At 33.0% G+C, this 61,598-nt stretch overlaps 3 protein-coding genes across 3 annotated transcripts; all 3 read right to left on the bottom strand.

Annotated features, from left to right (window-relative positions):
• Positions 1-2,379: 2,379 nt before the first annotated feature.
• LOC132751241 (sodium-dependent phosphate transport protein 2B-like) lies at positions 2,380-14,351 on the bottom strand. The gene is made up of 9 exons (XM_060741401.1): positions 14,239-14,351; positions 9,326-9,370; positions 8,290-8,365; positions 7,479-7,610; positions 7,023-7,169; positions 6,067-6,258; positions 5,612-5,736; positions 4,936-5,056; positions 2,380-4,495 (listed from the first exon to the last, which is right to left on the bottom strand). Exons 1-9 carry the CDS (start codon positions 14,254-14,256, stop codon positions 3,507-3,509), a joined length of 1,845 nt encoding a protein of 614 aa, XP_060597384.1. The 5' UTR covers positions 14,257-14,351; the 3' UTR covers positions 2,380-3,506.
• A 15,044-nt stretch (positions 14,352-29,395) lies between these two features.
• Positions 29,396-49,876, bottom strand: LOC132751240 (sodium-dependent phosphate transport protein 2B-like). The gene is made up of 8 exons (XM_060741400.1): positions 49,655-49,876; positions 41,943-42,072; positions 41,510-41,641; positions 36,647-36,793; positions 35,866-36,057; positions 33,475-33,593; positions 32,855-33,020; positions 29,396-30,754 (listed from the first exon to the last, which is right to left on the bottom strand). Exons 1-8 carry the CDS (start codon positions 49,673-49,675, stop codon positions 29,793-29,795), a joined length of 1,869 nt encoding a protein of 622 aa, XP_060597383.1. The 5' UTR covers positions 49,676-49,876; the 3' UTR covers positions 29,396-29,792.
• Positions 49,877-55,984: 6,108 nt separating this feature from the next.
• LOC132751243 (uncharacterized) lies at positions 55,985-59,128 on the bottom strand. The gene is made up of 3 exons (XM_060741403.1): positions 58,771-59,128; positions 56,376-56,608; positions 55,985-56,011 (listed from the first exon to the last, which is right to left on the bottom strand). Exons 1-3 carry the CDS (start codon positions 58,967-58,969, stop codon positions 55,985-55,987), a joined length of 459 nt encoding a protein of 152 aa, XP_060597386.1. The 5' UTR covers positions 58,970-59,128.
• Between the last annotated feature and the right edge of the window lie 2,470 nt (positions 59,129-61,598).

The following is a 61,598-nucleotide window of genomic DNA, read 5'->3' as shown; positions in this document are numbered from 1 at the left end:
TGGCATGGGCGACATCTCTGCATTTCTGCAAAACATAAAATCCGGCCGAGACAATTTTTTTGCAGATTTATCCCAAGATGTCACCCCAGCCAGTGTTACATCCTAGTAACCAACTAGTTTCATATACATGTACTATAACTATTTAATATACTGAGCGTTATAGCGCAACAGGGTTTGGAATTTCTAAATGTCTTACATGTTGTAAGATCGAGACCACGTAGGCCCATGTTTTTTTTCTTCTTAACATTATTTAAGCTATTGTTTTTATGGTGTTCGTTTTGTTTATGTTTTGCATTTTGGTCAAGTCTATTTTTTTAAGTAACATTGTTTCAGAATCAATATTAAACATTCATTCGGAGTAAAATAAATAAATGTCATTTCAATTCTGTAAAACACAGTACAAAGAGACAAAACAGTGTTTCAAAGTTGCTTTATATCCATGCAGACAATTTTGCATGCACTTGGCCATTTCCATTAAAATATACTGCGGAAATAAAGAGTAGTTCTAAAACAATGAAAACATTAAGGATCGAATCATAGACCTCTCGTGTACAAGGCAATCACTTAATTCATGTTAATTATCGTAAACAGAAACAAAGTAGGATCGAATTTTTAAATGAGTGCTATACTGTATTCAAAATTGAGAGACCAAGAAAACAAGATATGTTTGTAAAACATGTATGCCCCCTGTCGGCAGCCAATTAGTCATGTGATATGCATGACTTCTGACCCAGTGAACAAACAATTAATAAGGGTTATCTAGTATCTACTGGTCATGACTAGTCACAAGGTAATAATTATTGTGACCCTATAGGTTGTGTGCAGCAATTTAAGTTATTACAAATCTTACCAAATAATATATGCATAAATTTTATGAATCATGTAGGCCTCATTAATGACAGCCAAGTTGTTATATTACATAAGACCTTCAAATGTGTATACCAAAAGCATTTTTAGTTTAATATAAAAATATCAACCAAGGCAACTTGAGTAGTTGAGTTATTGGTCAGAAACTGTCATTAAGTACAAGGTCAATATGACATTGACCCCTTGACCCCATAATCAATAGGGGTCATCTACAGGTCATGACCAATCATCCTACAAAGTTTGAAGTTCCTAGGCATAAGCGTTCTTTAGTTATTGATCGGAAACCGTTTTTACCTACAAGGTCAATGTGACCTTTACCTTGGACCCCTTGACCCCAAAATTAATAGGGGTCATCTGCTGGCAATGACCAATCATCATAGCAAGTATGAAGTTCCTAGGCCTAAGCGTTCTTTAGATATTGATTGGAAACTGTTTTTACCAACAAGGTCAATGTGACCTTGACCTTTGACCCCTTGACCCAAAAATCAATGAGTCATTTGCTGGTCATGACCAATCATCATACCAAGTTTTAAGTTTCTAAGCCTAAGCGTTCTCTAGTTATTGATCGGAAACCGTTTTTACCTACTAGGTCAATGTGACCTTGACCTTTGACCCAAAATCAATAGGGGTCATCTGCTGGTCATGACCAACCACCATGACAAGTGGTTTCTAGACCTAAGGGTTCTTTAGCTATTGATCAGAAACCGTTTTTACTTACAAGGTCAATGTGACCTTGACCTTTGACCCCTTGACCCCAAAATCAATAGAAGCCATCTACTGGCCATCTACTGATCATGACCAATCACCATACCAAGTTTGAAGTTCCTAGGCCTAAGGGTTCTTTAGTTATTGATCGGAAACCGTTTTTGCTTACAAAGTAAATGTGACCTTGACCTTTGACCCCTTGACCCCAAAATCAATAGGGGTCATCTACTGATCATGACCAATCACCATACCAAGTTTGAAGTTCCTGGGCCTTAGGGTTCTTTAGTTATTGATCGGAAACCGTTTTTGCTTTCAAGGTCAATGTGACCTTGACCTTTGACCCCTTGACACCAAAATCATTAGGGTCATCTACTGATCATGACCAATCACCATACCAAGTTTGAAGTTCCTAGGCCTAAGGGTTCTTTAGTTATTAATCGGAACCGTTTTTGCTTACAAGGTCAATGTGACCTTGACCTTTGACCCCTTGACCCCAAAATCAAAAGGGGTCATCTACTGATCATGACCAATCACCATACCAAGTTTGAAGTATCTAGACCTAAGGGTTCTTTAGTTATCACTCGGAAACCATTTGGTCTACGGACCGACGGACCGACAAGTGCAAAGCAATATACCCCCTCTTCTTCGAGGTGGGGCATAATCAGACTATAATCTGTCTCATGTTTTTAAATTTTGTTTTGTAAATATGCGAACTGGAATATATATTTTGAATAAACTTGAAACCTAGTAAGTCAAATATTCAAATTTGTGTTTGGGATTAATTCAACAAACCAAAAATAGCAAAAATAAAACAATCAGAATTTATTGCCAGATAAATCTTCATTTCTGTTTAACATATTTAAATACATGTACAAGATAAAACAAAACAAAAGCAAATATTAGGAAACATTATGCTTAAAACACTCTGTATGGGACTTAAAACATCTGAAAACTTCAATCTAGCAACATGCATGTATCAAACATTACAGATACAAATGATTATATACATGAAAATGTAAAATGAGCCGTGTCACGACAAAACCAACATAATGGGTTTGCGACCAGCATGGATCCAGACCAGCCTGCGCATTCGCGCAGTCTGATCAGGATCCATGCTGTTCGCTTACCAAGTCTATATCAAGTACAGAAACTGATAGCGAACAGCATGAACCCTGATCAGACTGCGCGGAGGCTGGTCTGGATCCATGCTGGTCGCAAACTCATTATTTGGTTGTCGTGACACGGCTCAAATATTAAAACAATTTCATATTAAAGACAATAAAACTTTTTTGTAATTTCACTATAGATACAAGTATTTTGTACAGTTTATCACTGGGCATGTATATCCGAAGTTTGGAAGCGTAACTGAGAGGCCATCTGTGTTAGGTGGTCAATGTGTTAAGTGACATTATGCCATTTCAGGTGTAAATGGTCGGGGTAAAAGTCATAGAAATTTGATGTATTGCCATATTTGTGTTCAATTTTTTATTTTACTTTGCCTTAATTATTCAACGTAACACATGGACATTCCTAGAATGTATCGGTAGCATTCGGTTTTTACAAAGATTTGGACAGTCATTTTACAAAAAAGGTAGATTATATTGTCCTAAACATTTTTCAGTACATCATTGACCAGCTAAACTGCACATTAGCTCAACTGCACATCGAAACAATGAGCATAATGTCATTTTAATTTTTTGCAGAAAACAGATGCAGACAATGTTGTCAGAAAGAGATATTTCTCAACAAAATCAGTTACAGTATATCATCAACATCCGGGGAACCAATTAACGTTCCCATTAAAATTGTGTTTGTAAAAATACAGCGTTAAAATCTCAGAATATCACAGTTTTGTCACAACTGCCTTTATGCTTTGTTTCATTTACGAAACAGGATTTTAAACTATCCAGGATTTAATATCACACTTATATGTTCTACATGCGTGTACTGTTTGCAGAATAATTTCCATCTGTTCCAGATGCACCATTGTCATAAGTAACAGTGGTCACTAATTCGTCATTGTTTATGTCATTAAATTCAAGTTTTGATTTCTTCTGGTTTCTATCTTCAGAATCGTCCGTTATAGCTTTCATACAACCAACTTTACGACAACAATAACAGTGTCCGGTAATTATCATCAGAAAACGATCAAAGGGTGCAAGTGACCGCAGTGGTTCCGGAAGCCATTTCCAGTTGCGCATGACAGACGGAAGCCAGAGTGGCCGCTTGTTCTGAATGAGTTTGATGATCAATATTATGATGATAAGAACAGCAATTGGTATAAATACTGCGGCAAGAGCGATCCAGCTGGCCACTGACAGACCAAAGCCGGCTGCGGGAAATAAGAAAAAGGCTACAAACAGGTACATAATTGCAAACCAGCGGTATTTTGCAGTTTGGACCCCGAGAAATTTCGCCATTCTGATTGGTGGTCGGAAGAATGGAAACGGATAGAAGATACATATCCCTGAAATATTGAAGAACAGATGACACAATGCAATTTGGAGCGAATTTGGAATCTTATCTGGGTCTTGCGCGAAAGCGGCAAGAATTCCCGTAGCCGTTGTTCCGATGTTTGAGCCAAGTGTTAGAGGATACATCCTCTCTAGACTAAGTACGCCCATACCAACTAGTGGTGTTATTGAAGAGGTGAAGATTGAACTTGACTGTACAAGAATTGTTAATCCTGCACCGATAAGGATAGCAAGATATCCTGTGAAATAGCTGCATTTTCCCGGAAAGTTCGCGTTGATGAATTTTCGAATAATGTGAGCGATTTGTCCTCTTAGTAATGAATGTAATAGTTTGACAATCAGAACGAGGCAAACGCACAACAGAACAAGGGCGATAACCAGAAGAAGGGCACCAACAGCTGCATCGCTCCATTTTCCTGGCTGCGATATGCTTTCAAACATGAACACACCTGAAAGAACAAAAAACATGTTCAACTCAGGTTAAGTATGCTTAAACGATACAATTATTTACTCAAATATAGAAAGATGATACTTATTATATATATAAAATTAGTCAAGTGTAAATCTCGTAATACAAATTTATTGTTAGAAAAATCAGGCAATTTTAGTAATAAAGGTGTCTTATATGATTCAATATCAACGATTGAAAGGTTATATTACCCAAGCGATGTTGATATAACAAACTACGCTTTAAACAAAACGATATAACATGTCAGATACCTTAATAACGAATTTATAAAACAGCATAATCACTTTTATGAGGAAAAACGAAAGTAATACTCCGTAAATTAACACCAGCAGTGTGCAATATGTTAAAAAAAACCCTTTAGATTATCATTATTCAATAAAAAGAGCCTTACAAACATGCATAATTAAAGTCTATACTTACAAGTTTTACAATTTACGCTGGTACCATTGTCAAGTTTATCACAACATTTGTGCTTTATTATAGATTTATCCAAGTATTCCTCATCCCCATTTGCAATTTTCGTAATCACCTTTTTGTCGATCTGTTTCATAAAACAAAACTTTTAATTAATGTATTTCTTTATTTTTATTGAGATAGCGCCTACTTTACACTCTGTATAGGAGCATGTAACACTGTTGATATTTGTATAGCGCTCTTGAAAATTATCAAAATGTTATTTCTTCTAAGTGGGGCACATGCTTATTCTATCTCATTACCCCTAAGGTCAATTTCCCATAGGCCTCTGTTATTCTTACTGTTAATGCAAGTGTACCACGTGACTTAGAAATTTGTACTGGTACAAGGGCAACAGTACTTTTCAACAGTATGAAATTTGGTCACGTGGTCTATTTTCTGAATATGATAAAATGGCCGCCACTTTTTCTCGATTTATTCTTATTTTCGTTCTCCACGATAGAGCTTCACCAAAGGAACTGTGACACCCATAAAATCTAGTTGTTTATTTGCACCCTGTATACTAACAGATGATTTGAAGACAAAACTACTTCCATACATACAGCAGTTAACTTGTTGCAGCTTTAGTTAACAGTACAACCTTTATCATTGATGAACCAGTAGTACTTTAAAGGTATCTTACCTGAATGACAAGCTTAGTTAAAGGATTTGTGATAACTTTAAGGTAATCTCTATTCAAGTCTTTCATATCCTCGTTAAATTGTGGGATACTGTCAATTATTGCACCACTCAGTGCCTCCAAATAACCTGAAACAATGTCGTACATAATTTATACAAATAATATAGTTTGTACAGTCCTACTTAATTCAAGAAGCAACAATGAACTTGAAATTGAACATTATTTGTCAAAGCTTAACATAACTTGTGCCTTTAAAATGACGTCTTTAATTTTGGCCGTTATAATTGAAGTTTTAAACTCGTGCCTACTATGAGAAAAAAGTGCAAAATGAAACTATTTATTTAAGTTAGTTCATTTTGATAAGTATTATGCAATAATAATAATTAAATATCGGCTATCTTACAGACCTATCTTACAGACGGAAATATATTGTTTCTTAATAATTTAAAAGCACGCACCTGTAATTACTTCTATTGGCAGAAGAACTAGAACCGTCAGCCAGTTGAAAGCATCGTGGACCGTAGCACCGGCAAATGCCCGCCGGAAATCGTCCTTATTGGTGATCTGACCAATGGAGACGATGGTATTGGTTACAGATGTGCCAATATTAGCTCCCATGACGATCGGAATAGCTTGTTTTACCGTCAATACTAAAAACAAATAAAATATAAATATAAAACTAGTATTATATTGGAAAAGCTTGAAATAAATATTGGCATTGAGATTTTTGACATTTTGAATCAATTCTAAATACGTGCATGTTTAAGAAATTCAAACGATCATTACAAGGGTTATAGGGCAACATGTACATTTTGCAAAAAAGTTTCGTTCTGGCTATTTAGAATCCCTCCCATTTTTTCATGTTAATCGTATGGCATAGATATATAAAATAAAATAAGTTAAAGGTAGTGAAATATTTTGCCAACACTTTGTTATTACACTTAAAAAAGTGAAATTTGACAGTCAATTAGAAACACAATTAATAAACATTTTGTGAGTAAAGCTGAAATGAATGGTTTCTTATTAAACGTCAGGTGTGCCCTAAATTTAAACACATGCATCAGAAACGAATAAATCTCTCCTTTTTCAAAAAAGGTCAATATGAGTTTAATAACGTGTAAGTGATGTTTTTAAAGCATTTTAATTGTAAATAATATAATTTGAAGAAAGTAACGTTGAAATGTTGGTAAAATGTTGACAAAGTATTTGACTTCAATAAAATACTAAATATTAATGAGCTCCTTGACAGTAAGTCACAGAGGCAAAAGAATGTAACGATAATTGGCCAATGAGTATTTTTTTTAATAAAAGGACAACAAAAATAAAAACCTTTCCAAAAAATATTTCTTACGCACAATGGGCCTTTAACATTTTGAATGGTTTAGTTCAAAGAGACTTTAAGATCATAACTTACATTCTCCTGACCCAACCATACTGACAACTATAGACGTGGTAGTACTCGAGCTTTGTAACAATACCGTGGCCAGTACACCTATCATCAAACCTGCCACAGGGTTCGACAAGATCTCATTCTCCGAAAAGGCCTTTCCTGCGGCCTTACCTGTTATAATGTAGATCAATATGAATTAGGAATGAACAGGACAAACAAATACATTAATTACTGACAAGTTATCTATTCAACATGTACTTGAAATATGAATGCAAAGAGTAAAAAAGATTTGATTTTGATAAGCCAGCTTTTGCATTTGCTCTGAATTTTCGTGCTGTAACAAACTTTGGATTCATATTTTTGGAAAACAAAACACGCTCAATCGTAAAGAAAAACATTTGTATGTATATTTATAGGTCATTTGTTTTGATGACCCGATTATTTACACTCTAAATAAAACGCTTGGAAAAAACACTTTACCTCCAAGAAGCTTGAAAGCATCACCGAGAAAACTGAGAGAACATATGAAGATGTATAACGCCCCTAGCAGAATGACAATCTTTAGAATGTAGTGTAGAAACAACCTTTGTAACTTCTCGCCGCATGTTAATTCTGAAAATAAAACAACACAATGTTCTAGTGTATATTTTACATTGGTTGAATATTTGTACTGTTTGTTGAAAATTTAAGCCAGTATCATGTTATAGTTCAGCAACGCTGGGTTGAATCAAAGCAAAACGTTTGAAAAATGAACTCTGTAGAGATGAAAGACCAAAACTAGTTGGGGAGCGGTGGCCTAGTGGTTAAGGTGTCTGCCTTTCAACCCAGAGATCATGGGTTCGAGCCCTACTCGGGTCAAGACCATGTTTCTCCATATGACACCAGTACTGGTTGGTTCCAGGAAGAGGACTCGAAAGTGATTAATATAAGTTGCAAGAACTTGTTTCGCAATCGAGCTTAAATAAATATGTTTAAACCAAATCTAATTGCCATGATCGCCGCCCTTAATTAACTTTGCCAAAAACAATAGAAGTCTTGACTATCCGTGCTTTCTTTCATTGCTGTTTGAAAATGTAACCGAAGTTAAATGTTTGAGGGTTCATCGTTTATTCAGCAGTAAATGAATAATTTACGATTTTAAATTCATTATAACTCTTATAACTCTTGAAAACATTTTAGAAACGTAATTTTTATTGACAATAAGACACGCACTATATAATAGAATCTGGCTTTTTTTAGAAACAATATATTGTCTTACATGCCTAACATTTTTAAAATGTTCACTTCTTACCATTCCATGGTTTGTAATCTACACTAAGCTCTGGCAATGCCCATATGTCTTCTTCGACAAGTATCGAAATTCTGTCCTGAAGTTAATTTAAAATAAACATGCATTTATGTAAGCTCCCTTGTATGTCAATTTCTTCTAACCTGTTTATAAATCACTTATAAGAAACTTGTAACACAATGATGGCGGGAAGTACTATATCCTCAGATTTAAAAATTATGATATTGCACAACAAGCTTGAACAATATATTATGCATGTACGTGTTTGTTCATGTGAAATAAAACTCTTAGTTTAGTAGTAAGTAAGTAAATTTAAAGTAAGTAAATAGTTTATTATAGTGACATTGTGCATTTATCATTTCACATACATAATAAGAATACATACAAAAACACCCGGCCCATTGGACCTATAAGTCACTTTACTACTAGTTTAGTAGTAAGCCAGACAGGCAACTACATGTAGTAACTTTTTGGACAAATGTAAGTAATAATGATTTTCATTATGTAAATTTTACATTTTATTCATTTTACTGATAAAAAACCCCCAAAAAAAACCCCACGTACATGTACTTGAAAACTATGTTGTATATATGACAATGTACTAATAAAAGTTCTGTTCAGTGCTCACGCATGCGCGCACATGCACAACTGCACGCACATCCAACATTCAAGGTATCAATGACCAAATGCATTACCATTCCAAAAGGAACTACATTTTTTGTTTGGACTTAATGCATGTATATTACAGAATGTTAATTAATACGAAAAATTTCATGTGCGCTTAATAAGAAAGATTGCAACATACTTTCGATAATGTCAGTCCTCGCACGGTGGGCACGTGGTAAATAAATTTTAGACAATCAAGTTGAGCTATGCAACTTTTCAGATTATCAGACTAATGCAATTTTTGCTATATCTCATCTCAAACTATAATGGCCTTTATTAAACTTTCTGTATCAATCATTTAAATGAATGTACATGTACTTATATTTAAGAAAGGTTATAAACATTTAAACAAAAAACAGGTACATTTACATACCTCAGAATCTTTTTTAAACGCTGGATTATCCAAACCATTAACACCCTGGAATAAAAAGAAATAATAAGAACGTCACTCGTCATTCTTGTACTGATCATATGTTGTTAATATGTAGCACAGAATTTTTGTAGTGTTTAAATCTCTGGGTAGTGAGGGGACACAACAAAATGAGCCATTTGCTAGCAAATGCCTAAGAAACGGGTATACATTTATCACCTACTTTGATGTGAACAATCGTCTGTAAAAAATGTACACATCCTTTAACAGATATAATTAATATAATACTAAATATGTAACATGAACAACCGCCTTTTTCTAATCTCAACAAACGTTAACTATTTTTTCTTTAAGTCTTTCAATGTGTGTATGGTTCTGTTAGATTGGATAATAACTCAATTGTAAATTTAGATCTCAAATAATGCGAATAAAAAACGCGGATGTGACGCCTATGACAAGTTAAACTCAGTCACCTTGAGTCAGACATCACTTGGTTTATTCAATGTTATTCGAGCAACACATAACTTTTGTGAAAGAATCTTATGTCAGCGTAATACGGCGGAAATAATCATGAATAAAGTTAATGCAAATAGAGGTAAGGAAAATTTGAATGTAGAAAATAATAAATATGCACCTTCTCCCATGACCCGCTAGCCTTATTCGCTCGTGTAAAGTATTTTACGTAAAATATTTAGCCTTACAGTATCTGTTTTATGTGGATATCTTTTTCCAGTGAATGAAGCTTTAGAATAAATTAAAATACACACAATAAGATCCACCCTTAAAGATGACACATAGTACAGCTCCTGTACCAACAAAACACATGTTATTCAGTGAAGAACATTTAATTTTTACACATCACTTATATCAATTGTGCCTGTAATTTAGTTAAACATAACCTGTTTATAAATCAATACAGTTTTTGTGCTCATTTTATAGCGAAATAGTCAAACAAAAATCTAATGCAAATTCCAGTTCTAATTGTTTGAACCATTTTGCAGTTAAACAAAATTCAAGCAGAATATTACATCAAGCCGATCTTTCATGCTTAAAAGCCAATTGCTTAATAATAAATGATAAACGCGAAAAACCAATTGCTTAATGATCAATCCAGCTCAAAGAATACACTATAGAAACCGAGTGTTCCAAACGTAAAGCCGGGAACCGTTCTCGTACATTGTATTGGTTGGACAAGAATGTTTGGGAGTCTGCAATCTTTACTTTATTGAGAGTTGATGATAACTAGAATTTCTTTATTCGTCTGGAAATTTTTATTATATTAAAGTATTTTTATAGACAGTTGACATGGACAAAATAACTGTCTGACTTGGTCAGACCTTCAAGTGTCTATGTGATCATCTACATGCCGTAATCAATCATCCCATCCGATGACTGTTTTTTTTCAATGACTTCCCTACTTATTGATAGGAAAATCTTTTTTTTGTTTATCAGATTTAGTTGCTATAGAAATGGTGACATTTGCCTTATAACAACTGCAATTAAAATTTAAAGTTATCATCGTCTACAAGGCATGACTAATAACCCAATAAAACCTTAGGAATAAAGGTGAACGTGTTCTTTGGTTAATGATCAGGGAAAATTATTGTTGACAAGGTGATCTTCAGTTACGACCATGTTTCTCACCGCATCTAAGTATTTGTAGACTAGTGTAACACTTCTAACAACCGGAAACTTATGAAATGCGTCTCGAAATTTCTCCTAATGTTTTCTGCGTAATTCATACCTCTGAATCTCGGAGCTTTTAAAAACTGAATTTAGAACGATTTTCTGGTAAAATTTGGGTTATAAGAATTCAAATTTACTTCCAAAATCCAGAAATTGAAAAGGGTGTGAAGGATTATTATACTGGTAATGGAATATCTATTATCTTCCAATTACCAATGACTATTTATCTTGACACCTATTAGAGTCACAACGTGTCAATCATGTCAAACCATTGAGGTTAGAAACTGAGAAGAATACAGAGTAAACCCTAAAGACCACCCCGCTGTTAAGACCAATTTTTAAGGTTATTGTATAAAATAATTTGAGAAAATAAATTTTAGAGTGGTTAAAAGTTGTTTTCTGCAAATTAATTTTGTAAAGGATTAATTTCTTATTTGACAGATGAATTATAAACATCATATAATACTGGAAGCAGACCAATGAGAATTAATTTCTGCAGAAATATGTTTGCTCATAGATTAAATATTATAAAATAATTTTGTAGCGTATTTGAAGGATAAGATACATTGTTTGTTCATAAAAATGACCAAAGTAGACCATGGTCATGAAATATAAAAGCTGTGATAAAGAATATCCAAAATTGAGACCACCCCGCAATTAAGACCATTTTGTTCCAGTCACGTTGGTAGTTTTAATAGTGTTTTTTTCTGAATTGTGATGAAAAAACATTACAGTCAAATAGCTGGTGCCTTTAACCCTTTTTCTTACAATAATGTTGCTCATGAGAATTATTATCACGCGTACAGACAAACAACAACAATAATAATAACAAAACACCGACTTTACTGTAGACGTTGCATATAGAGTGAAGGGTATACTTTATGCATCAACAAAGCAAGATGATTTTCGTCATTATAATTAATTTTATCTAATATATACGTGTATGAATGTCAGTTAAACAGCGATGCACAGTTTAGATCAAAATGATATATATATATATACTACTCTTAATAACATATTTCATTTTAATATTTAGGATTGTTAAGTAAACCTTAAAATGTCACAATCTTTTAAATCTGAAATTGCGTCAATACACATTTTATTATATCATTAATTGGCGTGATGTTTACGTGCATATTTCAATCAAATACAACGTACCTGCAGATGTGTATGCAAATGTTTGCTGTAGTAATTTACGGATACAAATAAGAAAATTGTTATACATGTACTTGTTTTACGTGCAAATATAATATCTATAAAATATTGAAATAGTTATTTGGTCGAGGTAAACCTGGTTTAACTCGCGTAGGTTATTTCTGAATTGTGTACACATGAAGAAATACTTTCTAAACAATAACAATATATACTTTAACAAATAAATTCTTATTGCAGAACTTCTTCCCTATTTTACAGCCCTTTTGAATCTGTGACACTATTATACTTTTTACACTAAAGCTTACAAAGATTATGTCGGTTTTAAGATATACATAAAGCATATGCTATTCTATTATAATGTCATGTGAATATGTTGGAAGTTATATATCATTTGGATAAGATGATGATAGGTTGCATTTATAGACTACCTATATACGTTTTATATTCAATTTAATGCAGTTATGAAGGGCTCTCGTGCAAAAGGGTCCGAAACTCACCAGCCACATTTTTCTTTAACTAAAATTGTCAGGGTCTTTTTTCTTCAGGAATGCATATATCTCAATGTTGCTCAATTTATGTTTTATGTTATTTAGTTAACGTAATGTTTAAAGAATCAACTCGTACTAACTTAAATATTTTTGAGTCCATTCAATTCTACCATTATGTATATGAATTTAAACAAAGAATTTCATAAGAAGTAATTTAGCAATGATTTACAAATAACGTTTTGTCGATATACAAAAGACACAAACAAAAATACCGAAAGATATCAAACAATCATGATTTTGTTATACAATCAAATCATGAGGCTGTATTACTAGCCTGGGTTCCAGTCTGTCGATTTTTTAAGTGCTTCTGTTCGGCAAATCGACATTGATACGCTGATAATATCAAAAACACGAACTAGTATGAATAAGAAAAATGATCAACGCCTGAATCCCAAGCTATACTGTATAATAACTTTTCACTAAGAAAACTATATTTGCGCGCGAAATATTCTGCTTAAACCTTTTTACTGCAATATCCACAGGACACACCAGAAAGATTTATTGTTGTACATAATACAAGTGACAAGTTGATTTGCTGAGGACGAGTTGACCAAATAGGTGACGAGTTGACCACTTGGCGAGTTGACCTGATCGCATTAAAGTATTTCACAGTGATTACATTTAAAAAGATGCTAGGAATCGCCGCTCAGTCGCGTATTCTTAAGATTTTTTACGTGATAAAGCCTCCTTCCAGAACAAAAGGGCTAATACTTGTTATTTTAAGATAAGATTCCATTTATTGTAGAGCTTGTACATCAAGATATTTTTTATAATAATGTTAGTGACCCGACGGAAACATGGCAGATGCATCCGCATCCGCCATGTCTCGATCTTTTTTTTATTTTTATTTTTTTTATAAGCTTAGGACAGCATGTGTACGGGTATAATTGGTCAAATCTTGTTAATTGTATATGTCGCCCGTCGTCGTCATGATTTTGTTGACAATACTGAATTTGTTCACATGTTATAACATTATACTTGTATATTGTAATCTGTGTCATTCCAAATAAATTAAAGCAAGTGCTCTCTTCTGTTAAAAAAATCTACTACAAAAGTTTTTTTTAACAATATTTCCCTTACCAAAAAAATCTCTTCTTTTCTTTTTTTTATAAATGTTCGGTATTTTCATGCATATGAAGTCCCGGGTCGTGACTGTTATTGGTGGTCTCGTTATTTTTAAGACAAACCTTATAGTATGACATTCAAATTTTGGTAAATGTAGAATAAACTATTCACAAGAGAATATAATAATCGAACGACGCGCTTAAAATTTATAATAAAAATCCCCATCAAGTGATGAAGAGTTGTTTTTTTCTATTACGTTTAAATATACTATATGCGGTAAACATGCATGTTTTATATTACGGATATCACTGGAGAAATCTAAATGTGGCAAAAAAAACAAAAAAAAACAACAACAACAAAAACCCCCAAAGGTATGGCGTACCATTAATCTAAAGGAAATAATGTTAAACGCATTAATTCCGCGTACTGTGCAATTAAAAAGATAATGTCAAATAAACTTACCTCTTTTTTTAATCCCATTTTTCAATTTTTTCTTTATCGAATTGGTTTATCGACAGCATAATGCAGAAAACCGCTAATATCCGAGTATTTAAATACAAGTAACGGTCTAATGGTGATTGTGCGCCTTTGCGATTTTGTCAGGCGTGACGAAGTTGTTTGGGTTTTAATTTATCACAAGTGAACATATACCAACACCATGACTTGAAAGCATGATCACACATAAAAGTTTTTGTGATTAATTCATAAAGAAACCTTGCTACATTTTACCCGATATGACAAAGGGTAATTGTAAAGAAATTTTACAGCTTCAGAAAATAGTAACATTTGTGGACTTTGTTGGGCCATATTTCAGTCAACACACATACTGAAGATAAAATAGTCTGGTCTAACCGTCTCTCATTATTTCTACGGTTTGTCCCACACCAAGTCAGACCAGAAGTTAAACTTTAACAGGACAGTAAAAGGATATGGAAATAGCACAGGACATACAATGCTTTAGATTTCGCTAGTATTGTTTATAGATAGATAGATAGTTTTATTTCAATCATATTAGGCTTAAAAGCCCACGATGACATGATAACAGCATAATACTAGACAAGGAACAGTGTATATACATATGAAATACATAACATAGCATGATGATAATATCGGAGAAGATCATAACGACAAACTCTTCAAGTATAAATACATTAATGTTGTGTTTAACTTACATATATATGTATAGTTATCATTTGATATAAATGTAATCCGAAACATATATATTTGATAATTGTTTAAAGTATTAAACCTATGTGAAATTATATACATTCATCAAATAATAGGTTATATACATACATGTACTGAATATATCCACGACTCTTGCCACATTCTAAGACAAGAAACATAGAAAATAATGGATGCATATTTAATTCGTTTGTACTGGTTATAACATAAATATATCGGCCTTACCGAAAAGAAATTGCAAGACTGATAATATGTTATAAATTAACAATCATGTTCAAAATGACTTATTGCCATTCATATGTTCGTTTTACATATATACGTTTATCTAAGATGCGATATTTCAACAAAATGAGCACATCGCATACAATGAAATAAATATGCATACTACACAATGTATTATTAACATTATTCATGTGTCATAGCTCTTTCGCCATAGAGACAAAAGAAAATTTATAAAGTATCAAAAGTAACCCTAGAATATATTCATCTTTTGAAAGCATATATATCACTTAAATTAATATAGTATGCATAGTTTATAGAAAAAAAGACAATTTACGTAACAGTATACTTAGACACTAACTTATATTAATGACTACATGAGATTGTTTCAACTAACGGTATTAACAAAAAATAATTATAACTCTAACAAATAATTAAATGATAGAATTTCTTAGTTTAAAAGCTTTTTCAACAAATATTCCTAGGTTTCTTATCACTTTTTTATTTTCTGAATTTAATAATTCTATAAATTTATACATATTTGGTCTGTTCCAAAACTTCTTGTGAATGTAAGTGTTTCTTAATTCTGTATATAATGAGCATTCAATAACAAAATGGTATTCGTCTTCAAGAGTATTGCATATTGAACATTTTCTATCGTTTAAAGGTGTTCTGGTTGTTTTTGCCCACTTACCAGCTTCTACTTGTAGTCTCTGAGAGGACACTCTCAGACGTGTTAATGACTGAACAAATTTATTTGCAGTAAAACAATCAAGAATATGGTTGGTACCTAAAGAAAGAAATATTTCTATAAAACAAAGCTCTACTAGAATTTGATAATCATGTTTATATATGAAAATGAGATTAGTCTGATATTAAAAAATGAGATTATTTTGATATAGATTTATTTTATACAATCAATATATGTTCATTCTCCAATATACTGTTAATCTTTGAATTATATCATGTGTTTATCTATTTATGATATTTGATATGTGTAATGTAACAAGATACTGTATTGTATACGTTACGAAATAAAATTTCTGTTCTGTTCTGTTCTTTAAATTAACATCTGTACAATGACAATGTTAAAGCTTTTAGTTGTCAGCAATTTAGAAATCTAATCGTGCGAGCATTTAAGATGACACAGGGCCTATACAGTTCAAAAGTTCAATACATGTAAATGTCATCTCAACGAGCTATAAATACAATTTTTTAGTTGTCTGAGAGATTATACATATATGTATCTGTTCACTTTTTTTGTTAATTTCTATCACGTGTCATGTATAATCACATATCATTTTCAATAAGTTCATTGACTGCGTGATTTTATTGTGTGATTATGATAATAATTTTGTATAAGATATTTATTACATTTTTGCCTGCCAAGTAAATGTGTATAGTAATAAATGCATGGTTTACACACGAAACGTGAATTTCGTGCAGTTAAATCAGCTTTCAAAAAAAAAAATAAGTCAAATTATGATAGAAACGTTTCTATTAGAAAAGCGATCATTGAAACAAACAAACATAAATCTTGTACATAACCTAGCTTTGTCTCAGATATGTGTGTGGAGTTGGCACAGAGATCGACCATTAACATTCGGCTCGACATTCGATTTATTAATGTCGAGATGGGATGTGAAACTGGCTAGACATTCAGCTCGACATTTGTTTATCTATTCTTTTTAATGGTCGAGCTGCAATATACAGCACAAGATTCAGCTCGACATTTGTTTTCTGTCTCTTTTTGAGTATCGAGTCGGAATGTGAAGCTGGCAACTTTCAGCAGCTCGACAGTCGTTTTTGTCCCCTTTTAGAATTTTGAGTTCGAATCAGATGCTGACTCGACATTAAGCACAATATTCAGCAATGTGAAGCTGAATTGTGTGCTAAATGTCGAGCCAGCTTGACATCACAGCTGTACATTTAATAAGGAAAAACAACAACAACAACAACAACAAGAAAAAAACCAACAAAAAATAAAAAAACAACAAAAAAAACAACAACAACAAAAAAAACAAACAAACAAACTAATGTCGGGCTGAATATTGAGCTGAATGTCAAGTCAGCTTCTCATCTAAGTTCGGCAATGCTGAATGTGGTGCTAAGTGTTGAGTATTCTTCTTATCCAAGCTCGACATTCAAAAAGGAGACAAAAACTAATGTCGAGCTGAATGTTGTGCTAAATGTCGTGCAAGATTCATATCTAAGCTCGACATTCAACAAGAGCTGTCACAGGTGACTGCGTAGCTCGACTAATAAAATACTGGACGCAGTAAAGAAGAAAGCACTATGAAAGAAAAATCAATTATGTATAATAATGTATTAAGTTATAGTAAAAAATAGCATTTGTTAACATAAATTCAAAGTTCAAGGGGGATGATTCTGGAAATAGTCATGCTAGAGTTATGAACCTTGTCACAAAACATGTGTGTAATGATAAGAAATATATATTTGAAGTTTGAAGTAGATACCTTAAAAAGTAAAGAAGTTTTAATATTTCTTGAAGAAAATATCTTAGTTCAAAGAAAATATTGCTTCAAGAGTTATGAACCTTATCACATAGATGTAATTGATGATAAGGAATAAGCATTTGAAGTTTGAGGTAGATACCTTTAATATTAAAGAAGTTATACTGTAGTAAAAACTACTATTTTTCAAGAAAAAAAATCTAAGATTATGGGGAGATAATTCTTGCAATGTTGGTGCTAGAGTTATGAACCTTGTCACATAACATGTGGTTAATGATAAGGAATATATATTTGAAGTGTGAAGTTGATCCCTTAAGAAATAAATAAGTAACAATAAAAAATAGTATTTTTAAAGGAAAATTCTAAGTTAAAGGGGAGATAAATCTAAAAATATTGGTGCTAGAGTTATGAACCTTGTCACATATGATGTGGTTGAAGATAAGGAACATAATTTGTTTGAAGTTGATACCTAAAGAAATGAAAAAGTTATAGTGAAAATTATTTTACTGCTCCAAAACTTTAACGCTGACGCCGACGCCCGGGCGAGTAGGACAGCTCTTCATATACATGTACTTCGTATAGTCGAGCTAAAAAGGTGATCAGAAACGAATGTCGAGCCTGAATATCCTTTGCCGACTGCATAAACTTCCAAGATATTTTTTAAGCCTAAGCGACTGCCCAGTAAAGATATTATGTACATCGATAGATTAATACGTATAACGGACCCTGATGTCAATTTGGCGCGAATGGATTATTAGATTAATTATCTTACTTTGCTTGTTTTCATCACGGATTTATATTGTTTTTTCATTGTAATATAAATCCGTGTTTTCATTTAGCATTTCATCAGTGGTTTAAACACGTGTTACATGGCTACGGATTCGAGAAAAAAAATCGCAATAAACATTTATGATTTCAATATTGATAATATCTATCCAGCGTTACGGTTCGGATCGGAATATCCATTAGTGGATCCCGAGGGATGGATATTCCGATCCGAACCGCAAACATATGTCAGATAATTTTTCTTGCATTTTCCATCATATTTTATTTATATCATTTTTGTATGTGGAAAGACGAGGAAACGTGTTTCCGTGGCATGCACGTTAAAGTTTATTACAACGTAAAACTTTAAATTCATTCACGGAACATTTCCGAACATGCTAAAAAGAACATATTACTATGACCAAGGTACTACACGTTTGAAATTGCCACGTAGAAAATCTCGCTAGAACTGGTTTTACAAAAAAAACCAAAAAAACTAGACAAATCGGTTTTGATACGATGCAACGTTGAGTGCCAGTGACCGAGTTTACATTAGCTCTATGTTTAAAAAAGTTATCATAAAGGCTAGCCATTCATTATATTATGTTTCACTACAATACATTTATTTTGTCACAAATTCTTCACTTATGCACCATTTTTGTAGCATTTTATAGGTTTAATCTTCAGGGTATATAAGTCACCGGATAGACTGTTTTATTATACGATTACCTTTTCACAAAATATCATACAACAAAGACATACTTGACATATTTTTATATTTTGCAGTTTAATGCAAAAATAAGCTTATTGTATGGCAATCATTGTGTTAACACCTCTGTTTATTTAAATGAATCAATTTTGTATGAAAAATGTAACACTGACCTGATTGTCAGGATGTGATAATACGAAAAATAAGTAGTCGTTATAAAACTATACCATATTATGAAATCGGCGCATTGCATTTTTAATCCAATAGGTTTTCGTTTATTTTTGTTTTTGTATTGTACAGTATAAAAACAAATTAAATGTCAATTTATTTACTTATAATGGGGAATGATAAGATCATTTTAAAACGACAAATCTGATTAAAAAAACTAAATAAAGAATAAAAAAGAAAAATCCCTTGTCGTAAGTGAAGTAAAGTTAAGTAAAAAAATTAAACTTAAGTAAAGTAAAAGTCAAGAAATGTGAATTCTTTATTTGACATGTGGTATGCATGTATATACATACACATACATATACATGATATCTTGATATTTTAATGTCAGTTACCGACAGAAATTTCAACGCGTGGCAGAGATGCGCACATTTACTTACAAAATCATATGCACATTATAATAGTGATATGCTGACAGTAATGCAAGAATAAGTCCCCTATCTGATTTACTCCAGTAATACGATTCCATACCACGAAGTAACGTGATGCATGTTTACGAATTCATGAGTTTTAATTGAATTTACGTGTTCTGTTCACAGACATAACACAGAGCAAGACAATTTTACGCCTGTTTTAAGAAAGGGAAAACCGGTTGTGGATTTTATATGCGTGCCCAAGACGTATTATTACAAAGTTTTACCTACGCAGTCGATAATTGAAATGGATTACTTGCAGGTATATCCGTATACCAGATCCACAATGCTCTAGTTTTGAACTAAAAACGGACAATATTTACAGTAACGATCAAAGAAGTAGATCAGTCGAGACCCCCAGCGAGACAAGGTTTAACCGATATATTTTATGAATAGTGACACAAGCAGACTGGTAATAATAAACGATTTATGACCAGTTATGTGGAGCAAAAATAGGCATGAAATGATTCAACAAATCCCAAATGTGGATCGTCTCGGGGTTCATCGCGGTGTCACAAGGTACGGAAAACCGCGCTGTGTAAGTGTAGATAGATAAATTTATATTGGTAGTCGGAATGATCTATATCGGCGCACTCGCTGGTTCGGTCATAAAGCCCACATCTGCGGCGTCGTTAATGCAGAATTTTCCTGTTTACCTGTTCTTCGTTCGTTGTATGGCGTGGAGAAGACAATATTTCCCAAGCATCACATTTCATACGGCATCATCTAACAAAAACGGCACTTGCTAGCGCCACCCTCTCGAGTTAGTCACGACAGGTCAACCAATCACCTCTGGTACTTTAGATGATTCGATTTTGACCTACCTTGTGCCTTCTCCGCGACGTTCACGCTTCGGAAGGGATTTGGAGAAGGTGGGATGATAATCTAAATACTCATTGGAATACAATGCGAGAGAAAGAGCATATATATTTAAACCGTCGTGATAATAGGCAACTTAGATCACGTTTGAGAATTGAATCCGGTAATTATCTCAGTTCTACAACATTTATTTCAAATGATATTCGACATCAGCATTATACCATCAATTTGGAAAAAAAACTGTTATTTGTCCAATCATCAACCACTCAAAGTCAGACGCATGAGTACAAATGCAGTACCGTGGAATAAGGCTCAATTTGACCCATTTTTAAATAAGCAGATTATATTAAATTTACATTAGATATTTAAAGACTACCCACTCGGATAATGAAAGGTTATTCAAAGGTCGGTCAAAAGTTTCGGATGAAAGCACCGTAATACCTGTTACCGAGTTCCTTTGAGATAAGTAGTAAAAGAATTCACTGCTCCAATTACATATGAGCACTGTCTATACTCTGTTTCAAACAATTTGAAGGTCAGTCTGTTAGTATTGTTGAGCTGTAATTTTTAGCAGTATACTTTTTACAAAACAATATATATAAGGTGACTTTTTCTATTTTTGATTATTATAATGTTGTATTCTGTAGTATCTAAAGATTAACTTTTTTTTAAGTAAAGAAACTTTTGTTAAAGTACTGAAATGCAGAAATATGTAAATAATCAATTAGCCAGGCCGCTGACAGATTTATTGCAATTTACGCGTCTGACATATTTATGTTAATTCACGTCACATATATGACAACATAGTGGTTATCATCAATTTTATCTAAGATATTTATTTGAAGTTTTCTTATCTGATTATCTGTTTGACTTAAAGTAAGGAATTAACAGGCCGCAGACTTTTGACATCTAGCGTTATCATTAGTCTTGATCGAATCATTTTGATTGGTCAAATCAATAATTTCATAATTCATAGAAAGTATTTTCATTGGTTAATTGTTCGATTGTACAGTAATTTCGGTTGTCGTTAAAATACTCGGAGAGTCAGATGTGTTAAGACTCTGAAGCGTAAACTTGTACTTTAATTAAAATAAACGAGGATTGAAAAGGACACCTTCTTATTTCTGTTTTTAGGAAGAAAATATTCCCCATTAAGGTTCGGCGTAACACGATCCATACACACTAATCGATTACAGATGCATAATGTAGAGGACCATCTTCGGCAACAGCTTGGTAACTAACCATGTGTCGCTAAGCATGGCAAGTTAGATAGATAGAATTTGGATATTATCTTTCTGTTAGAAATGTTTATTCTCCGAAACGGACGCACAGTAGTCAAGTTTTGGTAAAACACATGGCTCGTAAAGTTAGTCGAAATATTTAAATTCGAACTCTTTGTAGTTTTGTATTTTGTTTACAATGTTTTGGTAAAGCATCACGCACATTACAGTAACTGTCGGTAGAAAATCTTTTTTCTTCTCTTGAAAAATTACGCTTTAATAAGTGTATGTCTCAATGACTTCTAGCTTGTCATCACCGATTCTAAACGTCCCTCCCTTTCCTTTTCTGAACTGCATACACTTTGATTTACTAGTATTTATTAGAAAGCGCAATTTCTTACACAGCCATGAATAGTGTTTTACATTGTCTGTAATTTTCTTCTGTATCTGATATCAGAACTGTGTCGCCTGCGTATATAAATAGAGAAACGTTTATATCATCCATTGGCACGCCAAGGTCAATGTCATTAAGTTATTCTGCAAGATCATTATGGCGAAGATGGAAAATAGGGTCAGTGATAATATACAGTCCAGCTTGACTCTTGTGACACAGTCAAACTAGTTAGTGATTTTCTCATTTAACTGATGCTCGCCTATATGCTTTTTATAGAAGTCTATGTTGATGATAAGTAGCTTCCGTGACTATGTAATTGAAACGGTTTTCAGTCAATAAATGCTATATGCACCACCTACAATACTGTTAAGAGAAAGCACGTGTTCCTCACAAAACCTTTAAGAGCGTAATCCATGTTGTTCATCTTCTATTATATTGTTGCGTTGTACGAATACGCGATCTGATTGGACGAGCCAAATTGGACGTCCAATCCGATCGCGTGTATCACACAGTAATCAGAATATAAAATGGCTGCGACATGAAAAAAATACAGTAGAATAGAAAAAAAAATCGATAGAATATTGATATTCGTTGAACTTGAATTAGGTGAGCTTTGGAATTCTAGTTCTTTTTATTGATGTTACTGAATGATGTAGCGATATTCCGCCGGAATGCACCTGAGTCGCCCAAACGACGATTTTCCGTGTTCCACATTGTTTGGCAAATGAACATATAATAGACTTTTCACCTTTCTATGACTATAATATTGATAGTGTAATTTTTATTTAATTTCATCGGTGGTTTTGTATTTGGTATCTTATAGTAAGCCTTAGTGTTGATTTATGTTTGTTTTCAGGGGTTGTAGCAGGGGTCCAGGGGCAGATAGGGGTGGGTGTCAAAACACTGATACTGCCACACTAACTTTGTTTTCATGGTGCAAACTTTTCCCAGGAATATTGCATGATTATTATTTTAGCGCCTTGTTTTTGGTTAATTTCAGAAAAAATGTCATACTTTCTGGCCATAATATTGACCTGATCCCTGACCATCATGAAAAAAGTTAATAATCTTTTAATAAGGGGTAATTTGTGAGTGAGCGGCGTGGTGTTGGACTAGTTATCTAAAGATTGCTGACCGCGTGGGTTAAAACCCTGACAGGGGCAAGCCGTTGTTTCCTTGAACAAGAAACTTTACATTCATTGCTCAGTACTGGTTGGTTCCAGGAACGGATTCAAGAGTGTTTAGAAAAGCTTATAGCTTCCAACACAATCGAACTAAAATAAATTTGTATAAACTAAACAAATCTGTGAGCGTGTTCTCACACCAATAATGCATGTTTGCAATTAAGCCATGGTTCTGCATTTCTTTGCCGGGTTAAAGCATGGACATTATGGCAGTGAAAAACGAGTGAAATCCCTTAACACAGAGTCTCAGAGTCAAATTTGTTACATTCAACTTTAATTGGAAGGTTACATTGATTTTTTCTAATGCTTTCTATGAAAATAAACCAAAAGCTTTTGAGATTAATGAAAATAAAAGATTAAAGGGTGTATTTGTTGTATAAAAATGCTTTGATACTATATATCAAATGCATTGTGGATGAAATTGTATAAAGGAATAAAAGCTAATAACTATTTTGTAAATCCACGTATGTGTAAATTGATAGCGCTGTTGTTGTTGCTGCTGCTACATGCAAAACAATCATAGGAATGAGCGATGTAAATTAGCAGTTTATCATAAAAAAGCTATGGGTTATAGAAGTTAATATAAAAAATGCTCAATAATAATAAAAAAAATTTGTATGATAGTTTTTGACCAACTTGTTTGAATACCAGCATTAATGTTTTTTTCTATTATTGCTTTTATTGATTGCACTGAAATGCACTTTAATTGTTACTTAGGAATAATGCTGTACTACATGATGATGTTGTTTAAGCTTGTCAATGAAAATTTTGAATTTATCAAGTCTGGCAAAGTCTTGTCTAGAACAACAAAATCCGACAAGATAACTATGATTCCCACCAAACAGTATATCCATCACACATTGATCAGGATGAGGTGTTGTGCCCATTAGCATGATCATAAGTTGGCAAGAGAAATACCCGAGGTACCTCATGTTTTATAGACAGTAAGGCTTACTTTTACTATTTGTGATATCCCATCTTTCTTTGGAATTGATGACATATTATAACTGTTGCAAAGATACGAGGCCCTCAGAAGAAAAACAGTGCCTAGGTTCAGCTCTCTTTTTTTGACTTTGTTTGAAAATAAATAATATTCGAAAAAATGATATCCAGCGGATGCCAAAGGTTATACAAACAACCACCATGTATAATATTTGTCACAAAAGGCACCCTTAGAGGCATCAAATGTGAATTGGTCATATATTTAAGGGTGACAGTGGGGTATTTTATCAAATATTGACACTTTCAGAAGGAAAAAAAAAGCTTGATATTATTTTTAAGCTGTAATGAGTCGGTGTAAATCAGGATATAAAATGAACAGACGAGGAATTGCCAACAAGATTAGTCTTGAATGGCATTATATCAATCGAAAACCAAGGTGTAGTGTTAAAAAGCAGTTATTTCGTCAAAAGTTTGTCAATTGATGACATATCATAACTGTTGCAAAGATACGAGACCCTCAAAAGAAAAACAGTGCCTAGGTTCAGCTCTCTTTTTTGACATTGTTTGAAAATAATTAATATTAGAAAATATGATATCCAGCTATGTATAACATTATCAAGTCAGCCCCTTTTATGCTAATACAGTAATTACATATGTGTTTTCATGAAGAAAAAGTAATAATTTGAAATGCACACACATCTTCACTGCAGCTCCTGTAATGAAAAGTGCATTGTACCTCAAGTTTTAAAAGGTTTACATATCAAATTGCTAAAATTAGTTTCACGAAAATGATTAGTTTTGTATTGAAATAGTTTTAATAATTAAACAATATCTAACTCTAAAATTAGCTTTGCAAAATATTGTATCTTTAAAGGTACATTATTTATGTTTGAATAATGTATTTAGGACATATAAAATGATTAACATGTGAAAAAAGCAGTATTGAATGTAAAAATAATTTCCCATAAACGCAGCAAAAGGTAAACAAAGTGGTATCTTGTCTCTCATAACAAGATGCTTAATCACTAAAATATTTTACTATTTGCCTAATTTATAAAAATCAAAGATGATTTAGCAAAATGGTCAGTGTGTAACGTTTGGGAAATTGCAAAAGTTTGAAATAATAAAGAGACAAATATTATAAATTGTTTTTTAAAAACATAAAAATGAAAGCGCTGTTGGTTAAAATATTGTTTTTGAAAGTATGAATGCATCCGTTAATACAAACGCATAAAGGTACAATTTGAACTATCTATATTATTTAGGGTGTTAGGGTTTGGCTTAAGCTAGGGTACGGAATTAGACCCATCACGTTGTAAAATAGTTCTTTAACATTTTGAAATGCTCAAATTCAAGTCATTTCAAGTCTGATTGTAATAGATAGAGTATATGTATTGCATTCGTCCTGTTTTATCTGTTATATGATGGCTTTATACGTTGCTTTATGTGTATTCTCCAGTACTTTATTTCTGGGCGGAAGGATAAATGATAAACTACGCAGATTAAACAGCGTCACGATAAAAAGAAAATTATGAAAAAAGTACATGGCTAACATTTTTATTTTTTGGGCTGCATTTGACTCGCATAGTGTTGATTTTAAAATGTGAAGACAGCATAAAATCAACACGGATTGTGGAAACCAGAATATATCTCAAATGAGACCGATATACTAGATCTATATGGCATAGAGTAAGTAATTTTACTAGACCGAATCCTTTATTGGAATGCAAAGCTATCTTATTTGCTGTCTTAGTGACGATGCCATTGCTCGGCGCCCACAGGCACGGAGCTATTTGTGTTGACTATTTTTTTGTCCATGGACAAAATTTTTATCAATGAATCCCTTCGATTTACAGCAAAAACTTCTTCCGATTTCTATTATGTAAAGTCATATATTGGTTTCCACTTCGATGAGTCGCAGCATGTCATATTAATGATTGAACAAATTTCACGCCAAAGCAGTATCAAAGACAAAACAATGATAAACTTAAACTCGGTGAATTATTTCTTACATGTGTATCTTCCACGGGAAATTGCTTATTGTTATGTAGTGCACATGGAGTTATGTATGCATTTAAACAAACTAGAAAATTTTGCAGGAAATAAATATTTAAATTGACCCTGACTTCTCAAAATTATTGATTATATTCTGTATCGGCAATCGGTTTTAAGGTGGTTTGAGTGGAATGTTGATTTGCCGAATACTGTGACATTTTAACAACAGAAACTTTCGTCTGCAGTTTGAATATGACGTGTTATGTTGTAAGATACAGCATCGACTGCTGCTACCATCTCCTTCCTGAGGTGGGTGCCATATTCACTGGGCGTTTCAGCGCTTCCCACTACGCCCTCCTATGGTGCGCCGTCTAGATGATATCAAGCTCTAGCCAGGAGATGGTAGGCTTCAGATATCCCTGCTTCCTCTGTCTTGAAGCGGGTACTGTCTAACTATTTGTCTTTCGACCCTCCATCCATGGCTCTTCTTTCTTGATCCAGTTCCACAATGAGGCTGACTCTGCTTCATGTGCTATGTTAGATATGGCTTTGTTGCGCGCTTATCCTGTGTGTATGGGTGTATAGGAATGTAAATACAGGGGGTTTTGAAGCAATTAAACAAAATAGTAGATTGATCTCCCAATAAATCAATTAACAATTATAGCTCTTCATTTATCACCAATGTCAAGAGGCTTTTATATCCTTGAGTCCCACGAACAAGATGTTAGTGAATTTCCTCATACATGTCTAAAATTCAGGTAACAGTCTTCCATTTTATTGATAAACAATGTTTCACCATATGACGGGTATAAAGCACAAAAAGTCCTGATTTCTTTTTTAAATTCGTCCCATTTTTTCATTCCAGTGTGTGTCATACTTTCAGTATTTATCTGGGACTTGAAATATATCTACTGTATCTTTAATCTTAGGCATTAATAAAAACCTGATGTGAAAAATGCATGTAATGTTAGTCCGTTTTGTTATACCGTAATTTGTATATTTGTTACAATTATAATTAATGAAAAACAGAATTTATTCATTTTCCCTACTGTTTTGTTTGTTCCAAAGAAAATACATTTAATATTCTCATCTCTAGCAAACCTACCAAAGTTGAACAATGTCTTTTGTTCTCCCATTCATTCAATAATATATGATATACAATTCTGGTAATCTAATCCAATTAACCATTGAAAACTTTTTAAGTACATCTAGTTATCAGATGTCTACTAGTTCATCGTCATTTGCTGCATTTCTTGCTTGGAAGCCCTTTGATGCTTTGCATCAATTTTTTCTTGTAATATCATGATAAACTATTTGCCGCGAAACATGCAAAGGACATTTTGAAAAGTAAAGTCAATGAAAGTTTTTTTTGTTTGCTCATTTACATTTTTATATTTTTAACCATGATTAGTTGTTGATATTTGTAAAAATGAGTCGCGTTATAGGTGAAAAACAAATGTACATGCTTTGATATTTTTTAGCATCTTATATTACTGACTACAGTAGTAACACAAACAGAACAATGTTGCACCATTGTCATGTCACATTAAGGTTTACAAGTCGTGTAAGTCTTTTTGTATTGAAATTACTTTCTTTACCAGGTAGGCATCAGTGAAAGCAATTATTTTTTGAATTTAATATGTGGCCCCTCTCTCATGGATACAAGTAGTGCTAAACATCCGGAATAATGTACAATAATACTTAATCTGGATAAATAATGACCGGTGCGTAGGAATGATTTGGTAAGATATCTGTAATAAGCGCATTTTTATGCGCGGAGCTTCTCAAACATTTGTACTTGTTGATATTTATGTTAAATTGCTTCATTTGTTATATGCTTTAAAACTGATCTACAAAATGCCTTAAATACTATGAGTTATTAGTGTAATATATAAAATCTTGTTGTTAATGAAACTAAGACTAAAATGATGATTTTTAATGGATGATTTTATTTCTACGTATAATAGTAAAAAGCTTGATTCAGTTGATAGATTTACTTACCTTTGGGGAACTTAATACTTAAAACATTAAATGTCTTGTCGAAAATGCTCTTTTATTGTATGGTATATGGTGAATTGGACATATTTCCATAAGTCTTGCAAGTGAAAGCAAGAGTTTTGTGTTACTGGAGTAAAATTATTAATGCTTAGGAAAATAAGATATGTAAACATCTGTATAAAACAATTTGTCTTTGTCCTTCAGGAATATTGTTAAATGAATAACATTTGTGTGTGAAAGAAACGCTTAATAAGCTTGGAATGTCAGAAAATTTTTATCTACAGAAAGTAGATAACACATATCACTTTAAAAGAATTGTGAAGCTTAGACTAAAAATATCTAGATGTACTTCCATTTGACAAATGCAAATATTTATGTAAATTTAGAACAATGAATCACCTATTACCAACATTTGACAAATGATCATAATTATAGGCTAAAGTCCTTATATCTGTATCAAGCTATTGAATGTTCGTACTTTAATGATGTTAGACGTAAATCTCTTCTTCCTCGTTTTTATATTCATCCCAATATCTTTTAACTTGACAGATAAGTGTATAGTTGGGATAAAAACTAAACTATCTTTATTTTGTAAAAATATTATGTTAAAATTTTGATAATGCTTCTCATTCTCTGTATGTTCTCCCATTTGTCACAATGTAAAATAGTATTAAACTCAGTATTTACCAACATTTTTACCTTTACTTTAATTTTATTGAAATTCAGTAGTTGAAATGAACAATAAGATCACCTATTTTTGTTTATTTAGCTAGTCATAATTGTACTCATTAAATGTGATATTAGCTAATTTTTGACCGTTATCTTCTGTTCTGTTCATTTGTTTGTTATAACCAGTTTCATATCACATGCCTTGGTTTAATAAAAACTGAAACTGAAGCTTTTCTCGAAGGCCATAAATCTATATGACTGGGTCCTATGCATTAACATCGGTTCTATTTTCAGTTTGATATAAAAAGGAAAAGAACATTGGTTGTGGTTATCTCCGGTGCATGCTGATCGAAATCTATTATTTGACCTTCTTGCGCTCAGGAAAATATAGGAAAAAATACTAGACAATACTGACTCGTTTAATTGTATTACATGTTTGATTCTTAATTGCATTCGTAATTCTTAATCCATCTTTTTGGATGGATTTTTGAAACAAGCTAACAGTGCGACATGCCTTCGTTGTGCATACATAAAATTGTGTCAAAAGCAATTTAATGAAAAATTAGCACAATCTATTCCGACCTATTCTTTTTGTTCTTTCAAAAATTACATGAGTCATTTGAATACAATTGTATCTAAAAAGTGATATTTTCCAAACATATAATCAATGTAATAAAATACAAAACATATATGCATGATGGCAAAAACAAATAGTGAGTTATGAATATATCAGATGCAATGCGTGTATATAAATTACCATATGCTATCACAAACTGCTCTCACACAGATTATAGGCTGAGTTTTACATTCTTGTGTCTACATTATATGAATTTGAATTATTATGGACGTGAGATACGTTACGAAGATGGACGTCTGACTCAATTCTTTGTGGTGTTTCCTTCTCCTCCCCTTCCTCAATAGCCAAAGCTTTGCAGCAGCCGACTTTTCTGCAGCAGTAGCAATTTCCGGTTATCTTCATAAGAAATCGGTCAAATGGCGCCAATGAGCGCATGCATTCCGGCAACCATTTCCAATTTCGTAATTTCTTCGGTAAACATTTTGGACATTTTTCCTGTATGACCTTTATGATGAATACAATAAAAATCAAGACACCAATCGGAATGAACACAGCTGCAAGTGCTATCCAACTGACAACTGAAAGAGCAAAGCCTGCACCAGGAAGTATGAAGAATGCGAAAATGAGATACAACACAGCAAACCAACGATATTTTGCTGTCTGCGTACCGAGAAACTTTGCTGCTCTAATTGGTGGTCGAAAAAACGGTAGCGGAAAGAATAGTAAAATACCGCTTAAGTTAAAGAACAAATGACATATAGCAATTTGTAAAGAGTTTTTAAGTTTGCTTGGATCCTGTGCAAATGCTGCAAGAACACTTGTCGCAGTTGTTCCAATATTTGCACCTAGGGTCAATGGGTACATTCTCTCCACAGTCAACACGCCGATTCCCACTAATGGTGTAAGCGATGAGGTAAATATTGAACTCGACTGAACCAGAACTGTCATTCCCGCCCCTATCAAAATAGCAAGATAGTCTGTAAAGTAACTACATACTCCTGGAAAATCAGCGTTGATGAACTTTCTGATAACGTGTGCCATCTGACCTCTTAGAAGCGAATGTAAAAGTTTCACTATGGCAACAAGACAGGCACACAACAACACAAGGGCGATTATCAACAAAACAGCTCCGACGGCTGCATCACTCCAGCCACCGTCACGTGATACGCTTTCAAAGAGGAATTTACCTGAAAACAAAACAAAACTGAAAATGAAAACAATGAACTTTCATTTATATAATGCTGACATCCAACAAATCTGAAATTTCAGTAACTATTAAAAATATTGGTTGTCAGGTGAAACATCGTGTCATTTATGGTGTTAAGAGATCATTTAATATGTACCTAGCAAAGCACTTGAGCGACATCATATCACAGATGGAAAGATATGCTACATGGGCTATATCTATTGGTATACAAAGTGCCGTAAATAATATCAATTCTTGCCGTAACAAACATTACTAGTGAAGCATTCAGACCTTAAGATTTCTACCACAAGACCCCGACCCATTTCACTTTCCTGTCCATTTCACCTTCTGGCCCATTTTCAACTCCTTAGGTATATTATCAACCTTATTTCCAGAATATATATTTCACAGCCCATTTTTTGTCCCTGTCTGTTTGACCTGAACTCTTTGCTATTTCATCACCCTGTCCAACCTGATCTCCCGGTCCCATTGGTTCCCAGGTCTATTTATCAATCGACCCCTTAAATTTTCAGGCCCTCTTTGACCTTCTGATCCTTCCTGACAACTTAGCCCCCTATTTGATTTCCAAGCCAGGACCCCCCCCCCCAAAAAAAAAAAAAAAAAAAAAAAATAAAAAAAAAAATAAAATAAATAAATAAACAAAATGAAAAGATCAAGACGAGGTTTGAGATTCACATTTTTCTACTCTCATTTGTTAAGTATTTATAGACAAAGTGTGTTTGTTTTGTTTGTTTTGGGTTTTACATCACATCGACACAGTATAGGTCAAATGATGACGTTCCAGCTTTACTGGTGGAGGAAGACCTCAGGTGCCCTTCCGTCCATTATTTCATGCACGAACGGGCACCTGATATGGACAAAGTAATAAGGGACTCGGTTTATTTTAGATTAATGGCACGAAGCTGCGATTTGTTTTTGATGTTCCTCAACAGTTACACAGCAGTAATAGCCAGTTATATATTTTAAATGAAGTACGTATATTTAAAAAGAACACGTGTCACTATATTTATTCAAGTTCAATTGCCGTATGTATAACGAAGGCAGTAGATAACAAATAAATAATATCACATGAGTGACTTGGTGGTAACACAACGCGGACTAAAATCCTTTTTTCCGGGGTAGAAAAAGATAAATTTCCTTTACTCTAAAAACGGATGGGTGTCACTGCGTATGTAAACATATTGCTGAAAACATGACATGCGTGCAACATCCGAAAGTGTATACATACTCATTTCTGTTTATAACATTTCTGTTTCTACTGAACTAAACAGCCTCTTTACTACACTTTCACTATTACACGATTTCACACCTTCACGACATTTTTTGTTTGTTTAGTTTTGATTTTGAGAATACGTGCATTCAACAAGTAAACCACATATTGATCTTGTCATGATAAAATAATAAGTTGTTTACAAATTGTCATTTTTTATAAATAAAAACCTTTATTTACAAAGTGCATTGTAAATGTTAAATAGATGATTAGAATACTAATTATCACTTTATTTACAGCTTGATTATATTGCAATACCGGAATTTTCTTGATTTTTTAAACATTTAAAAGGATGCCCATAGCGCACAAAGATTTTTAAAAAAAAGTTATTTCTTGTACTTTCCCTATTGTTGGTTATTATGTGGCTGAATAGATAGCAACAATTAAATTGTTCACAACAGAAATCTATATGTCTAACATTGATTAACTTAACATAGAATTAACAAAGGCATAATTGTTATAGTTTTATAGCATATTAGCCAATTTTCGAGTGGTCAACATATTTTTCGGTGTGAGATGAAAAAAGGTTTGCACAAGCTTATTAGGCGAGGTTCTTATCAAATATTACCGTGTGGACGAGTCACTAAATCTACATGCAATTAGTAGAAACTTGTTTTAATAATACCACAGCTTCGATGATTATAATGCATATATGTTAAGGTTTTGATATGATTGAGTATTGCTATTTCTTGTTGTGAAGCAGGAATCCTGGTACCCTTTAAAAAAGACTTGTCACCAGGTCTTCGCCCGTATGACCGAGTTCCTTTAAATTTCAAGTATTTCATTACTAGCTATACTTTAAATACTTACAATTTTTACAGTTGACATTTACAGATTTAACAGTTTCAATTAATGTCCCGTTCACTTCCTCTAACGTTTTGTTTTTAATTTTGTCGCAGCAAATATGTTTTATAATGGATGGACTATCATCTTTTAACTTTCCTGTAGCAATCTTTTCAATCACCTTCTTGTCAATCTATTAATAAACAAATACGTAAGTGTCAATTATAGAATTAATTAAACTGAAATGAATTATGATTAAGAACATTGTATGAAGTAAAAATGGTAGTTAATTCATGTGTCGGTTCAAAATAAACGCTAGGTTAAGATCATTCTACTAGATATTTTGTACTAAAAGATGAATTAATGTTACCAAATAGATTAGACGGGAAGTTGAATAAAGCTATTGAAGTAACTGACGGCTGCTCAATATTACATCGAGGAAAGTAAAATTGAAATAGAATACATGTTAACCCTTACTGCGCATTTAGTTTTGATGAGAAAATAAATATAAACATGAATAAATTTAAAGCGAATAAAATGTTCGTATTTAAATAGCTTTGCTCGATTTTTAATGTTAAAACACACACACAAAAAAATGCACGCTTGTTGAATTTCTAAATACTATTATTTTGAAAATGTTTTCTTACTTGTATTATAAGTTTTGTAAAAGGTTTAGTTATCACTTTCAAGAAGTCCATTTTCCCGCCTTTGGTCGTCTGCAGATCCATCGAGTCAATCATCAAACTGCTTATCTTTTCCAGATAGCCTAAATAACAAAGAAAACAAGAGTTCGTGATAATTGATGTTAGCACTATTAAGTGTTGAGAATTGAGAACCGTTCAAGCCGGTGCTAGGGGGCGTGAGGGATGTTGCACGTATTCATTATCCCTCATGTACAGACTCAATCAAAAGTCCCATGTTACTTCAAATATACAACTAATGTTAGGACACTTTTGAATTATAGTATGTATTTTTATACTTTATGTTTCCCCCCCAAAAAGTACAACTAGTGTTTGAACACTTTAAAATAATATTATATATTTATCATATTTTATGTTTCTTCAAAAGAACAACTAGTGTGTAAACATTTTAAATAATAGTATGTGTTTTAATACTCTAACGTCGTTATTCGTTAAATCCTGTTAAATTACACGGCTATTTTGGTCATGAAGTGATACTAATAACACAAAAATTACATAATTTATGTAGTTTTAAAGACTAACTTTATCGTTTTTAGAAAATATAGCTCATTATTATAGTGGCTGATTTGGTACGCTTTTGTACGTCGCGTTGGTGCGACAACACGACAAAGCGCCAAACGGCGCGTTGTCGCGCTGTCGTCTTTTCGTCCCGTTTCTAGCGCGGCACGCCGAACGGCGCGTATCGTGCGGCGTGTTGTCGCGATGTCACATTGTCACTCGGCTCAAGCGAAAGGGCGGATCGCGACAACCCGTCGCACGACAATGCGTAGCACGACAACGCGCCGTTCGGCGTGCCGCGCAAGAGACAGGACAATCAGACGACAGCGCGACAACGCGCCGTTTAGCGCTTCGTCGTGTTTTCGCCATCGACAGGACGACAAGACGAAAGTCCGACAACGGGCCGTTTGGCGCTTTGTCGTGTTGTCGCTAGCACCAAATAGACGCACAAAACAAAAGTGTACCTAATCAACCACCATACAATGATCTTTGCTTGCTCTTCAGGTATATTAAGATCGTCGTTTGTAATTAAATAAATATGCAACGTCGCATGCTGAAAATAAGCCATATTTTTTCTATTGCCTGTCTCATTAAAAATCAAATAAATGAACTCTTATATGATCTTTGAAATTTTATTTCGTTTTCCGAATACATGTATTACCATACACCGGAAATGACGGTCTCGGGTTATTTTGCACGAGCTTATGAAATGTTTTATGCTGTGATCAAATATCTTTAACATCCATTCATCTTTGATCACATGATCAGTAAAAATCATCATTCATTATTGGGACAGACTGACATTAAGTGTTTTGAATGACATACATTGTACATGTATAATATAAACCAGGAAATTCTATAATGAAGTTCAGAATAATTATGTCCATAAAGATATGCCATCATCATCGCCTTGTCATTAATATATGAATGAGGAAGCCTATATTCGCTGTAAAAAAACTTCTACCATTACCTACGTCAGTTAAATTTACAATGAATATGGAAAAAAGATCATTTACTTTTTGTAATTTTAAGTACTTGTTTTAATGTAACGGAAATGATATGTTACTGTTACTGTATCAATTAAAAATGATCAATCCAATACTAGTGATAGCAACTTAGTTTAAGTTATATACTATTATAATAATGTACAAGTTCAAATGTCCACGATAAAATTTTAAAAATGTTTCTTTTTTAATCACCTTTCTTACTATGATCAAAATAGCTTTGGTATGGTATAGGCAACTTAATTCTTTAATTAAAATATCGCGGTTTAAATATTAAAAACAATAGGAAGTGACGTAGTTTGGCAAATGTTTCAGAGTTTTGATGGAATTTATGCATTATATCATAAAAAAATATAAAAAAATAACGTAACGTCAATGTATATTTCCCGCCATCTTTAACATTGACGTCGTGTGACGTCACTTCCTGTTTATTCACTGACGAAGAACATAATAGTTCGAAATCGATATGAATAATAAAAAAATGAATGTACGCGTGAGGTTGGTCTTATTGGAATCATACATTATATCATATAAGGGATTCAAACGTCTGCATTTTTGTAAGCGGTTTTAAAGTTTTGATCACATGATAAAGTAAAATTCATTACTAATTGATAAGAAAGAAAAAAAACAACATTACTTTTATGTATTTAGCGGCAATGACATAATCATTTCAATAAGGACATTCAAAAATGAAATGAAATTATATAACACATGAAAGAAGGTGTCCTAAAATAAATTACATGAAGAATAGGGTCATTATATGATCGGCAAATCTTTGTTATTTTTATGTTATTAATATTGATATCATTAATATAGAACAATGTCCGATTGTTACCTGTTATTACTTCTAATGGTAAAAGAACAAGTACTGTCAACCAGTTGAACACATCATGTACTGTAGCTCCAGCAAATGCGCGTCTAAAGTCGTTCTTATTGGTGATCTGGCCAATTGAAACAATGGTGTTTGTAACAGAGGTCCCGATGTTTGCACCCATCACAATAGGTATTGCAAGTGATACAGAAAGCACTGTAAGAAAAATAAATGATATAACAAGTCGTTTATTGTTTCAAAATTAAAAAACTTGCGATTATTTTTTGTTTAATCTCTTTATGATCGAACCAGAAATAAATGCTAATTAAACTATAAATTACATAACTTTGACAGATAGACATACTTGTAATTAAATTCATTATTTATTAAAATTAAGCATGATGTTTCAATTTGTTCAGATATAAATGAGCCGCGTCACGACAAAACCAACGTAATGCGTTTGCGACCAGCATGGATCCAGACCAGCCTGCGCATCTGCGATCAGGATCCATACTGTTCGCTATCAGGTTTTCTACTTATAATAGAGTTTGTAAGCGAACAGCATGGATCCTGATCATTTGAGCCGCGTCACGACAAAACCAACATAATGCGTCTGCGATCAGCATGGATCCAGACCGGAATCGCAGGCTGGTCTGGATCCATGCTGATCGCAAACGCATTATGTTGGTTTTGTCGTGACGCGGCTCAAATGATGTTTTAATAGTACGATAAACTTCCGTGATTAATATGATTCTAATCATTAAGGCGGAGAATGGATATTAAAAATTCCGGATTGAATACTCACAATCGCCTCCTCCAACCATTGATACAACAATGGAAGTCGTGGTGCTTGAACTTTGTAACAACACTGTGGCCATGACCCCGATCATTAGACCGGCTACAGGGTTTGACAATATCTGGTTTTCGGCAAATGCTTGACCCGCCGCCTTACCTTTAAAGTTATCAAACATAGTAACAAGTTACAACAAGACATGGATTGTTATAATTATGTTCATATCATTTCTACATCCAGTAATATTAAGAGGATATTTTTTCGTTTGCGTGAAATATGTATTATATATTCTCACGAAACATGATAAAATGCCACATATTTTCACGAGCCGGTACGGCGAGTGAAAATATGTGGCATTTTATCATGTTGAGTGAAAATATATACCATATTTCACAAAAAACGAAAAAATAACCTTTTTATTTAATTTCATTATCAAAGAAAATGGTAACGAATCCCCATGCTTGCTACCAACTGCAGTAATGTACAGCGCGCAGTAATTTATGCGTAAGCACGCGCTGTTTGGCGCTACATTGTGACGTCATGTAAACAACTTTTTAAACGTCTGTACAGCGTTAATTACTGAATTAAAGATATTGGTGTTCGGATTAATTTTCTTAGTTAGACCATTTTCTATCATGCTAGATAGTTTTCAAAACAATATTCAAGAAAAAGTTGTTTTGTATTCATCAGATTTTTCAAACAAAACGGCGAAAGAAGTCCCTTAAAATAAATATGAGTTTTGACTCCGCCCACTTTCATATTTATATTTCATATTTATTTTTAAAAAATATGAAATATATTTGACTGATATAGCACCATATTTCATGGGTAAAATTAAATAATAACAAAGTTTAATGAACTAATTTCAGTAACGGTACAAAGATCATAGTATTAAGACACACCCTGTCATGAATAAGTATATATCAGTATAATTTTATATAATTATGAGTGTACTTATGACTTGGTACATTATCATTACCGGATTATAAATGCACTTAGGACTCGCTAAATTATCATGTCATTATCATGACTGGTTAGGTAATCAATACCGTAATATGCACTAATAATTACATTATCATTATCGAAATATAAGTACATTTGTACAATTATGACTGGTTAGGTAATCATTACCGGAATATGAGTGCAATGATGACTGGTTAGGTAATCATTACCGGAATATGAGTGCACTGATGACTGGTTAGGTAATCATTAACAAAATATAAGTGCACTTATAACTGGTTACATTAACATTACCGAAATATATTAAGTGCACTTATGACTAGTTAGGTAATCATTACCGGAATATAAGTGCATTTATGACTGGTTAAGTAATCATTACCGGAATATAAGTGCACTTATGACTGCTTAGGTAATCATTACCGAAATATAAGTGCACTTATAACTGGTTAGATAATCATAACCGAAATATCAGTGCACTTATAACTTGTTAGGTACTCAATACCGGAATATATGTGCACGTTTGACTGGTTACATTATCATAAGCAAAGTTTTGACTGATATAATTATCATTATTATTAAATAAGCTTATTTATGTATATATTTTGTGATAATGGCATGATAAACTGAGCTACTGACTGCCTTAGAAGAACTTTTAAGCAAGTTATCTTAAACTGTTTTCAACAAATATATGAATAATATTAGCCATTTGTGGTTGAGGGGTTGCCTTTAAGGGCAGGGGCATCAGAATTTCAGCCATCGTTTATCCCTGCGTGAGCATGAGAGGCGACGAAATGGGTTTCCAGCAGAAAAGGTGCTTTTGACACCTTGTGTTGCTTTAAGTTTGTTACACTCGAGGTTAGCCAAAATAATTTTTTTTCTGTTTCGGCATCATGTGATCGTGTTGGTGTGCCGTAAAACCAAACAAAAATATTTAACTGACATAGCCCCATATTTAAATGGTAAAATCCTAGACTATTCACGTTATTTATTGATAAAATCTAACTGTTTAGATGTTACGTATGTGCAAGATTTAATATTAATTTTATTACGCCTTTACATCACGTAACTTAATTTTATCTTACCCTTTATAATGCATTTAGAATATCGTTAAAGTTGACAATAAGGTAAATACATATATATTGAAATATTAGGTATGTTTTTGCTTCAAAGCAAAGAATGACAGTAACACCACATTCGAAACAACGAAGAAACACTTTTGGTATACAATTATAGCTTATGTTATAATATATTTACATAAAAAGCGGCAACTAAACTGCCACCTATTCAATCAATTTTCAAATTTTACAGTAGGTTTGACAAGGAAGTGAGAAATCTATATTGCTTTGAAAAAAAAGAAGATTTTATTGGATATGAATTAAATGCTTGCTTAATGTGTGCACATCAGACGCACTAGGTACGGAAGTGTATTTGGGACAATCTGGGACAATTTATATTGGCTATTTCATAAAATGTATTACGTAAAACGTATCGCGTCTTCTAAGTAATGTATCGTCTAAATTACCACTATGTATAATATATATGATTTGCTAACAAATTTCCTTTCAAAATCTTGTTTTCACTTAAAGAAACGTTTAAGGATGTATATTAAAGAAGTTTAGATGCTCTGAGCCAATGAAAACTTTATTGGACACTATAATGGACGCCTACATTTTCATCTAACGAAAAGTGTTTCTCTATATATTCATAAATAGACTGAAGCACTGTGTAGTAAAACAAATCTAGTTGACTAAGAAAGAAATCTGAACCAGACAAACTGCTCAACGATGTTCGGTTTGTTTTGGTCGGTTCTTACAGAAGTAACTCGGCATTGTTCAGCTATTTTTAAAGAACAGTCACGTGATTTATTTATCCTATCTAATTACTAATAGTTTCAATAACGTGTAATGTAATACCAGATAAAATTCCAGCATATAATTTTGAATGACATTATTTTGCTCAATCATGAAAATTATACATGCATATAAATAATATATATCGCAACCATGTTCTTATTATATGGTAGGTAGATTACAATTAACCACTCCTTGGATTTTATTTGAACTTTTATCAAAACAAAGCTATATATCTATCTGTAAACGAACAACTCTTGTTTACGATTTATAGTACATTTAGTGACAAAAATTATTTTGATGTGAAGTTACATTTATAGAAATATTTGTTTTTTCATTTCTATTTTTTGTTCTCATATGTTAACCAGGATGCAATTAGCTTGTTGAACATTCATCTCATTGGTTTATTTTGTTTACGAACATCACGTACACGTATAAAGATTTATCTATATCATAGAATAACATGCAGTTGTGAAACGCAAAAGTGAATGCATCACTAGGTATTATACTCGCATTTATTTGATCGTTAACATAACTAGCATGAAAAGAATCTAATCTAAATGAGAATCGAGACGAAATTGTATCTTAACCAATTTCTGTAATAACATTCTTTTGAAACATTCAAAACATTTTTTTTTTCAATTTGAACGCAGATATTTTGTACTTTTTTCATTTATGGTTACTTTAAATATAGCTAAGATATTTATTTGTTCTTAACTATCTGAACCAAAGCAAGATCATGAAAAAGATGATGTGTGAAAGCAATTAAAGCAAACATAAAATTTTAAACTGGATGTGCAACATTTCTTACGCTCCAAAAGTCGGGTTTAATAATCAACACTGAAAGTATTGGTATAATTGATCCTAAAGAACCAGAAATTATACCAACATTGAATTCAAACTGAATTTATATCAAAAATAATTATATCTTTCAAGTAGTCCAATTTTAAAAATGATTCATTATTTGAACGTTTTACGTGAACATACTTCATACAAAGGATTAAACAAATTAAAAGAAACAATTTTATTTCACACATTATAAGATATAACTATTTTACTTTCAGCGATTGCATAAAATGATGTTTCGATTCTACTGAACTCGTACACACCTGCAAAACCTATATCTGACTCGACTATCGTCTCGTTCAATATGGTTTTGATAGTCGCGTACTCGTTTAATAAAATTCATTAATAATTTACTTCTCAATATTAGGCACGTTTTCACTTCAAATGTAAGGCTAATATGAAGTTAACCACGACAACAAGACAATTATGTAAAAAGTACGGCCTTAATAAGGAAATTTGGCTGTTATGATATTGGAGAATTTTGATTGGCTTTCCAGCTCGGCCATGATGAATCTAATTGTTTTGTTGTTTTTTCATTGAAAAAAAAATCGCCATTTTGACTTGCTGCGAGACATTTTTAAAACAAGAATCTCATTTATAATACCTAACAATTCCGAAATTTTACATTACTTATATTTTGTTCACTAAGTATTGGGGCTTTAGACTTTCATATTAGCCTTCGGCCTTTGACCTCAGGCTAAAATGACAGTTTTCAGCCAAATAACAAGGTCATTATGAAAACATTTGATTCTTAACATTATAGTATTGTCCTCAACAATATATACTTAATAATTTCATGAAATGTTTTTCTAGAAGTGTTGCTAATAAAGAAATTGTCTATAAATAGGCGAATCATAAAACGTCACATGAACACATTTTTCAGCAGTTTGAGCACCAGAAAAAGTAAGCTTATTCGCATAGTTTCAATATAACCCGGAAAGGACAGTCATTTGATGAACTCTGTCCTAACGGAAAAAAACATTCCGTTGACGCAATGTAGTGGTTTCCTTTTTGTCTGCTATTCAGTTTTTTTATTGTAACTTAACTTGTACAATGGTAAATCAGGAATTATAGCGGCAGTATCTCATACTGCAGAAAAAATTCTGTAGAACAAGTTTGACTGGGTTCTTTACCAACCACAATATAAAGCTAGTATATCCAGTGTAAAGCTTTGTTTAAAATGTAACAAAAAAGAGAGATTCACAAAAGTTTATCTTACCTCCAAGTAGTTTGAATGCGTCACCAAGGAAACTCAATGAACAGATGAAGATGAAAAGGAAACCAAGAAGTAAGATTATCTTGCATATATAATGCCATAGAATCCTTTTGACTTTCCCGCCAGTCGACAATTCTATATCGAAGAATGAGAAATATATATTAACCTTTATTTAAAAAAAGCATTTTCTTATCTTCGAAAGATGCAAGATGTAAGTAATGATAGTTAAAAAACATTAATGAGCAGCATTATTTCAAATATATTCATTTAAGACCGATTGTGAAGCACATTCACGCAACTTACATTCATCATTTTCAAATCTGCTTTCTGAAAGTAACCAGTACTGGTGAAATATGAAAAATTTGATCGTGACTCAAGTATAGTGACTAACATTATTAGTTATAATTAAGAGAAACATAAGCATAATAACCAGTACCTGACCACGGAGTAAAGTCAACCTCTAGTTCCGGTAATGCCCAGACATCGTTTTCAGAACTTCCGGTCTGGTCAGCTACATCAACATAACTATCAGCCGTGTATGCGTCGTTGTCATACCCTTCATTTTTCTGCGGAAAAAAACGAAAACGAACTTAATGTTTGTCTTTTTTTCTTCTAATTTTACTCTAAATAAAGTATCTATTTATCAGTCTATAAATGAAATAATGCATCACATGCGCTGTAAATCTATGGATTATGGGCGCCAGTGGCAGAATGGTTAAGGTAATTGACTTCAAACAACCTACCCCTCACCGATGTGAGTTCAGATCCCAATAGGTACTTTCAATTTTTTCATGTGAGGAAGCTATCCAGCTAGCTTACGGAAAATCGGTGGGCTCTACTCAGGCGCCCGTAAGTACCTGAAATAATTGACGGAGGGGCACCTAAAGTCTTCGAACACCATTTAAGCAGGATAGTCGCCCTATATGATCTATACCATGTTGGTGAGGCCTAAAACCCAACCAAGAAAAAGTGATGAACAGCTTTACAAAACAGAAAAACAAAGCTGAAGTGTATCTATCATCACCTTACAGTGTTAAGAAATTGCTATAAATGGTGATTTATACTGAAGATCATGTCATTGAACATTTATTAACTTTGTATAACACGAATGTTACAAATATCACGACAGTTCATTGATGACTTAGCAATGCACTTGGGAAGGGTCATATCTGGCAAACTTAAATACAGTAATGCTTATATTTGATATTTGTGAAAAAAGGTTTATTTTGTGATATAAAGTGGCCTATTTGTGAACTGAGCGGTGACTTCTAAAGTTTATCATGTGTCTTCTGGCCTATAAGTACTATTCAAATAATACATTCAAGTGCTACTTTATCCAACAGTGGAACTAGACAGTCTCCAAATACAAACGGATGAAAAACTATTTGTCTTTTCCATTTCAGATTTTTCGACTTGTCGAAAATCAATCGCCATAGTTAACCTCTATTAAATAATATGAATAATGTAAAAGTGTAATATCTATACATAACAGAAACAAATATTTAAACAAAATATATTCTATATGAATTCGTTTTAAGCAAATAATTAACCAAATAAAACCAACCCCAATGTTAAATAAAGCTATATTGCATGTTTAATTTTATAATACAGACTATAACATATTTGTAGTTTGAGTTTTACTATGCTTTCCGATTTTATTTCTTTATGGGATGAACATTTAAGATATTACCATTTAATGTAACCACTTACCATACACATTCGTCGTATAATAATATTATTGACAAATAATAAAAGTATTTAATGTGGTTTATATTTACATATATTTTAGTTTTTTTTTGTGGTAGCAATAATTCATTCCCAATTAATATAAATAGATTTGACATAAGTCAAATGTTGTATGTATTTTGTTTTCTAAAGTGAAGTGAACTTAATAATAAGGTCCTCTATGTTATCTATCAATTTTGATCTATGTATTTACATTTGGATACGTTCAGATGTAGTGATATACCTTGTTATTATATGGAAAGTACAGAAATACTAATGATGATTTTGAAGGGCATGTGATAAAAAGTCTAACTTTGATGATCATATGTTTTCTTGTGCATATTACAAATGCATTGTCACCATTTGTTTCTCTCATACCACAATTATGATTGCCATAAATTACATCAATCATTATTGACGTTATAAATTATTTAGTAAGGCAAATATCGAGCATGAAGCGTATGTTTCGATATAGTTTGACGTAAAAAAACACACAAAAAAAAAAAAAACACAAAAAAAAAAAAAAAAAAAAACAACAAACAAAAACAACACACACACACATAAATTAATAAATAAGAAATGAAACAACCTCGAACCATGTATGGAGCCGTACATAGCTACTTTGGTTCCAAAAATTGCTATCTTACAATGCTAAAATCAACAAATTTACTGTTTCTAACTCGGTACCATATTTCATTCATGTCTACTTTGTTACCATTTATTGATGAGCTGGTACCATGCTATGTGATAATCAACTTATATATTACTACTTCCGTTCTATACATTGATAAAATGGTTTCAAATATTATAAAATGAATTAATTTTAATTGATAATTCGGATTCATATAAGGAAATATGGTTCCATATAAGGCTACTTTGTATCATATATTGAAGAATTTGATTTATATATTGAGAAAATTAACTTATGTATTGCTATCTTGGTTTCATACACTGACGGTATGGTTTCATATATTGTAACTGTGGACTAATATGATAGCTTCTGGTTTAATATGAAGGTGTTTTCATTCAAATATTGAAATGTTTTGCTAATTGAAACATGTATTAATATTCTGAGGAATAAAATATGTTTAAACTAAACTTATTAATATATAGTCGAAGTGAACTTGTATATAATCCACATGGTGAAATTAATTGAAAAAGAACAATATAAGACAGCAATGGCTTTCCATAGGAAACATACTTAATGGCCTTTCTTATACAGTGTAACAAATCTTCATCCTGGAGCATTATATGTACCTGCTATTATTAATGTATGTCAAGTGTATGTGATCTTTAACAATTGATTTAGTTCAAACAATAATAAGCGAATCCAATTTTTCTTACAGAACAAAAAAACCCAAGTAAGTAGAAAATAAAACAAACATTTATAAGGAATAGACGAACTAGAAAAAAGCTGTGAAATTTCAATAGATTCGATCTGTACTAACTAAAAGTCAATTCTGACTGAATTTTATAAATGAACAGACGGTATCTAGCAACAGTCAAGCTTCAAATTGTTTAACACGAAATGGAAGGAATTAAGACTGGTGATGAGGCGTTAAATTTCCGTAGAAAATGAAACGTGATTAATGTAGCAAGAAAAATCTGTAACTGGTCAGATAGTCCCTGAAAATTGACAACAGTAACAGAAACAACATATTAGATTTAATCATTCTTTAATTTGACATTCAGTTAAAATGTCCCTGACCCCATCCCACCCCCTGCACAACAAATGTGGAATAAGACTGGTCGTCCGTCCGGCTAGGGATTTGATTGATCGAAAATATTTTGATTGTTCGGAAAATAACTCAAGATGGATAAAGTTAAAGACCAAATATGTTTCCATACCTTTGGAGTTATTTCCCTTTATGATTATATATATTTAATGGTAGTCCGGAGTATTAATGAAAGAAGGAAGTATTGAAAGTATAAGATTGAAACTACATAGCTTGATAGCCCTTATTAAGGAAAAGTGTGCCTTTAAAAGACATGACTCTTTTATGCAAAACTTTTAATTACTGACATGCGTAATTTTAGATACTTAATTTTTTGTCGGAAACTTGGCTTGTCATATCTTTATGTAATATGAACTACATGAACCATAGTTTGAGAGGCTTGCCATATCTCTATGTTATATGAACTACATGAACCATAATTTGAGAGGCTTGCCATACCTTTATGTTATATGAACTAGCTGAACCATCAGTTGAGAGGCTTGTCATACCTTAATGTTATATGAACTAGCTAAACCATCAATTGAAAGGCTTGCTATATCTTTATGTAAAATGAACTACATGAACCATAATTTGAGAGGCTTGCCATATCTTTATTTAATATGAACTACCTGAACCATCAATTGAAAGGCTTGCCATACCTTTATGTAATATGAACTACATGAACCATAATTGGAGAAGCTTGCCATACCTTTATGTTATATGAACTAGCTGAACCATCAATTGAAAGGCTTGCCATATATTTATGTAATATGAACTACATGAACCATAATTTGAGAGGCTTGCCATTACTTTATGTTAAAAAAACCAGGAGAACCATCAATAGAAAGGCTTGCCATATCTTTATGTAATATGAACTACATGAACAATAATTTGAGAGGCTTGCCATACCTTTATGTTACATGAACTAGCTGAACCATCAGTTGAGAGGCTTGTCATACTTTTATGTTATATGAACTAGCTTAACCACCAATTGAAAGGCTTGTCATACCTTTATGTTATATTAACTAGCTGAACCATCAATTGAAAGGCTTGCCATATCTTTATGTTATATGACCTACATGAACCATAATTGGAGAGGCTTACAATACCTTTATGTTATATGAACAAGCCGAACCATCAATTGAAAGACTTGCCATATCTTTATGTAATATGAACTACATGAACCATAATTTGAGAGGCTTGCCATATTTTAATGTTATATGAACTAGCTGAACCATAATATGAGAGGCTTGCCATATCTTTATGTAATATGAACTACATGAACCATAATTTGAGAGACTTGCCATATCTTTATGTTATATGAACTACATGAGCCATAATTTGAGAGGCTTGCCATATTTTTATGTAATATGAACAAGCGGAACCATGATTTGAGAGGTTTGCAATATCTTTATTTAATATGAACTACATGAACCATAATTTGAGAGGCTTGCCATATCTTTATGTTATATGAACTAGCTGAATCATAATTTGAGAGGCAGGCCATATCTTTATGTAATATGAACTATATGAACCATAATTTAAGAGGCTTATCATATTGTTATGTTATATGAACTACATGAACCATAATTTGAGAGGCTTGCAATACCTTTATGTTATATGAACTAAGGGAACCATCAATTGAAAGGCTTGCCATATCTTTATGTAATATGAACTACATGAACCATAATTTGGGAGGCTTGCCAAACCTTTATGTTATATGAACTAGCTGAACCATCAGTTGAGAGGCTTGTCATACCTTTATGTTATGTGAACTAGCTTAACCACCAATTGAAAGGCTTGCTATACCTTTATGTTATATGAAGTAGCTGAACCATCAATTGAAAGGCTTGCCATATCTTTATGTAATATGAACTTCATGAACCATAATTTGAGAGGCTTGCAATATCTTTATTTAATATGAACTAGCTGAACCATCAATTGAAAGGCTTGCCATATCTTTATGTAATATGAACTACATTAACCATAATTTGAGAGGCTTGCCATACCTTTATGTTATATGAACTATCGGAACCATCAATTTAAAAGCTTGCCATATCTTTATGTAATATGAACTACATGAACCATAATTTGAGAGGCTTGCTATACCTTTATGTTACATGAACTAGCTGAACCATCAATTGAAAGGCTTGCCATATCTTTACGTAATATGAACTACATGAACCATAATTTGAGAGGCTTGTGATACCTTTATGTTATATGAACAAGCGGAACCATCAATTGAAAGGCTTACCATATCTTTATGTAATATGAACTACATGAACCATAATTAGAGAGGCTTGCCATACCTTTATGTTATATGAAACAGCGGAACCATCAATTGAAAGGCTTACCATATCTTTATGTAATATGAACTAGCTGAACCATAATTTGAGAGGCTTGCCATACCTTTTAAATAATACGTTAAATGAACTAGATGAACCATCAATTGATAAACTTACAATAAATGTATAAATCTATTGATGTACAAGGTTCATTCTCTTATATAATACAGAATTAATCATATCTTTGACACAGATGTAATTAATAAGCAATAAATTGGGAAAAGTTTTATTCACGAAAGACAGTTAAATTCATATAAAGGCGGATTTGTTATAGCAACAAAACGGTTTATGATCTTTCGGGCGATTTTATTGCCGAAAAATTTGACTTCATCAATGAATGTTCACTTGAATAAGAACATTTTTGTGACACGAGTTTCCTTGATTTTAACCTTAGACAAACAACGTTAAAGTACATTAATTGAAATTTTGATCTGCAGATTTGAGTAAGGACGGACTCCTCTACCTTTGATTCATTGACAAAGGAAAATAAACTAGAAGTCAACAAATCACATTTCTTTGTTGCGTTGATGAGATATGCTTCTGCCTTGTCAATTTTAGAAGCTGCTAATTATCAAACTCCAAAATTGTTTAAAAATATACACACACAAACATGTGTAATTATTGTCATGGTAAAATATATACTTGGTGTAAAACTATCATTATGTTCTTGCATTTGTCTAGAGATACATTCCACTCTTATAAAAATTTAGTGATATTGGCCTTTAATCTTCAAAACGTTAAGACCAGTTGTATCAAGTTTCGAGAAATGTGTCATTTTTATTCATTCTCTTCATATCCTTACCTCGTTCTGCTTTATTTTATCAAATTAACGGGATATACGTGTGATACCCAGAGTTTAGCAGTACTTAGGTACTTTCATCACAAAACAACTTTGAACCACATGCACCCATCCTATCATGTCCGTTTCAAAATCATTTTACGTGGGTAAGCATTCTCTAATTACCAAGTAGGGAGAATTTTAAACCAGTCGTTTGTTTTACAAATTATAAACGTTTGTATGATATATAATAAATATAATAAAAAATAACCTGCGTAAGATATTTTATTACGTCTTAGATGTCATTTTAATAACTAGAAATTGCTTGTTTCGTACAACAATGAATCAAATGTTAACAAGAATGATTTACATGACATGAGCCGCGTCACGACAAAATCAACATAGTGCGTTTGCGACCAGCATGGATCCAGACCAGCCTGCGCATCCGCGCAGTCTGATCAGGATCAATGCTGTTCGCTATCAGTTTCTCTACTTGTAATAGGGTTTGTAAGCGAACAGCATGGATCCTGATCAGACTGCGCGGATGCGCAGGCTGGTCTGGATCCATGCTGGTCGCAAACCCATTATGATGGTTTTGTCGTGACGCGGCTCATATGTATAATGTACTGACACGAGCAAGGACAAGAAGACACTACGTCTACAGACGACATAAAAATGTCGTTCATACATGTACATGGTGTGGCATATGACGAGATATACAAGTTAGGAGATAAATAGGAACACATTTTATAGTTTTGCTGTAAAAGGGTGTAAAAAGATACAATAGTATATACAAATAAAAGATAAAAATAATAATGATAAACCCCGAAATGACTAAATATTTATAGTTATTTTAAAAGCAAAATAAGTAAATAAATAAATAATAATAAATAAATAAAGTATAGATGATAAATATAGTGAATTAATGTCAAGAATAATAAAATAAATAAATGATACAAAAAGAATTATAAAAAGAAAACAACATATGAAAATATATCAATTCCGAACGATTTCTAGTACATACTTTACTTATAACATATTCATTCACGTTATTTTATGTCTTAATTCACCTTTTGAAGTTTTATAAAAAAAAAACGATTTCTAGTTCTTTTTCCCCAGTGTTTTCTTATTGCACTACCAGAATATCGCTAGTAAACCATTTGAATACTAAGATGGAATACATTTATCAGATTACAATTTTCAAAAAGATGTAAATTTAATTTATATATAGTTGTTTAAAGACAGGTAGTTGTCTAAATCAGGCCTTATGATAAATAAAAGAATAATTTATTATTTATTATTATTTATAGTTTATAATGTATTTGCTCTTCAAATCACAAGTTTTTTTTATATCCCTTATTAATCATGTACACAAGAACATTTTAAATGTTACCATCATTTTATTACAGCCAACTTTGTTGCCTTAATTTCATCTAGGATAAATACATCAACGTCCATATGATTTTAATTTATACCAGTAACAGTTTACAAACGTTCTAGTCACATCTGTTACACCCAAACGTTTTTTTTTTCGTATATACGACTTGCTCTAAATATATATAAAAAAAAACAACAAAAATATCACCTCTTTTCTTCTGTTATCCATTATCAATGTCTTCAAATTCAAACGCACATAGCCTAACAGCCTTCAAAAGATTGAAATTATTTCACTGACAACTTTATATCCTTCTGCTAATCTTATATTAATAAATCTTAATTGGTGTAATGTGTCCTTTCACTTATAAATGCGCAAAATATTAAATGAAATGCAACCTGTAGATAAGACAAAGCCCGTTTTTCATCGCGGTTTTTTACTGTACGTCAAGAGGTTGTAAAGCGACATTTATTATTACATCGCCGTCGGCACTTCTGTGACAGCTTAAATACAGATGTACAATTCCAAATATAACTTTTTGTGACAATCCTAGCACTCATGTCATTTTTTCGTATATTAACCCTTCACTTCTTTGATTATGGATTTAAGCTGAATTTCTTTAAAAGAGCCGCGCAACGACAAAACCAACATAATGGGTTTGTGACCAGCATGGATCCAGACCAGCCTGCGCATCCGCGCAGTCTGATCAGGATCCATGCTGTTCGCTATCAGTTTCTCTACTTGTTATAGAGTTGGTAAGCGAACAGCATCGATTCTGATCAGCCTGCGCATCAGCGCAGGCTGGTCTGGATCCATTCTGGCCGCAAAGCCACTATGTTGGTTTTGCCACTATGTTGGTTTTGTCGTGACGCGGCTCATTAAAGATTTCAGTTGAGTGCATTGTCAATAATTGCAAACACACTCACGACATTGGGTTATGATGTGTTGTTCTTTTTTTTTTTAAATCATGGTCTGTTTTATATCTTTCTACTATTTTGGCTTTTGGCACATCAGTTGTGCTCCTAATATATACTGTGTATTTTTCTTATCCTTTTTCTTCTTATTTTCTTTCCCATGAGCGTAGTTGTATGGGTATGGTGTATGGATGGTGTATGGTTAAACCCGGACCAAGGTTTCCTTTATATATTGGCTTCATTTTTTTAAATCTTACACATTGCTTTAAATAATATATTTTTGACAATGATATTTTACTCGTCATTTTTGTCTTAAACAAGTTTATGAATTTATAACTACCATCATGACGACGGCGGGATGACGTCATACAAAGCACTTGAACCATCTTGCACCGACATCGGTGAAAATATCGTTTGATTTGTAATGATAAACAAGGAGAGTACGGAATTCAAAAAGTCAGTTTTTATGACTTTTTTTACAATAAGTGTCACATAGATGCCTTCTGCAATTTACCGTTACGAGGTTTGGCATACGCCTCTTTATATGTCCGAGAGAACGATATATCTTTTAACCCCACAATAAGTGTTCTCTTAATTAAGTGGAAAGTCAACACTATCATATTAACAAAATTCTCTATTTTGTAATGCAGATCAGCAATGATACACTGAAATTAAAAAAAGTCCTCTTTCTAAGATCAAGAAAATTACCGATCTTGAAAAGATTATAAGGATGTAACATGGCCTGCTGATACAGATCGGAATAGGTAACTGATTACAGCGGTAAGAAGGCTCTGAAAACAAATTTTTTATATAGTTTTTTTCTAATAATTAGCGTATGAATTTACATCTGCATTCATATAGGCAAAATGATTTCTACCAACGCCGTTCATTCATCATAGTCGGTTACCCACGGTATATATTCCGTATATTAGATAATATAGTATGTACGGAATATATACAGTACCGTGGGTAACCGACGATGTTCATTCATAAATGACGCACGATAATGACGATATTTAAAGCAAGCCACTTTTCTTACCCGGGGATGTAAGACAGGGTTTTCTAACACCTGTTTAAACAGCAGATGCTTCTATCTCAAATGCAAGAAAAATGGAAGGTGTCCACATGAAATAATTGTTACAGTGAATGGAAAGTCAAAAATACAACCAATTCAGAAGCGCACACTTTTCGTTCCGTAGTTGTCATGATAGACCTAGGTCAAAACTGCTAGAAATTTATTAAAATAATTCGCAAAAATTATTATATTTTTTAGTGTTTTTCTTAATACATCGTTCTCAAATATGCATAACGAAGCATGAACTTAGAATAACTTTCCTTTTAAATCATAAGTATACATACATGTAGAGAATATCAAGGCCGAACCAATATCGAGAAATTAGTTATAATTATATAAGCTGTGTGCTCCGAAAGATTTTATAGATTTCATTTGATAGGCTAGAATAAGCTGATGTGACCCATGTGTACCTCATATCGGAACCATTTACGTAGTTGTTTTGATTTGTTTCTTTTTAGAAAAATTTGTCCTAAATCTATGAAGTGATATTTTGTGAACTTTCAAGTTATTTTTTATATTGTAACACGTTTCACATTTTTTTGCCATCAAATTTACACTTATACAGAACAATGTTATATACTTTATAGTATTAAAAAAATAAAAATAAAAGTTCTTATTTTGGTGTTGACATGAACGGGAAATACGTCAAACAAATTTATCTTAAAAACCTGATACTGAAGACAGCTTGTAACTACACAAGGTGCAACTGTGCGGTTTATCTGATCTCAAACTAATTTACAATATATTTGAAACAGGTGGTGTCGTTTTTCTGGCAAAAAAAAAATAAAATAAAAAAAAATATTTGATTCTTCACATTTTAAATTTAGTCCATTTCTTCGAGTAGTTACATAGATATCGTTGAAAAAACTGATTTCATGTTTGTCTTTAAGTAAATATGTTTTGGAACTTATGTATTCAAGAAGAATAAAATGGTGAATTCATGATGTAGAGTTAATATATCAACCCTATTTTCATTAAATGATGTGTTAAGTGAAAAGATATTATCATAAAAATTCATTTTAAGTAAAATTTACATACTAAACAACGGCGCAATTTAAACAATACACTTTTATAGACGTTATTAAACACTTCCTTTATTGAATTCGTTTTGCTGTTGTCTAATTTTTCATAATTATATTATCATAATGTAAACAAAGTTAAAGTTCAAGCAAGTGTTAGATTGTTTTAAACTTGACAAGTCACAAGCAACGTTTTAACATAATGTTTGTGAGCGGAAACCACCATGATTCAAGTAATACATCAACATTCACTTTAGATAATGTTTTTCGTTGTATACTTGAGGACGTTGTATAATGTAAGATCTATTATCATTAATTAATTTCATTAAGAACCTAAATTAAGCACGAATGAATTAAAAACTGAGTGAAGAATTTACAATCTTGAACGAATCAAATGCAAGTAAAAGCTATATATTCAAATAAAAAGCATTGGATATAAGAAGGGTCATTGTCCTTTTATTCTTTTTTTTGTTTTTTTTACAGGGCCTTGTATTTTGCCAATATATAATGTTTGAAATCACTAATGGATTTTTGGAAATATTACACCTGTCTTCAACTTGAAATAGCTTCTTTGCTTCTGATCAACTTAACTTCTACATATCGCATCACGTCGTTTTTGGACTGTCTCTACGGCAAGCTGAGGTGTCAGTCAGTCTGCCATAAAAAAAAAATGATACCCACTGCTTAATTTCATGTTGTTTTTTTTTTTCATTTTTTTTTCAATTTTAAGAAACAATGAAACTGTAATGATCATACGGTGGCGACTCTCAGCATAACTAAAAATCGATTACTATTTTTATAGTAGCGTGTTTATTTACAATTTCATTTTTAACGGCAGCATTACGTCATATTTAGATCGCAGTTTCATTCTAAAATGCGCCGAAGTAACGTCTTCATTGTGGACTATACGACTTTACAAGTACGAAATTTTAAGCATGGGTGAAAATTACGGAAATATCAATCTGAAATGCAAGAAAAGACTTAGGAAACTAAACACATAACTCAGTTACTACAACAAGTTCTTATTCTGTTCATTCTTTATAACAATCAACATTTGAATACTTAAGTTCTGATTTGATTAAGCTTGAATGTAGTAACAAATTACTAAAGTGGTAACATTTCTTTCCCTTTCGCATTGCAGCTATTTTCCCGCTCATTATGTTGCACATATCAACACCAGGAAAGCAAATGAAATGATAATAACATTCTATTAATACAAATTAGACAACTTTTTTGGAATGGAATTTTTGAATATAAAAATTCTTTCGTCAAATTTGGCATACTTTTTCTTTTAAATTTCAACCATATTTATCTCTAAGTATGTACGGAATTCGTTTAATAAACCAATGAACTATAAGTAAATAGAAATCAAAATTAACACTCATAGAATGCATCTCGGCTGTTATTTCTACTCCATTCCTCTTTTGATGTCACGCTAAATGTTGTTTTGAAAATGACATTAATTGCCCAAAGGAACATACTTGTCATCAGTGCTAATTTAACACAGGCTTTTTATGAGTCACCATTGTATACTTGACACTTACTATAGGCCTCGTGATAAATCTTTCGATTTTCATATTGCTACTTGTAAACATAGATGAAGCATTCTGCATGCGACATTTGCCCGGGAAGCAATCCTTCACTTTAAAAATAAGATCAATATACAAAAGTGAAATATGTCAAAATTAAAATAAAAACTGATTTATTCAATGGTAAAACGTTTAAGAGCTCAACAGAATATATGTCCTCATTTAATAGTTCCGCTTATGTTTTGTTTATTACATTGAACGCATGTAGATCAGCGCAAAATCTATAAATCTATGAATCGAAATTATGGAAAACAAATTACATTGTGGCTTTTAATAAATAGGTGCTACTTAAAAAGTTGTACTTTTTTCATATAACTTTAAGGTGCTTTATGACGGCCGGTGTAAGGAAAAACAATGCCATATGTGATTAAATGGTCAGTGAATGACCTTATTTATTTTAAACATAATGAATTATATACAACATATATCATTAACACACATACATAATTTTAAACATAGATAACTATATACATGTACATCAAACATATTCGTATAAGTTGATATATAAACAATTTTGTGACTATCGTAAAAATGATGTTCCTTTAACATAAACAAATAAAAATGTGGAGGTTTTCTTTTGAAAATGGCCAAAAGATAGGGCTTACTGAGACCTATCTCCGCCACATTTCTTACATGAAAAATGTTAAAAACATAATATGTTTGATAATTAAAAAACATATGTGACGAGATTAAGTAGAAAAAGAATATCTTATTAATCCGTAAGTGCAAAAGACTAGAATATTGTCATTACAAATATTTTGTAAGCTTTGAAAAATATCCACTGCTAGCAGCACCAAGATATGATTTAACATATGTATGATATATATATTGCATTCATAATAAGGTACTAGCCCCTGCAAGTAGCTTAAGAATGGATCACCAAATGACGAGTTATGTATAAAACTTTATGCCATAAATAACCCTTTAATATTATCATTATAGACTACAAGTCTGTGAACATAAAATACTAGAATATTTCCATAACAAACATTTGTACATAGTTTTGAGAAATATCAACTGCAAGCAGCTGCAAAATGAATATTTACAGGTATGATATATAGAGTACATTCGTGTATGCTACTAGCCCGTGCAAGTAGCTTTAGAATGAATCACCAAACTAGCACTGTATGGAAATCATGACCCATATCATCTTTTAATATTACCATTATAGACTACCAGTATGTAAATGACTAGAATATCTTCGTTACGAACATTTGTACATAGATTATGAAATATCAGCTGCAAGCAGCACGAAAATGAATTTTTTATCTACATTGATGATATAAGAATAACTTCATCATAAACTACTAGCCCCTGCAAGTAGCTTAATGAATCACGAAATATTGCGCTAATTATAAAAAATCATTACATGTAAAATCATTCATATAGGCTACCAGCCCCTGCAGGAAGCCGTATATGAACATTATAGATACAGTCATACTGCTAAGACAAGTTTTTATTAGCTACAAGCCCCTGCAAGTAGCTTTCATTAATGGTTGATAGGCCATATATAATAAGGTAACTGGTAATTCTGGGCGAAGGCCATAATACAAACCGTAAAATATAATATTCGGTTGTTTTTTCAACACTCTGTTACTCTTATGTATTTGCGAAAGCGTTACTATTCCATCTTCCTAAAAACGTATTTTTGCGTCAGAATAACCTCGTGAGCACAATCAGTGGCTTTACCTATTCTAAAACTATGTGATTTATACCTATCACTATTTATGCCACAAAAAACTTAAAGGGGATTTGAGCTGTTTGTCAAATAATTTTTCCTGGGTACTGGTTGACCAGAGGGTAATGAAATAGGGGGGCCTGGGGATTGACCTCGCAGTGCAATGTAGTCATGCATCGCTGTAATAGCAGATGTCTTTGCATGACCATGTGTGAAAAGGTGATTGTGTGAGGTTTACCGCAGTTATGTTTGTAGAAGCGGTATGTTACTGACACAAATGATTGACCTGCATCTGAAATAAAATTCATATCTGATAATTTAAAAAAATGGCTCTTTGGATGGTTTGCACTTAGTGATTTCACTGCATCTCGCAAATGCGTTAAATGCAAAGAGAAACATGTCTGAGAACAGTTTCTCATGGAAGTAGGATTGACTTGTAATTTTTAAAGCTGCTAGCAGCTTGTCCAAAATTGTAGTAGTAATTGGTAGTCGTAGGTCAAAAGACAGAGACAAACGTTGGGTACCTTTGCTCAGTGTAGATATCAAAAAGTGTTTAGTGGGGTCATATTCTCCCGAATGGTTATGGACATACTAATGCCTGAAGGTAGGTACAAATAGACTTTGAAGACATTGCTTTTTTGGTGTAGAAAACCCACAAATAAGGCTATAACTGAGACAGATATGGGAAGTGATAAAGGAGCTTCAAAGTATGAATTGGTAAATGTTTGAAAAAGAGTCCAACTTCTTTTGTACGTTTCTAAGGTGGATGGAGCAAGAGAAGCATTCAACAAATTTTCAACCCCTTGCAAAATGTCTGTGGTTGAAGCTGTGGGCTTATTTTTGTTGGATTTGGCTTGCTGAATGTGGCCAGCTGCTTGAACTTGTCTATCTGAAAACGAGAAAGCGCATCTGCTATACAATTATCTTTGCCCTTCACGTGCTTTGCTAGGAAGACAATATTTTGCTGAAACAATGCAATACTAATTTTCTAAAATGAAACATTATACATGTGACCTTTGATGTCTGTTTATTGATAACAGACACCAATGCTTCATTATCTGTATAGAATACGACGGTGTGATTCCGCCAAAGATGTGCCCACAGATAAACTGCAGTTACAATGGGGTATTGTTCTAAAAATGTTATATTTGCTTTGTGCCATGATTGGGGAAATGCTCCGTAGAACCAATTACTTTGGTAAATGCCGCCAAACCCGAAGCATCTGTATGTAAGCATAAGCTATCACTGGATAGCCTTTTTCATTGATGAAAAAAGAATTGCCATTGAAATTTTCAAGGAAATTTAACCACATTTTCATGTCTTCCTTTGCCGAGTTTCTCAGTTTGACTTTATAATGTAACTTTTTTACTCCAATTGATAAGTTTATCAAACGTCTAAGAAATGCTCTCCCCGGTGAAATGACAGAGCATTCAAAATTAAGAAGGCCTATTAGGGAGAGAAGGGTTCGGAGTTGGCAAGATTGTTTTGAGCATAGATCTTGTAGAAGCATAGACGCTTTTTTGAGCTTTTCTTGTGGGAGACGGGCTTCCATGGCCGTGGAGTCTAAAGTGATGCCTAAAAAGACCATGCTTTTTGAAGGCAAGAACGTTTCTTCCTTATTGAGTGGCACATTGAGCATTGCACACATTTCACAGAAAGCATTGAGTGAGGCTAAAGCTTCTGAATAAGTAGGTGCAAAGAACAAAAAGTCGTCAAGGATTTTTACTATATATCTTATTCCGAATTTGTTGTAAGCTATCCATTTAAGGGCTGTACTGAAAGTCTCAAAGATTTGACAACTTGAAGAGGCTCCCATCGGGAGGCATTTATCATAGTAATATCCACCCTCCTATTTAAAGCCGAGTAAGCTATAATCAGATGGATGTATTGGTATTTTTCGGAAAGCTGAACAAATATTGGGTTTGGCCATATAAGTGTGTCTCCCTAGCGATTTAATGATTGATATCGCATCATCAATGTTTTCATATGAGACCTCTGTGAAATCTGATGGTATTTGATCATTGACTGAAGTACCTGTATTGCGTGGGTATGACAAATGATGGATCATTCTATACTCCCCTTGTTCTTTCTTTGGAACAACTCCGATTGGGGAGATTTTAAGATTGTTAAATGGCTTTTCTGAAAACGGACCACTGATTCTATTAGCTTTAAGTTCCTTAACGATCTTAGTGGCTATCATCTTGGGGTATTCGGCAGCAGACTTCAAATTTGGACTGTCTGTGCTGATTCGTTGACCTTGAAAATTGAGTTTAAAACCAAGCTGAAACCCGTTTTTTGATATATTGTCTCCTTGTATAGTCGTAACCAGAAAGAAGATGATGTAATATATTCCATTTAACTGGTGTGGGTAACGAAGAATTATCTTTTGAGGGAAGAGTGGGCCTGGTTAGATCTGATTGTGTTTGGTTGACTTTGTGGAGGTTTAGGCCCTGATTGAGTTGTATCGGCTGGACGTTTCCAGCATTTGAAGAGTGGTGATTTCCGTAGGATCCCTTGCATTTATGTGCGTAGGAGCATCCAAAGCATCTCAGTCCCCTGTTGAATTTATGACAAGTTTGTCTTGACTGGCCAATTTGTGGGCCATTGGAAAGAAAGGGCTGTCTCTGATTTAATGCCTTTATATATAATTCATGGTGAATAGAGTCCCAAGCTAAAGGATGACTTTGACGTTACTGACGGAATTAATTGTCGTAATAATAATGCCAGTTACCTCTAGCTTTATAGTGTTACTGTACTGAGCGAGAGGTTCAGCAGACTCGGGATACCTTTGTCTGTAGACAGAGGCAAACACAGCGGACAGATCTGTCCACTGTTCAATTGATAGAAACTTCCGGGGCTGAAGAGGGGTTACGGCTTGAATGCCTGCCTTAGTGACAGTAATGTTGAGCAATTCATCCTGTTTGTTGAACACAGATGATAGATCTACAAATTCATTAGCCCATATTTTTTCCTTAACTTTTAAAGATACTGTTGCATGTAACGGGATAGATGGCGACGAATGAAGAGAAAGGTTCCCAGAAATACCAATACCTATATGACCGTGTTGATGGTCAGAGTTAGAAGTTGAATTAGGCATCTCGGGCTGTGGCAATTCCAGAACCGGCAAATTTTGAGAAGCATTTGTGTCCGTCTTATCTTTCCCCAAAATGTCTTGAATTTTTTTATCAACCATAGCCTCCAGCTTGGTTGACAATGTGTCAACAATTTCTTCAATTTGGTCGACATCCATAGAACTTGTTGAAGGTTGATGCGTAGATGGGCGTCGTGACTCCTTGTTCCTCGTGTTATGGTGGGTGATAGTTTCCGTAGCCACAGCATTGTCGTTTGTTTCTGTGACAGACGTTGCCCTATTCTCAGTTTGATTGTGTTTTTGTTTCCTCCCCGTTTAGTCGAAGTCACGATGGCATTTTTGTTCCTGAAATTTAAGTATTATGTATAAACTTTAATGGAAGTAAAACAATCATGTCAATTATATGAGGAATGCAAGCCACATCTTAATTAAACTGATATATAAACTTTATATTTGATAATGTGTTCAGGTGACTGAACGCAAATGAATAATGATAAATCCCTTAAAATAATGTACATGTACAATTTATCACTTAAAATATGTACATGTACAATTAATCACTTAAAATATGTACATGTATAATACTCGAAAATTATTGTGAAATAATAGTTAAAATGTATGTAACGTGTATGTCTATGACATTTACATGTCATGATCAAAAATTGCAGTGTAGTGACTTGCATCTCCACTTATAATAGAAATATAATAGTTTATAATATAGATGAAAAGGGTAGACTGAGATTACACGCTAATTATTGGTGTAATGTTTTAGAGGCATCTGATTTTATTTTTGACGTAGTGAAAAATGGTTACGTCATACCTTTTAACAATATTCCTCAATCATATTTCATGAAAAATAATAAATCTGCGTTTGACCATTCAGATTTTGTAACTGACGCAGTAGCAGATTTAGTTAAGTCTGGCTGTGTATTGGAAGTGCCTTTTCAGCCTTTTTAGCTCACCTGTCACAAAGTGACAGGGTGAGCTTTTGTGATCGCTTTTCGTCCGGCGTCAGTCCGTCGTCCGTCCGTCCGTCGTCCGTCCGTAAACTTTTACTTTAAATGACATCTCCTCATAAACCACTAAGCCAATTTCATCCAAACTTCACAGGAATGTTCCTTTGGTGGTCACCTTTAAAAATTGTTCAAAGAATTTAATTCCATGCAGAACTCTGGTTGCCATGGCAACCGAAAGAAAAAACTTTAAATAGCTTCTCTTAAAAAACCCCATACGCTAGAGCTTAGATATTTGGCATGAAACATCTTCTAATGAGTGTCTACCAAGTTTGTTCAAATAAAAGCCCTGGGGTCAAAATTGGCCCCGCCCAAGGGGTCTTTGATTTTCCCTATATGCATATAGTAAAAACTTAAAATATCTTCTTTTAAAGAATCCAAAGAGCTAGAGCTAAGATATTTAGCATGAAACATCTTCAAGTGAGTGTCTACCAAGTTTGTTCAAATAAAAGCACAGGGGTCAAAATTGGCCCCGCCCCAGGGGGTCTTTGATTTTCCCTATATGCATATAGTAAAAACTTAAAAAATCTTCTTTTAAAGAACCCAAAGAGCTAGAGCTTAGATATTTAGCATGAAACATCTTCTAATGAGTGTCTACCGAGTTTGTTCAAATAAAAGCCCTGGGGTCAAAATTGGCCCCGCCCCAGGGGGTCTTTGATTTTCCCTATATGCATATAGTAAAAACTTAAAAAATCTTCTTTTAAAGAACCCAAAAAGCTAGAGCTTAGATATTTAGCATGAAACATGTTCTAATTTGTGTCTACCAAGTTTGTTCAAATAAAAGCCCTGGGGTCAAAATTAGCTCCGCCCCAGGGGGTCATTGGTTTTCCCTATATGCATGTAGTAAAAACTTAAAAATCTTCTTTGGAAAAACCCAAATAGCTAGAGTTTAGATATTAAGCATGAAACATCTTCTAATGAGTGTCTACAAAGTTTGTTCAAATAAAAGCTCTGGGGTCAAAATTGGCCCCGCCCCAGGGGGTCATTGATTTTCCCTATATGCTTATAGTAAAAACTTAAAAAATCTTCTTTTAAAGAACCCAAAGAGCTAGAGCTAAGATATTTAGCATGAAACATGTTCTAATTTGTGTCTACCAAGTTTGTTCAAATAAAAGCCCTTGGGTCAAAATTGGCCCGCCCCGGGGGTCATTGATTTTCCTTCTATGTATATAGCAAAAACTTTAAAAATCTTCTTTGAAAAAACCCAAATAGCTGGAGTTTAGATATTAAGCATGAAACATTTTCTAGTGAGTGTCTACAAAGTTTGTTCAAATAAAAGCCCTGGAGTCAAAATTGGCCCGCCCCGGGTGTTATTGATTTTTACTTATATTTGTATAGCAAAAACTTAAAAATCTTCTTTGAAAAAACCCAAACAGCTAGAGTTTAGATATTAAGCATGAAACATCTTCTACTAATTGTCTGCAAAGTTTGTTCAAATAAAAGCCCTGGGGTCAAAATTGGCCCCGCCCCAGGGGTGTCATTGGTTTTAACTATATGTTTATAGTAAAAACTTAAAAAATCTTCTTTTAAAAAAACCCAATGAGCTAAAGCTTAGATGTTTAGCATGAAACATCTTCTTAGGGTGTCTAAATAAAAAGCCCTTGGGTTAAAATTGCCCTGCCAAGGGGATGGGGGGGGGCGAAAAGGAGGGGGGGGGGTAGATTGTTGTTTTTCATTATATGTGTGTAGTAAAAACTTAACATCGTGAAACATCTTCTAATGGGTGTCTTCCAATTTTGTTCAAATAAAAGCCATGTGGTTTAAACTGGCCCCGC

Source organism: Ruditapes philippinarum, unplaced genomic scaffold (genome assembly GCF_026571515.1).
Source record: "Ruditapes philippinarum isolate M1 unplaced genomic scaffold, ASM2657151v2 ctg2589_1_1_1_1, whole genome shotgun sequence".
Taxonomy (NCBI): domain Eukaryota; kingdom Metazoa; phylum Mollusca; class Bivalvia; order Venerida; family Veneridae; genus Ruditapes; species Ruditapes philippinarum.
The sequence above is the reverse complement of the archived record's forward strand: the minus strand, read 5'-3'. Positions and strand labels throughout refer to the sequence as shown.

Coding starts and splice junctions, on each gene's coding strand:
- LOC132751240 (XM_060741400.1), bottom strand. CDS start 49,675: ATGGATAACAGAAGAAAAGAG. Junction 42,073..49,654: donor TGGATAACAGAAGAAAAGAG/GTGATATTTTTG, acceptor TTTTTTCCGCAG/AAAAATGAAGGGTATGACAA. Junction 36,794..41,509: donor CGCATTCAAACTACTTGGAG/GTAAGATAAACT, acceptor ATAACTTTAAAG/GTAAGGCGGCGGGTCAAGCA.
- LOC132751241 (XM_060741401.1), bottom strand. Junction 5,737..6,066: donor GCCAATAGAAGTAATTACAG/GTGCGTGCTTTT, acceptor ACATTGTTTCAG/GTTATTTGGAGGCACTGAGT. Junction 5,057..5,611: donor TAACTAAGCTTGTCATTCAG/GTAAGATACCTT, acceptor TTTATGAAACAG/ATCGACAAAAAGGTGATTAC.
- LOC132751243 (XM_060741403.1), bottom strand. CDS start 58,969: ATGGATGTCGACCAAATTGAAGAAATTGTTGACACATTGTCAACCAAG. Junction 56,609..58,770: donor CCATCAACACGGTCATATAG/GTATTGGTATTT, acceptor TCTCGTTTTCAG/ATAGACAAGTTCAAGCAGCT. Junction 56,012..56,375: donor TCTCAGTTATAGCCTTATTT/GTGGGTTTTCTA, acceptor ATTTTATTTCAG/ATGCAGGTCAATCATTTGTG.